At 35.4% G+C, this 72,089-nt stretch overlaps 2 protein-coding genes across 2 annotated transcripts; one reads left to right on the top strand and one right to left on the bottom strand.

Annotated features, from left to right (window-relative positions):
* The first annotated feature begins 20,277 nt into the window (after positions 1-20,277).
* Positions 20,278-23,276, top strand: LOC109792243 (deSI-like protein At4g17486). The gene is made up of 4 exons (XM_020351637.3): positions 20,278-20,598; positions 21,380-21,667; positions 22,395-22,475; positions 22,837-23,276. The coding sequence occupies exons 1-4, from the start codon at positions 20,439-20,441 to the stop codon at positions 23,013-23,015; spliced, it is 708 nt and encodes a 235-aa protein (XP_020207226.1). The 5' UTR covers positions 20,278-20,438; the 3' UTR covers positions 23,016-23,276.
* A 1,201-nt stretch (positions 23,277-24,477) lies between these two features.
* LOC109792242 (uncharacterized) lies at positions 24,478-40,096 on the bottom strand. Its single transcript, XM_020351636.3, has 10 exons — positions 39,945-40,096; positions 38,761-38,834; positions 38,425-38,539; positions 28,147-28,183; positions 27,920-27,989; positions 27,569-27,673; positions 26,482-26,632; positions 26,292-26,374; positions 24,985-25,078; positions 24,478-24,883 (listed from the first exon to the last, which is right to left on the bottom strand). Exons 2-10 carry the CDS (start codon positions 38,792-38,794, stop codon positions 24,796-24,798), a joined length of 777 nt encoding a protein of 258 aa, XP_020207225.1. The 5' UTR covers positions 38,795-38,834; positions 39,945-40,096; the 3' UTR covers positions 24,478-24,795.
* Between the last annotated feature and the right edge of the window lie 31,993 nt (positions 40,097-72,089).

Below are 72,089 nucleotides of genomic sequence, written 5' to 3'. Positions count from 1 at the left end.
TACTTATTTTACACTGAGGGCAGATAGTACGAAAAAGTAGATTCCCATTACTATCCTTTTTTGATGATGGGCTCATGACTAGGAGAGAGATTCGGATCTGATGTATCTGAGTCGGAACAACTGTCTATCATCAATTCAGCATAATAATCATCATCGTCTTTATCTCCTAGATCATTAGCTGTCTGAAAGTGTTCATCTGGCACGTAATATTCAATTCTGCTCATGAAAGCATTGATACCCTGACGACTTGATTGGCTAGGAATGAAACGACCGTGTGATGAACTGGCTTCTCCTTGGTTCTCTTGTTGGATTTTTGCTTCCTTGAGATGGTTGATCAATTGTGCCTTGTAACTTTGATCTGGGGGATATGTTTCAAAGGTTCCCCAAAAATAAGCTTCATTCTTTGACCATAGTTGTCCTGTAGGTTTCTGGAAATAAGGACGCCTGATGATAGCTATGGAGGTTAAAGACTCACATTGTTCTCTGGTTTTTCCCATTTGATGCTTTTGGAAATCGAGAACCTTTTTTAACTCACTTCTCCACCATGGGAGAGGTGAAAACCATTCTAATAAGGTCCAGAATAAAAATTCTGCTTTATCTGGATTTATCAGAATATTGTAAGCTGATTGTACCTTCAAAGCAATTGCAATTGGACTTTGGACAGTTTTGCACCATATAGCCCAAAGAGTTGGCTCACATAAATCCCAACCAATTTCACAGAATAATTCAAATATTTCGGGATGTTCTTCTGTAGGATCAAACATGGTTGGAGGGACTACTTTAAACCTTAGAGTCTCATGAAGATAATAAAAATAATGAGATCTGGCGAATTGAATAATCTCTTCAGGACTGTTAGGTTTAAAACCAGGAGGATATAGCTTTCTAGTTTTTGCTGTATCAGGTAGAGGTTTTGCCATGAAGATCAGTGGAAAGCTATAGGAGGATGAGATGATTAAGACTGGCTTTTATGGTCTTGAAAGAAAATCTGGAATGAGGTTATGTTTTCCTTTGATGTGTTTAACAATAAAATCATACCTGGAAAACCAATCCTTTAATCTTAAGATTTGAGGTTCTGGTGGTAACTTATTCTTGAAATCCAAGATTTTCGGAAATGAAGAATTATCCATCTGGACTTCAAAGTGATATCCTCGCAGATGGAAATCAAACTTCTTGATTCCATTCTTCACAGCCAGTGCCTCTTTATAGGTGGTGTGGTAATGTTTTTCTGCTTCTTTGAATTGTCCACTAGCATGCCCACAATAGAACCTCTTTCCGTCTATTTCTTCAATGAAGACAGCACCCCAGTAATGATCACTTGCATCTGTCTGGAGGATTCTTTTCCCTTCTCCTGGGATTTTTAATGCAGGAGGATTCTGTGCAATCTTCTTTATCTCTTGGACAGCCTTGGTTTGTTCTGGTCCCCATGGAAGGGGATTTTTCTTTAACAGTTTTGAGAGAGGGCTTGTGTATCTGGCAACTTTCGGAATGAAATCTCTGATGTAGTTTATAATTCCAAGGAATTGTTGAATTTGCTTAACAGATAGATTTTCTTCAGGGAAGTTGAGTAACTCTTCAGCAATATGAGGTTGAGGCTGATAACTTCCTTGAGAAAACTTCATTCCCAGGAAGTCAATTTCCTGTTGTGCTAACTGTATCTTCTTTTCTGAAAACATGATGCCATACAAGTTTGCTCTTTCCAGGAACTGGCTTAAGAGCCTTTTGTGACTTTCCATTGTCGCCACCGGCCCGAAACGGGCTTTCGGTATTCGCGATGGATGGTTGGACTCTTTTATTTATTTAAAAATATGGATTGCTAGAATGACTTATTCTCAAACTGAGACCTTGTCAAACGAGCAATTTTATTAAAAGGCTCACCAATCCATGTTAATCCTAAGCGGGACCCTCCATGGATTAGCGGTTTTCATAAAAAGGAAGGGTTCATGGAGTCGCCACCAATGTTTTACTCAAAACATTGGAAAAAGAAGTTTAAGGCAATCGATTCAAAAATCGACTTCGGCCATGACAACCAGAGTCGGGTAAGGGAGTCGGTTACGCGTGGGGAAGGTGTTAGCACCCCACAGCGCCCCTTTCGGGTTCCCTATGACAGATTATTTCTAAAAATAATAGTGCGAAATTACTAAATTACCCCTATTTATTCTAAACAATTATAACTTAACTATCTACATGATGACAGTTAAATATACACACAGAAAGCAGTAAAAGGAAGGTCTTAAGAAGAAACCTTTGAAGCGTGCTTTTATATTCGAGTAAAACTGGGAAGCTTTTTGGCGTTCCCTCGCTCTACAAGCCCGCTCGCTCCCTCCTAGAAAATTTTAACTATGGAAATCCGGAGGATTTCCCTTCGACTCAGTTCGAGACTCAAGCAAAAAGCTCAGAACTCGAGAACTTTGTCGGATCAACTCTCCGAGTGATTTCTAGGCAGAGCACTGCTCAAAAAAACCCAGAATACTCAAGAAGAGGGTTAAAACTCAGTGTAAAAGTGTCAAATGACGTCCAATTGACGTCATATTTATAGGGATGAGGCGCAGTACGGCCTCTGGGGGTCAATACGGCCCGTATTGAGTTTTTGAACTACAATACGGCCGTATTGAATTCAGTACGGCCGTATTGAAGTTCAAAAAACCTCAATACGGCCATATTGAGTTCAGTGCGGCCGTAGTGAACTTCAATCCGGCCGTATTGAGTTCAGTGCGGCCGTATTGTAGTTCAAAATGTTCAATACGGCCGTACTGAACTTTTGGGAGGCCGTATTGGGCTTCATTCCCTCCACTTCCTTATTTTGAGCTTATTACAAGACCTCTAGACCTACAGAGAATCCTCCTAGGGCCTTCCATGAGTCCTTCTGGCTGACTTTCCTTCAGTCCTCAAGAGTCTTCAAGCTTTATTTCCGACAAGGACAATTTTAGGGGTCTACATCCATATCTGTGGAGAATAAAAGAATATCATCTATGTAGATGATAGCATTGTCTAGGAGTGGCTCGAGTATCTTTGTTATTGCTTTCTGGAATAGAGATGGTGCTACCTTTAAGCCGAAAGGTAGAACAGTCCATTGATACTGTGCATTGGGTATGCAGAAAGCTGTCTTGTGCCTTTCACTGGGATCAACTCCTAACTGCCAGAATCCAGATTTGAGATCAAATTTAGAGAAGATTTTTTATTCTTTTAGCAAGATAGGTAGAGTGGATGTCTTGGGTAGTGGAAACTTGTCATCTTTCAAGAAATGGTTGAGAGGCTTGTAGTCAACGACTAATCTTTTCTTTCCTCTGAGTTTTTCTGATCTTTTTTCTACGTAGAAGGCTTGGCACGCCCAATTTGATGCCGTCTGTTCTATGAGACCTTGTCTGAGAAGTTCTTGACATTCTTGTTTGGCTAATTTAAGATCAGATGGGGACATGCCTGGATGAGAAGCTTTTGTGGGATTTACATCCTCATTCAGCTTGAATGGCAATTGTACAAAGAAATCAGGATTTTTCCAGAGTGGTTTTGGATGGGTGAAATCTTTATGATTATCTGAACATAAAGATTTCAGTTGTATCTTGATTTCTTCCAATTCTGGTGGGACTTCAGAAAGAGAATATAACTTACTGGTTGGCACGAAGGGCTTGAATTCTCCTTTGAATCTGAGTCCAGTTGGGTGGATGAGTAGTCTGTGTGCTTGGGTGAAAACATCCATCCCAATTAAGATATCTTTGTTAGGTAGTTTAGTTCCAACAACTTTGGATCAAATTATGCATTCTCTGAAAAGGCGGATGCCTACTGGTGCTCGCGAAATGACTTCTGATTTGAAGATCTTTCCGTCAGCTGCTATGAAGAAGGTATCTTCCTTTTTCCAGAAATGTCGTGGCAAGATTTTTGGGTTCATCATAGTCCTAGAGGCACCTGTATCAAGAAAGCCTATAGCCTTTATAGGTTTCTCATACTTGGATGGTAGGATTTCAATTTCCACATTAGGGTGTGGAGGAAGGACAGTTTTCATACTATCGCATTGATCAACAGCGAAGATTGGGACTGTATCTTCCTCTTGGCTAGAGTCATCTGCATCACTACTAGAGGAGTCTGAGAAAGAATCTAGTAGAGCAAATACAGTATCTTCATCTACAGAACTTTGTTCGGAGTAAAGGGATTCTACTTCATCCCTATCATTCAGCTGTAAGGATGTAATCATCTTTATGGCCTTTTGAGCTTTATTTGGACATGTCTTAGCAAAATGTCCTCTTTTGCCACAGATGTAACATCTTTGTCCTGGATTTTTCCCACGAATTTCTCTTTTCTTAAAAAACCTATAAGGTTTCTTATACTTCTTTTTCTTGAAATGAGATGGGAACTTCTTGCCTTTGAATTTTTTCTTTGGACAGTAGCATCGATCCTTATCTTTGCACTTGATTTCCAAGAAAGGTTTTCTGCAAGCTTTGGCATACTTTCCTTTATCTTTCAGCATATTGGAGAAGTATTCATGTTGTCGGCAAAGCTTGTCTATAGCCTCTTGGGTCATCTGATGGATTCTACCCATTGTCAGGCCTGTGAAATCTTTATTCATAGCAGCAGCCATTCTTGCAAGTTCTGGCTGGATCTCTGTGGGAAGTGAGCTTACATAGGTGCTTTTCAAGCTCGGATCATTCAGACCATTAAGAAGATAGAATCTTTTAAGCATCCTTAAATAATGCTTATCAAGATCCTTTAGTTTAAGTGAACAACACTTCATCTCAAAGAATTCTTGTCTGATTTTCCTGTCTGTGAGAGCTCCATCTCCTATAAATTCTTCGTGGAGTGCACCTAGGACAGCCGCCGCATTTCCCAGTTCATGAAATGTGTTTTGGCCGACTGGACCTAAATTAGCATACCATTCTTTTAGGATACTAGTCATCCTACATCCAAATTCTTTAATGAATTTGTAGGATTCAGTATCTCCTTTCATGAATCTAGTGTCTAGCCAGGCTCCAAATTCAATTAGCCGAGATCTCCATTGACTTGGGTCAACATCATCAAGAGTGAACCAAGGTCCCCTAGTTGGTTTAGTGGTCCTATTTCTAGGACTTTGTATTGGGCTCTCATCAGGTAATTCATAAATAGGATCTGGTCCGGTGGATACCATCAGAACAGAGAGATCTGCTAATTGTGCTTTTGAGGAAGCTGTAGTAATGGAATCTTCGTCAGATAAGTTTGTCAGAAGATCATCTTCTGATCCAGTATTTACAGAGGATTCTGGAGTCGCAAGTTGTTCATTTTCTTTAATCATCATCTGTGAGTAAGGGTCTTGTGAGTCTTGAAAGTAATGACCCTTTCCCGTATCATGCCTTTTGGGTGATGAAACTGGGGTAGAAGATTTGGAATCATCTTCTATTGATTTAGAGATTTTTTGTGAACTGGATTGTGACTTTCTCCATTGCCAATTTGCAGAGGCAGTAGGAATGTTGTAATGTGGTCTTTCAGGTTTAGACCATGAGACTGGTGATGTTTTGAACAGAGAATGAGACACAGGTGCAGGGGGGTGCAAAAATGCGTAAGGATCTGCAGCAACTGGCTGAGGCTGTAAAGCCTTTTTCTTTTGTTCTATTTGTTCTTCCAATTGGAAGAGTTGAGCTTTTAAACTCCTGATTTCTCGATCCTTCTCGTTTAGTGCTGCACCAAATGGAATATTCTTTATTTCATTCTCCAGTCTGGAAATGTCAGCAGTTAACTTTTGGTAGTATGACTTCATCTTGGAGGAGAGATAATCTAGCTTATCTTCTGATTTTTGCATACTACTCGACATTTTTGTAACCTTGTCATCAATCTTCTTTAGCAGGGAGTTCTGTGCTTGAGCATTTTCTGTTTGCCAATTAAGAACTTCTTCTGCCTGACTTAGCACCTTTGGCTTTCCGTCAGTACCAATCTTCGAAGGAATGATGGTAGGTTTGGTAGAATACCTCGTACTGGGATTTATTTTTCTTTCCAAAGGAGGAAATTCTACATCTTTGTTTGCTTCAGAAAACATGAAGCATGGTACTGGTTTAGGTGTAGGGGGAGAAAATCTTTTCACCTCATCTGAACATCTTGATGAGGTCATGCTGTAAGAAGACTTGCTCCGTTGGTTGGGTTGTCTGTTGAAGGAAGACTTGTTTTGTGAATCTGGCCTCCTGTTAGGTCGAGGTGGTGGTTTACAAGGCGTATTCCACTCCTCATCGTCACTGTAGTCACTGTCTGATTCACTACCTTCTTCTTCACTGGTGTCTCCTGAGTGCATCCAGCAATCGCACTCAGGATCGCACATTTCTGGGGCAACATCCCAGATGAAATGACCATTGATCCTGTCGGTATAGATCTCTCTCCCATCTGCATGTATTGCAAAGATAGGAATTCTTTTTTCTTTGACGAAAGGTTCTAACATCATTGTTTGAAAATTTGGACCTGAGGCTGTCTCCGGTTGTTGAAAGATTGTTCTGACCGTTCCGTCAACGGATCTTCTGAAAGTTGCTTGATCCGTTTGGATTGGTTTGCCATGATGCTTGTGGAGATTCTCATAATTTTTCACCCATTGTAATGGGATGAGCTCCTTCAGCTGTTCCCTGGAAATATTCCTGGGAACTTGGACGATCGATGGACTTTCTTCTGCCTGGTTTGCAAGAACAAACAAGGCACTATCATTACTGCTGGGTAAGGCCAAATTAACCGCATGGGTCTGTAGCCTATATATGATTTGGTAGTGGAGAGTAGCACAAACAGCATCAGTGGTCTAGGCAGCTCCGGTTATCTGGACTTGGACCTTTAGTCTCTCTGGTACAGTGGGGTCTCTTAAACTAACATTATAATTGGGAAACAATGTTAGGACGACACTTCCGGCGTGAAGTGTAGTCAAGACCGTACCAATCACAGCATTTTCATAGTGGAGATAGCTAGTATCTAACAGGGAGATCCTAGAGGAGACAGGAAGTCCTCGTCTTCCATGGAGTGTGAGCATCAACCTAATGGCCCCATAGTGAAGATGGGTGTATCCATCGGTTCTCCAGTGTCGGATGAGTTCCTTTGGGATTTCAATAATAACATACTGTTCTTCAGAAGTGGCCATCAAAGAACACTGTTCCATCTTGGAAGATTGAACATATTCTTTTTCATGTGGACGGGTGGTTCTGACCAACTGCCTGATGGATCTAAGAGTAAATCTTTGGCGTTTGAATATATTATATGGACTTAGAAGGGGGGCAGTGCTCTCAGAGATCTGAGCATCTTCAGGGACGTATGAAAATTCAACTAGGTTTTCAATCTTTGGTGCTAGGGTTCTAGAGACATGGTTCGGTAAAGATAAGGAGGTGTTTAGGAAGGCGGGTTGAGTGTCTAAAGTAGAAGTTTCCATGGTAGTAAAGTCTCTCTTCTACTCACTCTGTCCTCTAAAATAGTATTATGGCCTCAGTTTATGAGATTGTTAGGCTCTGATACCAATATGGCCGAGAGCCTTAGAGACCTATGATTAATTTGACAGAATACAAGAACGAGCTTACTCTTTCGGCATTCCTCGCCTACTCTTTTAAGCAATTGTCTTATATTAGCCAAATTAACCATAAATCCTAAGGATCGGAAGATACTGGATCTAAAGTTCATAGCGTTCTGTTGTACAAGATCCTCTTAAAGAGGCGATTACAGAGCATACTGGCTTAAACATATATCACTGAGAACATAATACTATAATAGGATCAAGAGTTTTCGAAAGAGAGAATAAGAGGTTTAGCAATGCATGTGAAATAAGCACACAAGAAATTTTATTGCAAACTCGACTTGATAACAAACTGAAAGAGAGCCTCCTTATATAGACTCGGAGGGAATCTCATGAGGCTTACAAACAACAAACATTTTACACATGGGCCAATCCTGATTGGCTCCCTAAAAGCTGAATATAATAAAGGACCCCCGTGGGGTGTGACTCACACAACTAGACAAACTATTATGACTCAGATGATAAGAACTAGTACAAACAAGGGACCTACATGGTCATAACTTATACAGGCTGTCATACTTATTTTACACTGAGGGCAGATAGTACGAAAAAGTAGATTCCCATTACTATCCTATTTTGATGATGGGCTCATGACTAGGAGAGAGATTCGGATCTGATGTATCTGAGTCGGAACAGCTGTCTATCATCAATTCAGCATAATAATCATCATCGTCTTTATCTCCTAGATCATTAGCTGTCTGAAAGTGTTCATTTGGCACGTAATATTCAATTCTGCTCATGAAAGCATTGATACCCTGACGACTTGATTGGCTAGGAATGAAACGACCGTGTGATGAACTGGCTTCTCCTTGGTTCTCTTGTTGGATTTTTGCTTCCTTGAGATGGTTGATCAATTGTGCCTTGTAACTTTGATCTGGGGGGATATGTTTCACAGGTTCCCCAAAAATAAGCTTCATTCTTTGACCATAGTTGTCCTGTAGGTTTCTGGAAATAAGGACGCCTGATGATAGCTATGGAGGTTAAAGACTCACATTGTTCTCTGGTTTTTCCCATTTGATGCTTTTGGAAATCGAGAACCTTTTTTAACTCACTTCTCCACCATGGGAGAGGTGAAAACCATTCTAATAAGGTCCAGAATAAAAATTCTGCTTTATCTGGATTTATCAGAATATTGTAAGCTGATTGTACCTTCAAAGCAATTGCAATTGGACTTTGGACAGTTTTGCACCATATAGCCCAAAGAGTTGGCTCACATAAATCCCAACCAATTTCACAGAATAATTCAAATATTCCGGGATGTTCTTCTGTAGGATCAAACATGGTTGGAGGGACTACTTTAAACCTTAGAGTCTCATGAAGATAATAAAAATAATGAGATCTGGCGAATTGAATAATCTCTTCAGGACTGTTAGGTTTAAAACCAGGAGGATATAGCTTTCTAGTTTTTGCTGTATCAGGTAGAGGTTTTGCCATGAAGATCAGTGGAAAGCTATAGGAGGATGAGATGATTAAGACTGGCTTTTGTGGTCTTGAAAGAAAATCTGGAATGAGGTTATGTTTTCCTTTGATGTGTTTAACAATAAAATCATACCTGGAAAACCAATCCTTTAATCTTAAGATTTGAGGTTCTGGTGGTAACTTATTCTTGAAATCCAAGATTTTCGGAAATGAAGAATTATCCATCTGGACTTCAAAGTGATATCCTCGCAGATGGAAATCAAACTTCTTGATTCCATTCTTCACAGCCAGTGCCTCTTTATAGGTGGTGTGGTAATGTTTTTCTGCTTCTTTGAATTGTCCACTAGCATGCCCACAATAGAACCTCTTTCCGTCTATTTCTTCAATGAAGACAGCACCCCAGTAATGATCACTTGCATCTGTCTGGAGGATTCTTTTCCCTTCTCCTGGGATTTTTAATGCAGGAGGATTCTGTGCAATCTTCTTTATCTCTTGGACAGCCTTGGTTTGTTCTGGTCCCCATGGAGGGGGATTTTTCTTTAACAGTTTTGAGAGAGGGCTTGTGTATCTGGCAACTTTCGGAATGAAATCTCTGATGTAGTTTATAATTCCAAGGAATTGTTGAATTTGCTTAACAGGTAGATTTTCTTCAGGGAAGTTGAGTAACTCTTCAGCAATATGAGGTTGAGGCTGATAACTTCCTTGAGAAAACTTCATTCCCAGGAAGTCAATTTCCTGTTGTGCTAACTGTATCTTCTTTTCTGAAAACATGATGCCATACAAGTTTGCTCTTTCCAGGAACTGGCTTAAGAGCCTTTTGTGACTTTCCATATCTGTGGAGAATAAAAGAATATCATCTATGTAGATGATAGCATTGTCTAGGAGTGGCTCGAGTATCTTTGTTATTGCTTTCTGGAATAGAGATGGTGCTACCTTTAAGCCGAAAGGTAGAACAGTCCATTGATACTGTGCATTGGGTATGCAGAAAGCTGTCTTGTGCCTTTCACTGGGATCAACTCCTAACTGCCAGAATCCAGATTTGAGATCAAATTTAGAGAAGATTTTTTATTCTTTTAGCAAGATAGGTAGAGTGGATGTCTTGGGTAGTGGAAACTTGTCATCTTTCAAGAAATGGTTGAGAGGCTTGTAGTCAACGACTAATCTTTTCTTTCCTCTGAGTTTTTCTGATCTTTTTTCTACGTAGAAGGCTTGGCACGCCCAATTTGATGCCGTCTGTTCTATGAGACCTTGTCTGAGAAGTTCTTGACATTCTTGTTTGGCTAATTTAAGATCAGATGGGGACATGCCTGGATGAGAAGCTTTTGTGGGATTTACATCCTCATTCAGCTTGAATGGCAATTGTACAAAGAAATCAGGATTTTTCCAGAGTGGTTTTGGATGGGTGAAATCTTTATGATTATCTGAACATAAAGATTTCAGTTGTATCTTGATTTCTTCCAATTCTGGTGGGACTTCAGAAAGAGAATATAACTTACTGGTTGGCACGAAGGGCTTGAATTCTCCTTTGAATCTGAGTCCAGTTGGGTGGATGAGTAGTCTGTGTGCTTGGGTGAAAACATCCATCCCAATTAAGATATCTTTGTTAGGTAGTTTAGTTCCAACAACTTTGGACCAAATTATGCATTCTCTGAAAAGGCGGATGCCTACTGGTGCTCGCGAAATGAATTCTGATTTGAAGATCTTTCCGTCAGCTGCTATGAAGAAGGTATCTTCCTTTTTCCAGAAATGTGGTGGCAAGATTTTTGGGTTCATCATAGTCCTAGAGGCACCTGTATCAAGAAAGCCTATAGCCTATATAGGTTTCTCATACTTGGATGGTAGGATTTCAATTTCCACATTAGGGTGTGGAGGAACGACAGTTTTCATACTATCGCATTGATCAACAGCGAAGATTGGGACTGTATCTTCCTCTTGGCTAGAGTCATCTGCATCACTACTAGAGGAGTCTGAGAAAGAATCTTGTAGAGCAAATACAGTATCTTCATCTGCAGAACTTTGTTCGGAGTAAAGGGATTCTACTTCATCCCTATCATTCAGCTGTAAGGATGTAATCATCTTTATGGCCTTTTGAGCTTTATTTGGACATGTCTTAGCAAAATGTCCTCTTTTGCCACAGATGTAACATCTTTGTCCTGGATTTTTCCCACGAATTTCTCTTTTCTTAAAAAACCTATAAGGTTTCTTATACTTCTTTTTCTTGAAATGAGATGGGAACTTCTTACCTTTGAATTTTTTCTTTGGACAGTAGCATCGATCCTTATCTTTGCACTTGATTTCCAAGAAAGGTTTTCTGCAAGCTTTGGCATACTTTCCTTTATCTTTCAGCATATTGGAGAAGTATTCATGTTGTCGGCAAAGCTTGTCTATAGCCTCTTGGGTCATCTGATGGATTCTACCCATTGTCAGGCCTGTGAAATCTTTATTCATAGCAGCAGCCATTCTTGCAAGTTCTGGCTGGATCTCTGTGGGAAGTGAGCTTACATAGGTGCTTTTCAAGCTCGGATCATTCAGACCATTAAGAAGATAGAATCTTTTAAGCATCCTTAAATAATGCTTATCAAGATCCTTTAGTTTAAGTGAACAACACTTCATCTCAAAGAATTCTTGTCTGATTTTCCTGTCTGTGAGAGCTCCATCTCCTATAAATTCTTCGTGGAGTGCACCTAGGACAGCCGCCGCATTTCCCAGTTCATGAAATGTGTTTTGGCCGACTGGACCTAAATTAGCATACCATTCTTTTAGGATACCAGTCATCCTACATCCAAATTCTTTAATGATTTTGTAGGATTCAGTATCTCCTTTCATGAATCTAGTGTCTAGCCAGGCTCCAAATTCAATTAGCCGAGATCTCCATTGACTTGGGTCAACATCATCAAGAGTGAACCAAGGTCCCCTAGTTGGTTTAGTGGTCCTATTTCTAGGACTTTGTATTGGGCTCTCATCAGGGGATTCATAAATAGGATCTGGTCCGGTGGATACCATCAGAACAGAGAGATCTGCTAATTGTGCTTTTGAGGAAGCTGTAGTAATGGAATCTTCGTCAGATAAGTTTGTGAGAAGATCATCTTCTGATCCAGTATTTACAGAGGATTCTGGAGTCGCAAGTTGTTCATTTTCTTTAATCATCATCTGTGAGTAAGGGTCTTGTGAGTCTTGAAAGTAATGACCCTTTCCTGTATCATGCCTTTTGGGTGATGAAACCGGGGTAGAAGATTTGGAATCATCTTCTATTGATTTAGAGATTTTTTGTGAACTGGATTGTGACTTTCTCCATTGCCAATTTGCAGAGGCAGTAGGAATGTTGTAATGTGGTCTTTCAGGTTTAGACCATGAGACTGGTGATGTTTTGAACAGAGAATGAGACACAGGTGTAGGGGGGTGCAAAAATGCGTAAGGATCTGCAGCAACTGGCTGAGGCTGTAAAGCCTTTTTCTTTTGTTCTATTTGTTCTTCCAATTAGAAGAGTTGAGCTTTTAAACTCCTGATTTCTCGATCCTTCTCGTTTAGTGCTGCACCAAATGGAATATTCTTTATTTCATTCTCCAGTCTGGAAATGTCAGCAGTTAACTTTTGGTAGTATGACTTCATCTTGGAGGAGAGATAATCTAGCTTATCTTCTGATTTTTGCATACTACTCGACATTTTTGTAACCTTGTCATCAATCTTCTTTAGCAGGGAGTTCTGTGCTTGAGCATTTTCTGTTTGCCAATTAAGAACTTCTTCTGCCTGACTTAGCACCTTTGGCTTTCCGTCAGTACCAATCTTCGAAGGAATGATGGTAGGTTTGGTAGAATACCTCGTACTGGGATTTATTTTTCTTTCCAAAGGAGGAAATTCTACATCTTTGTTTGCTTCAGAAAACATGAAGCATGGTACTGGTTTAGGTGTAGGGGGAGAAAATCTTTTCACCTCATCTGAACATCTTGATGAGGTCATGCTGTAAGAAGACTTGCTCCGTTGGTTGGGTTATCTGTTGAAGGAAGACTTGTTTTGTGAATCTGGCCTCCTGTTAGGTCGAGGTGGTGGTTTACAAGGCGTATTCCACTCCTCATCGTCACTGTAGTCACTGTCTGATTCACTACCTTCTTCTTCACTGGTGTCTCCTGAGTGCATCCAGCAATCGCACTCAGGATCGCACATTTCTGGGGCAACATCCCAGATGAAATGACCATTGATCCTGTCGGTATAGATCTCTCTCCCATCTGCATGTATTGCAAAGATAGGAATTCTTTTTTCTTTGACGAAAGGTTCTAACATCATTGTTTGAAAATTTGGACCTGAGGCTGTCTCCGGTTGTTGAAAGATTGTTCTGACCGTTCCGTCAACGGATCTTCTGAAAGTTGCTTGATCCGTTTGGATTGGTTTGCCATGATGCTTGTGGAGATTCTCATAATTTGTCACCCATTGTAATGGGATGAGCTCCTTCAGCTGTTCCCTGGAAATATTCCTGGGAACTTGGACGATCGATGGACTTTCTTCTGCCTGGTTTGCAAGAACAAACAAGGCACTATCATTACTGCTGGGTAAGGCCAAATTAACCGCATGGGTCTGTAGCCTATATATGATTTGGTAGTGGAGAGTAGCACAAACAACATCAGTGGTCTAGGCAGCTCCGGTTATCTGGACTTGGACCTTTAGTCTCTCTGGTACAGTGGGGTCTCTTAAACTAACATTATAATTGGGAAACAATGTTAGGACGGCACTTCCGGCGTGAAGTGTAGTCAAGACCGTACCAATCACAGCATTTTCATAGTGGAGATAGCTAGTATCTAACAGGGAGATCCTAGAGGAGACAGGAAGTCCTCGTCTTCCATGGAGTGTGAGCATCAACCTAATGGCCCCATAGTGAAGATGGGTGTATCCATCGGTTCTCCAGTGTCGGATGAGTTCCTTTGGGATTTCAATAATAACATACTGTTCTTCAGAAGTGGCCATCAAAGAACACTGTTCCATCTTGGAAGATTGAACATATTCTTTTTCATGTGGACGGGTGGTTCTGACCAACTGCCTGATGGATCTAAGAGTAAATCTTTGGCGTTTGAATATATTATATGGACTTAGAAGGGGGGCAGTGCTCTCAGAGATCTGAGCATCTTCAGGGACGTATGAAAATTCAACTAGGTTTTCAATCTTTGGTGCTAGGGTTCTAGAGACATGGTTCGGTAAAGATAAGGAGGTGTTTAGGAAGGCGGGTTGAGTGTCTGAAGTAGAAGTTTCCATGGTAGTAAAGTCTCTCTTCTACTCACTCTGTCCTCTAAAATAGTATTATGGCCTCAGTTTATGAGATTGTTAGGCTCTGATACCAATATGGTCGAGAGCCTTAGAGACCTATGATTAATTTGGCTAATATAAGACAATTGCTGAAAAGAGTAGGCGAGGAATGCCGAAAGAGTAAGCTCGTTCTTGTATTCTGTCAAATTAATCATAGGTCTCTAAGGCTCTCGGCCATTATTCGAGAACAAAAACAATACACGATAGGATTCACATTATTTTTTCTCTGTAGTGAATTGGATTGTGTGAATTGTATTGAGATTCATATGCAATACTAACTATCATGTTCTAGATACATTGGAAATTATTTAATTACTGGTAAGAAAAATTAATGGTCATTTATATGGCCAATGAAAGATAAAATAATGGACGCAAAAAGCTAATTTGGTGTAATAACCAATATTTTCAAAATTGGATCAATCATTGAACTAGTTTAAACATTAGTTCAAGGTTCAATGGTTTAATTATGGTTGAACTGTGATCAAATCGGTATTAATATAATAATAATAATAATTATTATTATTATTATTAATATAAAAAAAATATTAAATAAATATAATACCATTATTTTATAACACTAAAAATTAAAATAAAATTTTATTTATAATTTTTCAACATTTAATGTGATATAATATTTAAGTTCTAAATAAAATATAATATTTAAGTCTAAATTTTAATAAAATATAACAATATTCATTAATAATAATGACAAGTTTACATTTATAATAAAGGATATCAGATTAATATAATATAAATTATAAAAATAAAGATATTGAAAATTAAAATTAATATAAATGATTAAATTATTTTTATAAGACAAGTATTAAGAATAAGTTATTCAAATTTATAATTTTTTAATTTATTTTTATTAAGAATATTTCAACCTAAATTTTAAAAATAAAAAATTATTTTTTAATTAAACTAATTCGAATGATTTTTTTTTTGCCAATTTTAACCAACTTTTGACTAATTCATTGTCAAAATGTCTTGAAAACTAATCAAATCAATTGAGGTCTGATTTCCGATCAAAGTTTAATCGACCAGTTTGATTTGATTTTCAAAATTATGGTAATAACTTAAATTTTTACAAAATGATTACATATATGATATTTGTAACATTAATACGAGTTTTATAATATTTTCAAATATTATTTAAGTTATTTATTTTAAATTACTAATAAAATTGAATCTTTCAAAAATATTGAGAATTTTAGTTTGTAGAATTTTAATATTTTTAAAAAAATCGCAAAACAAGTCATCTTTAGTCATTTATTATTATTATTATTATTATTATTATTATTATTATTATTATTATTGTATAGATAATTTTACGTTATTATTGTATTTAAACTTTCTATTTTTTTATACCTTTTTTATAACATCACCTTATGACTAATTTAATAATTAACACTATTTAATTTATATATTAGTTATTAATTAATTTTTTTAATTAATTACCTATTTGTAATATAAAAAACTATTTTTTGTTTTAAATTTTTTAAACCATAATTTTTTTATGACTTTTATATCTTCATTCTAGAAAAAAAAAATAGCTTACATAGTATGTCTTGAACTTGTGAATTTTTCTTACGACTGTTTTATGGAAATTTTTTGTACTAAACTTTTTAATTTTCTTGGGATGAAAATCAACATTTTAGTGATGAAAGTTTGAGTATTTATAGAATGAAGGAATTAAAAGTGAGAGTTTTGAAAGTCAAAGAAAAATACAATAAACAAATATATATATATATATAGTGACGGATCCAGAAACTTTAGATAGTGGGGACAATATTTATTAATATATTTGTAGTATTAAAAATTATACATATAACTTTTAAAAGTATAAATATATATCATAATTATTTTTTACAAGTTTTTATATCTACGATTACAATTAAAGATAAAAATAAATTAGGTCATACTAGATTATATTATAATTTAATAAGTTTGAACATAAATTTTTAAAAAAATATATATCTTAAGTATGACTTATTTATCTGCCATAAATTTGATTAGAACTACAATCCTAAAAACCTAATTTCTAATAATTTAACAGTAATAAAAAAATATAAAAATAAATATGTTAAATTTTATAAAAATTAAGTTTAATTTATTTATGAATTATGATATAAACATGTTTTTAATATCTAATATGTATTTTTAGATGATAATTTATTTTAAAATATATTTTATAGTAAAAATTCTAAATACAACATAAATCTTTTGATCTTTCTTATTTTGATTTTTTTTAATCAACGTATATAATAAATAGAAAACATAAAAGGTAAACATATATGCTGCAAATTTTATTTTATCAAAAATTAATTTTTTTAACATATTATATTATATATATGAGTATTAAGATATATATATATATATAGTATAATTAAACTTTTTGTAAAAATTGATTCGTTATTAAAGAATATTCTTTATCATATAAGAGAATTAATTTCCTTCAAAAATTTGATAAATATCTAATAAATGAATATCTCCTCCAAATTTATATTTTATACATATGATAATTTAAATATATATGTTACTTTTATTAAAATATATTTTTTATTTTTTAAATATATTTTTTTTAAAATAAAGAAAATATGCATGTATCAAATGGAAGTGGGGGCAAGTACCCCTACTATGGACATCCTGGATCCGTCCCTATATATATATATATATATATCAATTTAATAGGACTAAAATTGAAAGACCGTTAACTACGTATTTCAATATCATAATTAAAAATAATGAACATTTAAATAATATTATGAAGTGTTTAAAATTATCCGTAAAAATATATTATTAAAATTATTATATTTACTTTATTTATATTTTTTTTTATTTTGGCCCCTCAAAATTTTTCTCAATCTCTGCCTCTAGACTTAAGTACATGGGAGTGATATTACAAATGTAGTTATACTACAAACAAAATTCTACATTAGTGGATCATGAGGATAAAGAAAAATTTATAAAATAAATATAATTTTATTGATATGAAACCTTTTAAAAAATAAACAAAAGCAAAATCTTAAGAATTTAGATACAAAATGAAGAATATCATACTATTATAAAAAGATATATGTGTGAATCTGAGTGTTGTTGCACTTAAGAATTTCTGCAAAAACTCTAATATTATGGATAAATATGTCCATGAAAGTGCATTCACGAGTGTCTTTCTTTTTAGTGCGTGGTTTCTCCAAGGTAGCAGGGTATCAAAACCTAATTCTGAGCTGAAAATGTTGCTAGTTTGGTCTCTTTCAACTCTATCCTAGGATTCTTTTATTCAGCTCCTTAAGTAGTCTCGAATTGCGTGAGGAATGAAATTCTTACCATAAGAGTCTCGTGTTTAACAAGCCTGTCGGATCTAAGATATAGAGTCTACCTCTCTTTAGGAAATCGTTGTAAAATTTCCACACTTAATTATGTGTATATAAGCTGGATTGAGATGGTTTATGTTTGGTCTATCTCTTGTCCAAAATTTTTGATAGATCGTTTTTTGTTTATGCATGTAAACCCAAATGAAATAAAACCCGATAATAATAATAATAATGAGTTGTACCAAAGCAATTAAGTCTAATTTATTTGACATTATAAAAAAAATGTAAATATGTTTAAAAATTACATGAATTAAAAATTATAATTTTTAATTTTAAGAATTAAAAATAAATTTATCTTAAATTTGAGAGATTAAAAATATATTAAAAAAAATATTGATCAGATTAATAAATTAAAGCATATATGAAATTAAAAGTGAAAAAATACTTTTATGCTACTTGTGTATAAAATATATTATTATTATAATTGTTATCATCATTGTTGTGATGTTTCAAGTTTTAGAGGATAAAAATAAAGAAAAAAGGTTGTAGAAACTAAAATTAAAACCCACATTTATAAAGATTAAAAATATATTTAAATTCAACATATTTTGTTAATATATTTGTAATTTAATGCGATAATGAGACTAAGAATCCAACTTTAACCACTAGATCATCCTCTTAGCAACAAATTAAGGATTCAATATGATGAGCAATGACGGATCCAAAAATTTAAAGAGTGGAGATAGTATTTATACATAAATTTGTGGTATTAAATGTGTAATTTTACATTTTTTTTGAAATATATATATATATATATATCAAATTGTTCTCTATTAGATTTCATATTTTAAAAACATTGAATGATTTTCTCATTTTCAACACTTTCAAAAATATCTTTCTATATCTCATATAAAAAATTTGAACTTTCTTCATTTTAAAAGTAGTATAATATGAATTTAGGTCAATCATCACTCCTTAATTCCTTTACCAACTTGACTTAACTATAGTTAGTACTCTCATTATCTCATAATAAATATGGTTTTAGGTTGTTTTACATAGGTTAGAAAAGGAAATTTTGTGATCAATCTTCTTTACTATAAACAATACAATACAATATTGATCACTTTCTAAAAAATATTATGAAGCGTATAAATAAAAAAATAATATTATATTAAAAAGTTAACATGACACTTATTTTAAGATTTATTTTTTCTTCAAACATGACTCTTATTACGAGATAGAGTATTATATATACTGTGAAGAAATACTTCAAAAACTTAATATATTAACTTTGACTTTTTAAACAAAATAAAAATATAGAAAAGAGTGGGAACACTTAGTTTTTAACATGGCAAGTATGAGTACATTATTATAAATTTATAATGGGCTTAAATATGTTTTTAATATATCAAATTTAAGGTAAATTTATTTTTAGTCCCTCAAATTGAAAATTGGTCTTTTTAATCTTGTAATTTCAAAAAATCTTGTTTCAATTTGTATACTCAAATTTTGTTAGAGAATTTATCAAATATTGCCGCCTAAAATCTATCTACTAGTGTCTTTATCAGTAAAAAGATCACATTAAACCTAGTTAAAATTACATTATTATCTCAATTTGTCACTTTTATATATATAATTGACTTGAGAGACTAAAACAAAATTTTTGAAATTTACAGAATGTAAAAACAACAATTTTAAAATTAAGAGAATAAAAATATATTTAAATCTTGATAATATATATATAGGAGGGTTCAAACGATACTGGTATAACTTTTACTAAGTATTACACTACTCAATAACTTTATATTAAATGTGAATTTTATAAATCTAACTGTTAAATTGAAAGTTCTTTATTCTTAGATCATATATACAAAATTTTATATTAGTTCAAGATGATTTGATACTTTATTCTTATAAAACAAAATTGACGTAATATATACATTTCAAAATATAATAAAATATGAATATTTTGATTACCTTCAAGTTGTTGTTCAATTTTAACAAAATTTGATATAAACATATAAAGTGATATAAAGTTATAATTCAATGGTTGGATTTACAAAATTCAAATTTAATATAAAGTTATTAAGCAGTGTAATATTTAGTAAAAGTTACATCAATGTTGTTTGAAGCCTCCTCTAATAATAATAATAATAATTAATATTAAATATGTGCGAGTAATTAACAATTAGAATCTTTGAACAATTTTGACTAGTTCTTTATAGGGTGTTAGATATTTGAAAAATAAATTTACAAAGATGTAGAAAAAAAATCTAAATAAAAAACATGAGAGAAGAGTGCGTTTTGGTCGCTCAAGGACAAAATATCAACAAAACGTGTTCATCAGAAAAAAGAAATGTATTGCATTTATTAATAATATAGGTTATTATAATTATAATTATAGATAATAAGCACGTGAATACAGTACTAATTATACTTTAAATTTTTAAAAATTTTAAAATATGTAACAAATATTTTTATATCTTAGTATTATATTAAGTTCAAATCTATTTAATGATTTAAAAATTTATTCAATGAATTTAAATCGAATAAACGGTCAATAAAAATGTTTTAATCACTATAATTAAATAAGATAATATATTTTCACAAAATAAAATCCGTAAAATTTTGACAGATAATATCAGGTGGCATCTACATAGGTGAAAACTGAAAGACAGATCATCCTGGCACAACAAACATTAACTTTGAATTTTGTAATTTAAAAATAACGAAGGAATTACAGAGCCAAATCCGGGTTTCTCGGATTTTGGTCTAAGATTGTGATGTGTTATTTCATTGGTGAGAATCTCATAACAAATAATTAATCAATCAATTTAATTAATCCCTAGTGTTTTGGGATTCACAAGGTTGTTTCCCCAGGAATTCATAGAGAGGAAGGCATATCCATCAATCTCTGTGAAAAAATGGGGATGAAGAGCAACTCCAATTCAACCTCAAAATCTGATAACAATGCCAATGACAACAAAAACACCACACGTGTGGTGTTAAATGTCTACGATCTCACCCCTCTCAACAATTACCTTTATTGGTTTGGATTTGGAATTTTTCACTCTGGCATTGAAGGTAATTTCTTTCCACTTTCCACCACCACCCTTTCTTATTCTTTTTCTCCATTCATCATTCCATAACGTTAATTGTTTCTCTTTTTCATTTGCCTCAATGATCTGAAAGGGGTGTTTTTTTTTTTTTTTTTTTTAATTTGTTGTTATATAAAATAAGATTACATATTCAGGAGAAGGGTTTTATGGTCTATATTCATCTTATTTGAGTCGTATGAAATTACTTATCGTGAAAGATACATGTGATTTGTACCCATACAAATTTTCTTTAGGAATAGAATAGCCTTATTGCATTTTGATCTTTTATGTAGAACCTGTGGTTGGTTGTGAGTGCAAATTTTCTCCATAGAGGGAAGGGAAAATATGAGAATGCATGTTAACATGTTTGATTTGTTATATATAAGTGATTGCTATTTTTTTTTTATAAAACTCCAAAAATGATTGTTTAGATTATGGGCAACTCAAAAATATTTGATCCTTCAAAATTAATAATTAAGAATTAATATCTATTTCTATTAAATTAGAATTGAGAAACCATGTTTAAATAGGAAAGGGAAATTCTTTAAAAATATAATGTTCAAACCATCTAGTGGGATTTAGAATTTGTTTTTATAGCATTCCATAGTTTTGTATCCTAGTTTGGAAAGACTGATTTTTTATTTTTATTTTGTCAAAATCATTCTGCAAATTTCATAACTGCAGAAAGGTTTTTCCAATTACTTATGTTGTACAATGTTTTATGTTGCTACATTTCTGTGTCTTGAAACTTGTCTCTCCTTGAATAGTACATGGAAAGGAGTATGGATTTGGTGCCCATGACTTCCCAGCAAGTGGAGTGTTTGAAGTGGAGCCAAGGAAGTGCCCTGGATTTGTATACAGATGTTCTGTTACTTTGGGAAAAATAAATATGAATCCTTCAGAGTTTCGGACCTTGATTGAGAACATGGCTAATGAGTATCATGGAGACACCTATCACCTTATATCTAAGAACTGCAATCATTTTACGGATGATATTTCGCATAGATTGAGTGGAAAACGGATCCCAGGTTGGGTGAATCGCCTTGCCAGGCTAGGTAAGACCATAAAAAGATTTTTTTTAATACATTTATTTTCTCCACCTTTATATACATGTCCTGTTTTGTTAAAAGGGATCTTATGATTTGGCATAAATGCCTAAGAAACAATTTATTGTAAATTTATCCTCTCTAATTTTCAAAATTAAGTAATGTTTGTATACTTACTAACATATTAAAAATGGTGTAAAAGGGTATCTTAAAAACTAGGTAAAAAAATGTTGATGAACATGTGATTGACACTCACTTGACTATTACTAAACATTTATAAAAAAAAATAATAAATAAAAACTTAGCTATTATTTAATCATGTTGACTACTACTAAAAAAAATTAAAATGTTGACATATATATTTTGTTTCTTTTTTATTTCAATTGCTAAAATATTTTTTAAATTTTTAATATTTTTATTTTCTTATGTGATCCTAACTCACTATCAAGTAATATCATTTACAAATATGTCAATATTTTCTTTTAAATTTTGAGTGACATGTTAATAGATGAACTAACATTACATAATTTTAAAAACCATGAAAATCAAATTTATAATAACAAATTTTGAGAGACTAAAAATACACATTCAACCAACTTTTGGAACTAAAAATGGATTTAAACCTGAGAAAATATTCTTGACCGAGTCGAATAGAAACGTGCGTAGCTCACTTTTCGGGAATATTGTTATAGAAACACAATGAGATCCTTAGTGCAGTTTTTTTGGGAAATTTTAGGTTCACTGTGCAGCTGTCTACTTCCTGAATGTGTTCAAGTAACTACCGTTAAACAGCTACCTGAATACCATGATTGTTCAGGTGCGTATATTTACTTTTTCCACCAAAATGTTTATCCCAATGCATGCTAGTTTTTTTTGTTTTTTTTTTATCACAATGGTCTGTTTACCTTATGCAAAAACATTTATAAGAAAAAAATATGAAAAAAAAATGAAATAATTTTTTTATTAATTAAAACTAACTTATTCATAAATTAAAAATAAGTTTTTATAGAAAGTAATAAGTGAAAACTTCTATAAACTAGTTTATGTATAAACTACTTTTAATTCATATGAAAATTTATTTCATATTTTCTTTCTTATAAATGTTTTCGGAGAAGTTTATGCAAATAAATTCTAAAACATGTAAACTTTGCACTGCTTATCATGGTTACTGTTTGCAGAAGATGAAATTACTGAGTCTCTTTCAACTGCCTCTCCTAGTGGATCAGCATCAGGACTAGATCATGATGAGCAAGAAAAACGCCTTCTGTCACCTATGGCTGGTAGAACAGATAACTTCTCTTTTGTTAAAGAGGCCCCAAAACATGAATGTGTTGGAGGGGAGAAAACACTTGGATAGTTCATCTATTTTGCAGGCTCCTTGATGCTCAAAATTTCTCATTTTTCAATGGCTTTCTGCATTCATTGGTTCATTTAGTGCCTTAAGGTTTGTGTCAGGTTCATCCTAGATATAAGTATCAATGGTTGTGTATGGGGGATTAGTTTTTCACGTGTCAGGGTTTTTATTTCTGGAGGGATTGTTGGGGCTCTTAACCATGTAAATTACTTCCACATTTGGAAACTTTTTTGAGTAATGAAAGATACTTTAAGAGTGTATAAACCTGATCTTTTGGGGGGATTCAAGCTAAAAGCCATTTGTGAAATTAAGTCAGGTAACTAATGGTGAATATGTGTTGTCCTTGTTGGAAGACTCCTCTCTTTAATCCCAAGTAGAACGGAGTTTGAAGTTAAAACTTTGGAAACATTACGCAAATTTCTACCATTAGATCACCATTAGTGAGCTTTACATTAAAAATAATATAAGAAATAATACTCAATCATGTAATTAATTAAACAAAATAATATAAATTGATGGATTAAATTTAAGAAACTCGTTAATTTTTTATTATGAAATATATCAAAGTCAACATCATCATATATTTTAAATATTTATAAAAAATAAAAATTAATCTGTTAAAAATTTCGATAAATAGTTAACATAAATTATAATCAATCAAGAATCAATTAATGAAAGATGTAAATTACAACCCTTTTGGAAGGACTGTTGCCCTGTTGGTGCTCTTAGCTATGCAAATTGCATCCATATCTGGAAACTTTTTGAGTAACGAATGATTCTCTAGTGTATAAACCCGTTTGTTTTCGGGGATTAAAGTAAAAAAGCAATTTGTGAAAGTCTGGTAACTAATGCCGAATCTAGCTCTCCTCTTGAAAAGTTTCTCTCATTAATCTCAATGAAAAATGCAATGGAATTTGGCAGTTGCTTGTAGAAGGCTGCCACGATTCATAATTCCATGAATGCATCTGATGCAATGGTATCTACTCCTGTTTTGTGTAGTAAAAAGAAAAAAATTGACCTCTACAAGCCTCAGAAAAAATAATACTTGTTTACATCATTGAAATTTGAAACACCATTAATTAACCATTGAGTGGCTGAGAACCAACTTTCAAAGTTAATGTACTTATATCTATATTATTCGTTGCTAGAAAATCTAGGAAAAAAATAATTTGATTACAATTTTCATATTTTCTGTGTGTGAAACTGTTTGATCAAAAACAAAACTAATTTTGAAAGTTTGTTGCATTGTAAAATCCAATACAAGAAATTAATTTTAAATTGGATTTTGTTCAAATTTATGCAAAATAAAACATGTATACAAAAAACATTGTTGGTCTGAGCCAAAAAAAGTTTCAATTTCTTTAACAGTCTTGAGTTGAATATTGTGAACGGCAAAGAAAAAACAAAATAGAACCTATTGACTCTTCATACTATAACACGTTAAAAAAAATGTGCACCCCTGATATAAGTAATCCCACTCAAAGGAAGATCAATGCCCCATGATATATAAATCATTTTCAAATAGCATTTTAGAATCCTCTTCAGCATAATATATTAGCAGCATTCCGTGACAATGCTATAAGAACCACCATGTTTTGTTTCAATAACAGTACCATGTCGTGAAGATGCCATCAGGCCTCCTAAGTGTTTAAAAATGGTTTGTTAATATATTATGCATATCATCAACATAAATAAATCTAAGCAAATCTGCAACAACTTAAAATTATGATGGACCAAAAAGGGAAAGAATTATTTTTCACATTTCTCTTCCTTTGCTTGCTAACTAAGCAGTATTTCCCTCAAGGCCCAATTTTGACGTTAGCCAAGCACAAACCTCATCCATCTCTTCCGGAACTGTGTAATGTCCAAGCCTGTTTATGAAAAGTCGAGACAAAATTGAAGTATAATAAGGGATAAGGAGGATTTTATATAAACTAGAACAAAATGTTTCACAGGGCTTTTCGTTTATTACCCATTATAGGATTTAAAAGTTACATCCTGAAATCCAGTTGAACTTAAGGACTTTGATGATTTCTCACCAAATTTATAAGGAACCACATCGTCACCTGAAAGAATATATGTGCAAATGTCACCAATAGTTCGAATGTTAACAAAAATGAGCTTGGAATCCAGCAATTGGGATATTATAAAAGGAAATTGTATGGATTATTTGAACTAAATATATGGAAAATTTTAGACAACCTAGATAAATGGTATTAAACATTAACCAATGGTAATTGTTAACGAATCATATAGTTTAAATAATAAGGAATGTCTGGCAGTATTTTGATGAAGTATGAGTTTAGAACATCAACGAAATAGCAAATTACCAACTTAGGTCGCCATGTATTTCTCAGCCCTTGAATGATTTATGTTAAAATAGAGTAGAAGTGCTTGATTAAAGTAATCTTCTTTTGTGTTTAGAAAAGTTTGTTATCAAAATAGTTTAGTCCAAAATGTGTTTCACGTAAAAATTAAGCAAAACCAAACAAGGGCCTACTGCCAACTTTGATAGAAGCCAAAGTCATATAGGTGAATGTCAGAACTTACATCAGTCTTTTCTCTATATGTGCTAATGCTATGTGTGTATCTTGGTCAGACACGGGAACACTTAAACTACAGGGTGGTTACTTTTCTTTGGAATAACCATTTTTACATTATTGAAAATCATTGACTGTGTTTCTTTAGTACATTTTTATGGGTTCAATGAAAAGGATTTCGTACAGTGTACATCCTTGCAGTCCTTACATGTGGGAGGTTGGAGGAATGCTAGTGTATTTTATGGTTACTTTTCTTTGGAATAACCATTTTTACATTATTGAAAATCATTGACTGTGTTTCTTTAGTACATTTTTATGGGTTCAATGAAAAGGATTTCGTACAGTGTACATCCTTGCAGTCCTTACATGTGGGAGGTTGGAGGAATGCTAGTGTATTTTATGATCTATATGAATTGAATATGCTAGTATATTTAAGTATGGTGCATCTTACTTTCTTTGCCCTCAAATTTAATACCTGAAAGTGCTGTTTTTACATATCCATGTCTTAGTTGCAACTGTGGCTTCAAGGGTCATACCTAGGATAGAATCTTTAGCTGGACTCCGCAGGCTCAATGCATTTTGGTTTTTTGCCCTGGTTTTTGGATTTTCTTGGCTTCATGATTTTTAATAGTTTCCATTATGGAGGATTTTTTATCGATCCTCTACTAATACTTTTAACACTTTTCATTCTACTGATTTCATTCTTAAAGAATAGCACATTTTAATTTCATAGATTTACCTTTTCCATGACACAGCAACACGGGAAAGGATTGAGCACGCCTTGCAGCTTCATCTACCCCTTGTAACCTGTTACTCAAGGTCCTAGACAAAGAACAAAAATAACAATTTCATCCTATAATATAAAACGCAAGGGGGGCAAAGGGTGAACCAAACTAACATGACGAGTTAAAATAGTCAGAAGGCCATACTTTGAGCATGGAAGCCAGCCACTTAAGCCAACAACTGCGCTTAGGTTGGCTGGATAAGGATTGCCATTCCCATATTTTCCAGCAGTAAAGCAGGACGCGGAGTACAGGGCAGTAGCTGCTCCCATGCTGAACCCTCCAACACCAAGCTTAACTGTCATACAAAATAACAGACTTGAAATTATTACAATACATATAGCTTTTCCTGCGGTTGACAAAAATAACTAGACAACCAAGAAAAATAAAAACAGTGATAGTTATGGTCCTATGGAGAATTAATTAAAAATTCACTTCCCTTTGACAGCATAAATGTTGTAAGGTTTTGAGAAATTCAACCATGTTAATATTGAATTCATTTACGTTTTATTCCTCTATATCCTTCCTCTACTAGAACAGTTAGGGAGCTAACTAACTCTAGGAACTTTTAACAGAGGCTGGCGAACTTGGCTCTGTGGGCCATTCTCATTTCTTCTAAATTATGTTCCTAATTGGGGAATGTGGCTAACAACCTGGTAGATCTCAAAATAAGTTATGTGGAAAATATTTGCATATTTTTTCCCAACACATTCAAAAACTGAATTTTACTTTGATGAGATTTCAAGGTCATCCAGCTTTAAAATATCAATGTAGATTCAGAAGTTTACACTTGGTACATTTTTTCAAAAGAACTCTTAGAAAGCTGGCAAAAAAAAAACAATTATTTCACTAAAATAAGCTAAGCCAAGCATGAATTTAATAATTATACTAAAGAAGCATGTAAGGTGCTCTTCCCCTTCTATTTACTATTATGTTCTTCTATTTCTTTATTCTATTCTATCATTTGATTGCAAGTTTATACATGATTGTTAGATTACTTGGATGAAACATAGACCATATGCCAGGATAATTTGCTCCCCAAGTAACTAAAAGACATGAATAAGAGAAAATTGTGCTAGAGTACAATTATTAACTTCTAATTTTTATGACATCCTAGCATAAAAATAAGCATTACGTCACAGAACATGGCATTGACAGAATAAATTTCTTATTTAAAAATTAAAGCAGCTAGAAGGAACATAAATTTGACAAAAACATTGCAAGAGAAACGTACTGTCTGCAGGCTCTGTAGACAACAAATTTGCAACATGTGCAGCTGAAGCATCCAAACCTTCTAGATCATCAGGAGCATCTTCTGAAATCTCTCCAACATCAAACCCTGTAAAAGTTGCAGTTACGAAATTCGTCAAGACCAATTTAAGTTTATTACTTCCTACAATATTTAAAACCCACAGCATTAGCTCTGTCTTTAAATGCATTTTTCTATACACCATGTGGCAACTTCTATGCAATGTGACTATTATGTAACTTCTATGCTGTAGCACATAAGCCAGTTTATAATGTGTTAACCATAATCATTAGATGTTGATGGCCCCAATAAGAGCCAAAAAACAATAAAACTTACAAGCAGTAGACGGAAAGCCACCAAATATAGATATTGGCTGAGTAGGAGCAGTTGGACATATCCATTTAATCTGCATCATACATTTTAACAATGAGCTTTTAAACTATACTATACAATGAGCTTTTAAACCTAAGCTTTTAATCTGCATCATACATATTCCTAGAATATAAAACTAAGCATAAGCCATATAAGTTCTCCTTTAATAATTCAAAGTTCTGTGTCCTTACATTTGGAAGAGGAAGGGTCTCTAAGAGCTGCGACCAACTGCATAATCAAAGCAGAAAATGAGGTTCTGTCATGAGATATAACCACATGATTAAAACCATGCTAAACATCAAGTTGACTCTAGTCGTTAATCCTGAAGTTTTCACTTCCTCAATACATGTCTTCTCTTAATACTGTTAGGAAAATGCTTCAAGACTGAAACCACATTCTGATTATGTTATTTTATTTGTTGTTGTGCTTTCCTAGTCTTACAGAGTCAGTTAAAATGTTTTAGAAGTTTTTTTATTATCTCTATTCTGTCCGTGGATTATTTCTAGGAACATATTGTTAGTGGGTAGTTATTGTTTAAGCTTTATAAATTGTAATCTTTCTAGTTTTAAGATTGTAAGCTCTATCTTTCTCATTGATTATAAATTTTTGCTCTCCGTTCACCAAACTCTTTTTCTATTCTCTTGAAAATTTATAACATCTAGTATCTAGAGCCCATTTCCTTACGGGACCTAGAATGGATTCTGAAACGAGCTTTTCTCAAGCAGCACTTCCAGTTTTTAATGGGGATAACTATGATCTTTGGGCTGTCAAAATGGAAACTTACCTAGAAGCGTTGGATCTTTGGGAAGTTGTAGAAGAAGATTATGAAATCCTTCCACTGTTGGACAATCCCATCATGGCCCAGATCAAGAATCACAAGGAAAGAAAAACCCAAAAAGAAAAGGCAAAATCATGCCTTTTTTGCTGGTGTCTCTACAACCATCTTCACTAGGATTATGACTCAAATCTGCAAAAGCAATTTGAGATTATTTAAGGGAGGAATATGCTGGGGACGAAAGAATTCGAAGCATGCATGTGTTTAACCTAATGAGAGAATTTGAGCTTCAAAGGATGAATGAATCTGACACAATCAAGGAATACTCCGACAAATTGTCGGGTATTGCCAACAAGATAAGGTTATTGGGCAATCAGAATTGTTGAAAAAATTCTAATAATGATGCCGGAGTGGTACGAAGCATCTATTGCTTCGTTGGAGAACACAAAGGATTTGTCTAAAATCACTTTTGCAGAGGTGATACATGCGTTCCAGGCCCAAGAGCAACGAAGATTGATGAGGGAAGATCATGTTATTGAAGGTTCCCTTCTAGCCAAGAGCCAACAAGCTAAAAACTACAAAAGGAATCATCCAGCCAGTAGTCAGAGTAATGCATATAATTACAACAAAGGAAAAGGTGAAAAGAAAAGTTACCCACCTTGCCAACATTGTGGCAAAATGGGTCACCCTCCATTCAGATGTTGGCGGAGACATGATGCTAAATGCATTAAATGCAATCAAATAGGTCATGAAGCAGTCATATGCAAGAGCAAAAATCAACAAGAGTAAGAAGCTAAGGTAGCTGATCACGAGGAGGAGGAGGATCAACTTTTTGTGGCCACATGTTTTACAAGCAGCGAAGACAATGAGAGTTGGCTAATTGACAGTTGTTGCACCAATCATATGACTAATGATAGGGAGCTTTTCAAAGAATTAAAGCCAACCAACATTACCAAAGTCAAAATAGGCAATGGTGATTACATATCAGTCAAAGGAAAAGGGAATGTTGCATAACAAGTTGCTCAAGTACTAAGTTTATTCCTGATGTCCTCTTTGTACTTGAAATTCAACAAAATTTGTTGTGTTGGCCAATTGATTGAAAGAGGTTTTAAAGTTACTTTTGAAGACAATTTTTGCCTGATTAGAGATGCAGCTAGTTAGGACATCTTTAAAATAAAAATGAAAGGGAAAAGCTTTGCTCTAAATCCATTGGAGGAAGAGCAAACTGCTTTTTTAATCAAGGAAAACATCACATAAGTTTGGCACAAAAGGCTCGAGCATTATCACCACCAAGGGTTGCTGCAAATGAAGTCCAAGAGAATGGCAACTGATTTTCCAGATCTTGATGATCACCTACCTACTTGTTTACTTGGAAAGAAAAAAAGAAAGCCATTTCCTAAGCCAGCAAAACGAGCCACTTGTAAGTTGCAAATAATCCACACAGATATATCTGGACCTCAAAGAACCCCTTCATTAGCAGGTAATCGATATTATGTTGCCTTTATTGATGATTTCACAAGAATGTGTTGGATTTTTTTCTTAAAATTCAAGTCAGAAGTGGCTGGAGCTTTCTGGAAGTTCAAAAAATTAATAGAAAATCAAAGTGGCAACCAAATTCAGATTCTAATATCTGATAATAGCAAGGAGCACACATCAGAAAACTTCAATCGATTTTTTGAGGAAGCTGGCATTGAGCATCAATTAACCACTCCCTATACTCAACAACAGAATGGGGTAAGTGAAAGGAGAAACAAATACATCTTAGAGATGACTAGATGCATGTTGCATGAGAAGAATCTACAAAATAAATTTTGGGTAGAAGTAGCACATACGGTCGTTTTCTTGCAAAATAGACTCCTCACAACAACAGTCAAGGATCAGACACCATATGAGGCTTGGCATGGTCATAAACCATCTCTAAATTTTCTCAAAATATTCGGATGTTTGTGTTTTACTCATGTTCCACAAAGCAAGTGTGACAAGCTTGACAAAAGAGCATCACCAGGCATTTTTATAGGTTATAGAACTATCAGCAAAGCCTATAAAATTTTTCAACCACAAATTGGAAGCATTGTTGTTAGCAAAGATGTTCACTTCATAGAAGATGAAGAATGGAAATGGGATGAGGCAAAGAAAAAGAATCAAAGTGTGGCAGATCTGCAATTTAAGTTTCCTGCTTTAAGAACTTTAGAAGAAAAGGATTCGCAGAATGAATTGGAAGACGATGCTCCAGCAAGAGGTACTAGATTACTCTCTCATATTTATGAGGTGCAACATTGCTGTTTGTGAACCTGCAGATTTTGGAACAGCAAAGAAAAATCAAAATTGGATGGTTGCCCTGAAGGAAGAATTGTCTATGATTGAGAAAAATAGAACATGGGAATTGGTTGATCGACCCCAGGATAGGAAGGTAATTTGGAGCCAAAATGCCAAATGGGTGTACAGAATGAAGCTAAATGCCGATGGTTCTATCAACAAATACAAGGCAAGACTTGTTGTGAAAGGCTATGCTCAAATCTTTGGCGTGAATTACTCAGACACCTTCGCACTAGTTGCCCATTTGGACACCATACGAATTTTGCTTGCTGTAGCTGCTCAAATGAATTGGAAAGTGTATCAACTTGATCTAAAATCATCATTTTTAAATGTTGTCTAGCATGAAAAAATTTACGTTGAACAACCTGATGGTTTTGTAAAGAATGAAGAAAAAGACAAGGTGTATCTTCTCAAGAAGGCTCTTTATGTGTTGAAACAAGCTCCATAAGCTTGGTACAGCAGGATAGATGACCATTTACTGACCATCAATTTTAAAAAAAAGCTTGTCTGAAGCCACTCTTTATGTTAAACAGCAGAGCAACGATGTTCTGATAGTTTCACTTTATGTTGACGATCTTTTGGTGACAGGAAATAATGCAGGAATGGTTGAAGAATTCAAACAAGAAATGAAAGTTTTTGAGATAACAGATCTTGGGTTAATGACCTTTTTTTTCTTGGAATGGAAATTAAACAAGCTGAGTATGAAGTCTTCATTTGCCAGAAGAAGTATGCCAAGGAGATTTTGAAGAAGTTTAAGTTTGAAGAATGCAAAGAAGCAAGCACTCCAATGAATCAAAAGGAGAAGTTGTGTAAGGAAGATGGAGCTGATAAAGTTGATGAGAGATACATCAGAAGTTTGATTGGTTGTTTGATGTATCTTACTGCAACACATCTTGATATTTTAAATGTTGTAAGCATTTTGTCCAGGTTTATGCATTGTGCAAGCGAATTACATCTTAGAGCTGCCAAGAGAATAATTCAATGTCAAAGGAATGAGTGATTTTGGTGTTAAGTTCTCATGGAGCAAAGAATTTAAGTTGACTGGTTTCTCTGACAGTGACTGGGATGGTTCCATTGATGATATGAGAAGTACTTCAAGCTACTGTTTTACTCTTGGATCTAGTGTTTTCTCATGGTGTTCGAAGAAGCAAGAAATCGTGGCTTAATCCACTGCTGAAGCAGAATTCATTGCGGCAACAGCTGCTGTCAGTCAAGCTTTATGGTTGAGGAAGATTGTACTGGATCTGAATCTGGAGTAGAAAGAAAGCACTAAGATATTTGTTGACGACCAAGCTACTGTTGCTATTTCCCATAATCCTATGTTTCATGGGAAAACTAAGCATTTCAACATCAAGTTGTTCTTCCTAAGAGAAGTGCAGCAAAGGAATGTGTGACTTTGATTTACTGCAAGTCTGAAAATCAGTTGGCGGATTTATTTACAAAGCCACTTTCGGTCAGTATGTTCGAGCTTTTAAGGAAAAAAAATTGGTGTTTGCAGCTCCTAAAGCAAGGAGGAGTGTTAGGAAAATGCTTCAGAACTGAAACCACATTCTGATTTTGTTATTTTATTTGTTGTTGCTTTCCTAGTCTTACGGAGTCAGTTAGAATGTTTTAGAAGTTTTTTTTATTATCTCTGTTCTGTTCATGGCTTATTTCTAGGACCATATTGTTATTGGGTAGTTATTGTTTAAGCTTTATAAATTGTAATCTTTCTGGTTTTAAGATTGTAAGCTCTATCTTTCTCATAGAATATAAGTTTTTGCTCTCCGTTCAGCAGCCTCTGTTTTTCTATTCTCTTGAAAATTTATAACAAATACCTTGTGTGATAGGGCCCAGAATTTAGAAAATGAGCAGGTGCTGAGTCAGCAGCAAGAACAGCCTTGGATATGGAGAGTGTATTCAAGGAGAAAGAAAAGTTGGGCTAGGGCTGAGTTAGTAAGAGGAGGTTAGTATAGGATACGGTAGCATTCTGTTAGTAACTTAGTATGCTATTAGGAGTAAGAGGGAATACGTGATTACATTACAGCGGGGAAAGGAGGAGAGTGAATAAGTAGGAAGCAAAAAAGCAAACTAAAATGATTATGTACAAAAAAAAATGTCATAAGGTCAATTTACCGAGATGCACTTAAATCATTCTTTGAAAATTTGGAGTATGTTTGATTTAGGAAATGTTTCTGTTTGTATTTTCTATTTCCACTGATAATTACAAAAAAAAAATGAAACCTTTTCACTTTGTTTCCTAATCATCATTTCCTGTATAAAAATTTAAAAATGAGAAATAAAATGAAAACAAAGTAACATTTTGTAAATGTTAGTTAACAGTAACACATAAAATAAAATAACAAAATACTCCCTTAAACCAAACAGACCCTTATATTTTATAACAGATTCAAAACGAATTTTGTTTTTTGAAAAGATGGAAATATTATAAAACTAATCAAAAGTAAGCCACTAGAATTCTCTTAATTAGGTAGCTTTAGATGGAAAATACGGCTCATGCATGTAGGATCAATCTCAATTTCATAGTTTGGAGTTTAGGTTGAACAACCATATATATTACAGATTCAATTGCTGTAGAAAAAGTACAATATACATAGTTGGATACCAAGAAACACTGTGCAATCACAGACTCACAGTCAACAAGTCTAACTACCTAAAGTGAACAAATTACTTGGATATCTAGTTATTGTCAAAGTCTCATGATCTATACTTTTTGGTGCTTTCACAGGAAAGTCTTTAGATAGAGATGATAGCCAATATTTGGAGAAGGATTAACATCCTCTGTATTCAAAAACCTTAATGGGTTGGAGAAATAGCTAAGGAGCTAGATACTATAGGATTTAAACTTCGGTACACAAAGATAAAAGAACTGGGTGTTATTGTGGACACAGGTTGGAAGGAGTTTGGTGAATGTTAAAAAGGATTGGAGTATATACAAACCTTGAATCCTTATTCAATCTTGTCTTGGATGTATTTATCAAGGACATACAAAAGATTATCCCTAAATGCATGTTTTTCATAGAAAATGTAATTTTGATTGAGGAACCTAATTGTGAAACATGAAAAACAATATGAATTCCAATTGTAGCAGGTAACTCTAACTGATAAGTTGTCTGTCCAATACGATCCAAAACCTTAAATGGGCCATTCGGTAACAGCTGTGTGTAAGGCTGCAACTTCAAGTAAACAAAATCACCAATAGAAAAGACTGTGTCACTGCGATGTTTGTTAGCTTGTTGGGTCATGCAATTCTGGGCACGCAACAAGTAAAAGTGCAAGGGTTTAATAGTGGCCCCTCTAGCCACTAAAGATCTGTCATTTGCGGAATTAGTGGTTTCCCCAGGCAAATAAAGGAGGTGTATAGGAGGAGCTTGGCCATAAACTACTTACGGGGTAGTTTGAATCGCAGTGTGAAAATTCGTATTGTACCACCATTCAACTAGAGAAAACCAATGAGACCAAGAGGATGGTTTCTCAGTACACATGCAACGAAGGTAAGTCTCGAGACATTTATTGACAACCTTAGTTTGACCATCAGATTGAGGATGGTAGTCTATAGACTTGTTCAATGCCACCCCCTTGGAGTTCAAAGAGATCACTCCAAACTTTACTAAGAAAAATGGGATCTCTATCACTTGCAATGGAAGTAGGCATTCCATGCAATTTAAAGATGTTATCTAGGAAAACCTGAGCAACCTCAAGTACTGTTTAAGGGTGTGACAGTGGTAAAAATGTGCAAACTTGCTCAATTGATCCACTACTACTAGGATAAATTGCTTTCCAGCAGAGGAAGGAAGGCCCTCAATAGAATCCATGCTAATAGCATCTCAAATCCTATTAGGGATTGGAAGAGGCTGTAATAGACCCGGAGAAGAAGCCAAGTCTGGTTTACATTTCTGACAAATATCACATTTTCTGACATATTGTTGAATGTACTTGAGCATGCCTTTCCAAAAGAATGATGATTTAACTCTTCCTGCTGTTACATCTCTTCCAAAACGGCCTCCTAACCAGGAGTCATGCAGCCACTTGAGAATGACATCTTTTAGTGCTAAGTCCACACCAATAACCAACTTACCTTTTCTTCTTAATTCCTCTCTAGGCCATGTGAATTTAGGATGAGAAGTGGTATTCTGAATTAAGTCAGAAATAAGTTGCTGCAACTTAGAGTCCGAAAGCCAAACAACTTTAGTTTGGTCTAATAATCCATGTTGAGCATTGTCTAACATCAACGATAATAGTTCGACTCCAATATGTCTTGAAAGAGAATCAACCACTATATTAGTCACTCGTTGTCTCCTTCTTTGATTGAATAACAAAATTGAAACCCATGAGTTGGGACATCCATACCTGCTGAAAGGGAGTGTTGAGCTTTTGTTCTAGAAAAAACTTAATGCTTGTTTGGTCAGTCTTTATCACAAAAGGACCATGTAACAAATAGGTTCCCATTTCTGGTGGCATACACAATAGCAAGAAGTTCCTTCTCATAAATAAACTCTTCTCAAAATCAATGGGTGACCAAACTGACTACCGAGCGATTTTTGCTCTTAGAGCAACTCTTCCTACAATCGTTGGGTGAAACATGATCCCAAGGTGATTTTGGCACAAAGTTCGTTACATTTTTGAATAATTTTGCACGCCAAATGCTCTTGGGGCCTCTTTAGAGTGCTTAATACTATGGTAGTCAAAATCGCAGTTTCACTTGTAAGATTGTACACGTTCACGATCTACTAAACCACTCCCAAGTTTGCTCCTACTCTAGATTGGGAATTTGTCGAACTGTAGCAGATCGACGTTGAAGATCACAAGTCATTGTGGAACGGCACTCTTTGTGAGCCTATTTCTAGGTTATTTCACAAGTCGGGTTTGCAACCCGATTTTGTAACTAGGAGTTTAAAACATTGCTCAACTCGAAAAAAAATCCTAAACTTAAGCCCACTCTTTTTTTCCTCCAAAACCCAAATACTCCCAATCCTCCTTTGGCTAAAAATTGTAACAACATCAGCCCCCCCCCCCCCCCTCTACGAAAAAAAAGAGACTACCGCTCTTCCTTTACGAATAAACAAAAAATTATCACTCCTAATTACATTTCTAAACCTATTTAATTACTTCCAATCACACTTGGATTACATTCCATCTTTCTCGTTCTCTGTTTGTGTTGGCTATGAAAAGCTCATTCCCGCATTCCTTGTTTGCTTCCAAATTGCTCAAAATACAATTTTGTTTGCTGCAATCTCTCTTCCCAAAAAGTTACAGCACTCTCCTTTCATCTTTGTGATTCTGTTGCTGCAAGCCTGCAGGTTTCTGCTGTAAGCCTACACCTTCACTTGTACGTTTCTCTTATTTATGCCATCCATCTCTTTTATTTTTTTTTAAAGAGTCTTCTATAAATTGTAACTCTTTTGCTTTATTTCTGCAATTCCACTTGCTCTGATTCTCATCTCAACTCTATCATATTGTTGTTCCACACACAATCATTAAAATGACTTCAAATCCAGTTCCAAACTCCTCTGTAGCAGTTGCTCCCAAAAATGCTCCTGGAAATAGGAATGATATAGCTTGGAAGCATTGTATTTTAGTCGGTGGGGATACTAGGAAACTTCAATGCAAATACTGTCAGAAGGTAATAACAGGGGGAGTTTACCGGTTGAAGCATCACTTGGCTGGCACTCACAAGGATGTTGGAGCCTGCAAGGTTGTTAGCGATGAAGTGAAGAAGGAAATGTGGGAAATTGTTGTTGGTTTGCAACAAACAAAATTTGATCAAAAAATTAAGCCTTAATAAAGAGGAGGAAAGTGCAGAAGCTAGTGATAAAAGAAGAGGGAATGAAGCAATTTTGAGTTTTGACACTGACAATCCTATAAATATTTTTAAGAAGAGAGTAATTAGCACACAAACCACCATCAATACCATGTTTAAGAAAGGTGTAAGAGATTTCCCTGGATGCATTTGTCGAAAACAATCGTAATTCTTCTTTCCATGGATAGGATTGTATCAATTTGGAAAGCCTCAAGTGACTCCTTAGACCAAGTAAATCCTTCCTTCTTAAGCATGTCAGTTAGAGGCTTGGCAATTTTGCCAAAATTAGAAACAAATCTTTGATAACAGCCAACTAACCCCAGAAAAGCTTTCAAGAGTTTAAGGTTTTGAGGTTGTGGCCAATCTACCACTACTGAAATCTTGGCAGGACCAGTAGAAACTCCATCCTTAGTGATAAAGTGGTCAAGGAATTCCACTCTTGCAGCAGCAAAATTGCACTTTTCCCTATTGACAAAGAGCTTATGGTCCCGATAGTTTTAAATACCAATTGTAGATGAGAAACATGATCCTTGACAGTGGGGCTGTAAATCAAAATGTCATCAAAGAAAATTGTGACAAGCCTTCACAAATAAGGATGAAAGATGTGGTTCATAAGAGCTTGAAAAGTGGCAGGTGCATTGGTGAGCCCAAATGACATCACAAGGTACTCAAAATGGCCTGCATGAGTTTTAAAAGTAGTTTTGTATACTTCTCTTGCTTTCATTTGAACTTGATGATACCCAGACTTCAAGTAAAGCTTAGAAAAGATACCCAAAAGTTGAAGATGTCATCACACATGTTTCGAAGTTGAAGTATTTAGGATCAATATTACAAAATGATTGTGAAATTAATGAAGATGTCACACACACCATACAAACTGAGTGATTTACAATGAAAAAAAAAAGGCATCAAGGTTATTTCTGAGTGCAAAGTACCTATCAAACTGAAGGAAGTTTTATCATACTACTATATGACTAACTATACTATATGATAGCGAATGATAAGTTTTAAAAGGGTAACAAGAGAGTATTAAGATGCATGGGTAGCCACATGAAAAAGGACAGAATATGAAATGATTGTATCTATGAGGATAAAGATGACAAAATATTAAAAATCAGTTATGGTGGTTAGGATATGTACAAAGGTCACTAGAAGCATCAGTGACAAGAGTACATCTCATGATTTGGTTTTACACTGACCAATGGCAGCGTATGATTCATGTAGGATATGTACAAAGGACATTGGAAAACATTATAAAAGGAATCTCTTTGTGAATAATATCCCTGAAATTTGGTTTTAAACTTAGACATACAACAGTTCTCAATGAAAGACAATTAGAATTGAATGAAAGGGTTTAAAAATTGAAAAAGCAACTGAACCAGTAAAAGCAGTTAAAAAGTAAAAAAGACAAAATTATGACATTGCTCCTTCAATTCATAGCTATCTTAGGCAACAATTCACAAGAGTAATTATAAATAATACCTGGAAAATAAAAGAGCATTGAAACATGTCTCCAAACCACAAATGAATTTTCAGTTATATAAATTTGGGAAAGAGTAATAGGAAATTTCATGTCACCTGGAGCCATTATCCCCGAGGCCATGCAACCAGACTATTGTTGCTTGGTGTTTACCTTTAGGCCTGACAACATACGTTCTTCCAAACTCAAATGCTCTTCTAGCAGATCTACCACCTAAAATGAAGCCATAATAAAGTAAATGGAGAATGATCACAAAAAGAACGAATTGAGACATCGATTTTCCTTCATAATATCCAATGGTAGTTAACATCAATCATCCATCCCAAAAAAAGCCTAGATACTTCCTCCCAGACCACCACATGGGATAAACTACACCCTGAAGTATAGTAGGCACAATCCAGAAAGAGGTGCTGACTGAAGAGGAAAAAACTTACCAGCAGAACCAAGTGATGGCGCAGCAAAGCTCATTTTAACCTCTAAAAATACCACCTATTGAATAGTTCTATAGCTGCAATAAGCAAACATAGAAAATTGGAAATCAATACCTAAAAATTCAGTTAAGTGGACCAGACCTGTAATGATAACATGTCCAGAGTAAATGAAGATCTGACATCTAATCATGAAAACAAATAGAAACTCCATTCTTAAGTATTTTAATTCACAGCAGAAGCTGTGAACTCAAGAAATAAAGGTAAACAAATTAAAAATATAAAAATATAAAAAAATATATTATAAAATAAAAAATATTAAAAATAAAAAAAAAAGCATATGACAACCAAACATGTGGAACCAAATAAAAAACTGATTGCATTATCCAGCTTTCTATAACATTAAAATTACAACAATGATGAATATCAACTTTAAAAAACCATAATACGTTTGAAAAATATGGGAGCTTATAGGAGTTCTGTTCCATTTAAAATAATTGAAAAGGAAGGAAGGAGACAGGAACCCATTTCCAAAACCAGCAAAATGAAACTCAAGCAACAAAAGAAATACAGGTGTCACCATGATTGGGAAAACGGAAGAGGAGGGTACCTGAACTATTGGGTAGGTTGACTTTCTTAGTTAACTGAGACATTAAGCCAAAAAAAAAAAAAAAGTATTGGAGAACATTTGTTCAAAAAATAAACCAACATGAGATAAATTTGTTGCTTAAAATTTGTTAAAAGAAGACAGCCCCAAGTGTTCTAGGGATTTTAACATAAATCCCTCTTATTAGACAAAAACAAACCACATTAATGTAAGTATATGCATATTTATTCAATGACCTCAATGTCAGAACTAGGTCAATTTTGTTTACACAGCCCAACAAACACCCCCAAAGAAAAGCCAGAAATCCCCAAAAGAAATGGAGATAAAATAAAATTTGACAGTAAATCTCAATAAAGATTATATAAATGAGAATCATAAATAAAAATGAAATCCATATATCCACATTCCACTATATGCAACTCACCAGCCACAACTCATAAGCAGAACACAGAAAAACTCAAAGCCATAAATTAATTCTTTTAAAAAATAAATAATAATAATAATAATAATACAGAAAGGACCATCAGATTGGACCCCCAAAACAAATTGAAAGGACGAGGATTCAAGTTTTACAGACACAAACCTCTTTGGTTGTGTTGTAACTCCAGAGAGCAAAAAAAAAGTCCGAAGCTATGTTGTGTTCTTCGTCTCGTCCTTGTTTTTAATCTTTTTTCCCCTTATTCCGTATGAATAATAAATTATTATATTAAAAAAAATTAAAACACACACCACTTGAATTTTTCTTCTTATTATTTTTTTTATTTTATTGAAGGTATTGTGGGCTAAATTAAATGTTGTCATGTCAATGTAAGTCTATTCGAGGGTGAGCAAGAACCGTTAGATGTAAAAGAGTGTTGGATATGTGATCGGCCACGTGTCGTTGACGAGGATCTGCGACAACAGTAGCGGCGTGTGTCAGAGGACGATGCACGATTCCATTGGTGGAAGATCCCATATCCTAAGGTGGTCCAGATCTCCGACTTTATGTTTTTTTCTTTTTAAACCATATTACAAAAATTTTAAACATTTAACTGTACCTTTCTGATCTACCAAGTGATGTATGGTGTGTAACACTATAGTTTTAATGTTTGATTTTATTTAATTTATAATTACTATGTTCTCAATTTCATTAAAGTATTTGATTTATTTGATAGGTGAATTTGATTGTTATGTTTATATGTATGATTTAAACTAATTTACATATAAGTATATTATTTTATTATTGAGAATTATTTTTTTTAGTATGAGATTTAAATATTTTTATGAGAAATATTAATTATGATTTGAAAGAATATACTTTCAATTAGAATTAAAATTTAGGGGGGTGTATTGGATTAGGATTTTAAAGGACTTTTTTAGTTAAAAAAAATCCTAAGGATTTTAAAAGATTTTGCAGGATTTTCATGACTTTTAAGATTTTGCAGGATTCTACAAGACTTAAAATCAGGATTTTAATGGATTCTGCAAGACTTTTAAATCAGGATTTTAATGGATTCTGTGGGATTTTGTAGAATTTTCATGGATTTTTTACATTTGATAAGATTTCAAAAAAAAATTCATACATTCAAATTTAAAGAGTCAAAGACAAAAATAATAAAAAAAATAATGTCTAGAGAATTAATAATAATAATAATAATAATAATTCTCCATAATATCTTGTCCTCTTAAATAGCATTCACTCACATATCCATATCTATACTAATCCTCCAAGCATTAGCGTATTTTCGCTCTTGTTCCTGGATTTGAATAATAGGTTCAAAAGTATGATCTTCATTAATTGGTAACGTTGAAGATGAAGGTTCATCCACCGCTTCAATTGGAAATTCATCAGAACGACATTCTTTACGTAGAAAATTATGTAGTGTTACACATAATAACACAAGTTCTACTCGTGTCTTAAATAAAAATGGAGATGCTGACTTAAAAATTGTGAACCTTGATTTAAAAATACCAAATATTTTCTCGATCACATTCCTTAAAGACGCATGACAAAGATTGAACAATTCTTTCTCATTTTCAGGGTGATTACCCTGACCTGCAAAATCTTGTAGATGATACCTTACACCTCGAAATGGAGCTAAAAATTGGCGTCGATTAGGAAATCCACAATCCACCAAAAAAATAGTTACCTAATTACATATGCAATATATATAATATTAGTATAATAATAATAATTATTATTATTATTATTATTATTATTTAAAGAATAAGCATTTAGATATAAGGAATATATATATATATATATATATATATATATATATATATATTATTTTAGTTATATATTATATGATAATTTTTAACGATATTTATAAATATAAATTATTCTAACAAATATTTTAATAATATTTCCTCTTTTAAAAAATAAGCTAATGAAGACATAAATTCTAAACCCTAAAAAATTAGATACTGCAACGTTTTATGTTAATTTTCTCTTTTAAAATATAAAAAAGTCCTAATTTCACAATATAAAAAGAAAAAGAAAAATTCATAGTAAAAAAAATAAAATAATTGTTGAGTCATAAAAGGAGGAGAATAAGAGTAACAAACTTAAGGGAAGAAGATAAATCGCAATTTTTATGCTAAGAGGGTTCTTCCCCCAATTAAGATCAATTTTCATCTCATTTTACTCACAGAAACCCTAACAAATTCATCTTTATATATATATATATATATATATATATATATATATATATATATTGTAGAGATTATAATATCAATTTCATCTTTCACTTTTTTCTTTTCTTGATGTGTGTTATAAAAAAAATTACCACTTAAAAGTTAAAATTTTAAGCATTTTTTTGTGTTATATAAAGGAACAAATTCAACTACATAGAATAAAATAAAGCAAGTCAATTAAAGAGAACGAACAGAAAAATAGAACAAATCAATGACACTATCATTTATATATCAGAGTTTCACAAAATAGGAGAATGAGATGAGAACAATATTACAATATTATATATGAGCAATGAACAATAGTGCAGTATTATTAGCAAAGAAAAAATGGAGAAGACAGGAGCATAGAAAAAAAAGATAAAAAACTCACTTGAAAAGTCACTTCAAACAATCCTTCGAAATCCGATGGGTTTGGATGGGATTGTTTTATGAATTTGGTATTTATAGATAACACTAGAAAGTCCTTCAAAATCCCTCTCACACAACAATCCTTTAAAATCCTTATATTTTTGAATACCAATAGATTGTTTTTAAGTTGTAAAAAATCTCAAATGAATACCAATGGATTTTAATGGACTCTTTAAAAAATCTTGAAAATCCTGATTGAATACCACTGGATTATTTTTAAGTGACATAAAATCCTGATTGAATACCAATGGATTTTTTTACTCAAAAAAGTCTTTTAAAATCCTACGAAATCCTAAACCAATACACCCCCCTTAGTTTTCAACAAAATTTTCTTATAACTATTAATTTAAAGTAAGTGTTTTATATTTATTCTTTATTTTTTATTTTTTCTTTTTATTTTTTCTTTTTCTTAATTATTTTATAGTTTTGTGGATTTAAAATAGAAGAGAGAGAATTTAAAATTTACATAGAAAAGAAAGAGAAATTATTACTATTCATAATTTGACTTAACCTCATCCAAATCTTATTTTATTCCTTTAAACTTAAGTCGAATCCTCTCACTTCTCTATTCTCATTCTTTCGCCCAACTACAAGGGGAGGGAGAAAAATTTTTTATCTTCATCTTATTCATTGTTCCTTCTTCTCTAGAGTTATTCTTCTTGTTCTAGCCAAACTCAAGGTAAATCACTTAGTTTGAGCTTCCTACTTCATCTTTCTTGATTTTCTTCTTCTATTTCTCTTTTGACTTACCTAAAGCTTGTTCTCCTTAGGGAAAATTGTCTAAAGCTTGTTTTCTTCATTCCATCTTGAGAAAAGCTTCCTTGAGGTAAAGGGAGTTGATCTCAACCGTTGAATTCTTGCTTGTTATAATTTCTTTTAATCTTAAAAAAAATGTTGTTTTAGTCTGCATCGATATATTGGTTATTTTAATTTTTTATATCAAAAATGGATTTATTGGGTATGAATACTTAGGTTTAGTTCAAAGATCATTCAAAAAAGAGTTTTTTAGCAAAAGAAATAAGTGAAACAAATTTTGATCACTTTTGTGAGACCATTTGTTTGGAGCATGAAAATGTTAATATTTTTGGGAATTAATATTTTATTTTAAATTTGTTTTTGGAGCTTAAAATAGTTTTAATAAGTGAAAATGTGTGTCCACACTTTTATTTTATGAAAAATTGATTTATGAGAAATTTAGCGCTTATGATCAAGCGTTGGATGTTTGACGCTCCAACTATCTTGTTTTTAGAAAATGACTTCTAAGATGAATTTATTTTTCTATTCTCACCTAAAAAATAAATTTAGAATATGGAAAAACCTTAGGATATTTAACAAAATGATAAGACTAGGAAAGTGTAAGTTCTGACAATTTAACTGTGGTGTGGGAATTTATTTCTTATGTTGTGATTATTCATGTTGTATGTTCTTATATTCCTGTAAAAATATTAATAGGAATATAAAAGGATTGTTTGTTTGTATGACCTACTTAGTATTTTGAGTACGGATTTGTGTGACTTGATCTTTTTATGAAATGTATGTTTGGTTGTTATTAGTAGGAATAGTTATGCCCTTAAGTTGTACTTCATTACGAGACTAATGTAATACTTTTAGGAATCATGGTCGAAGGACCAGGAAATACAACCGTTGAACTATTAGTTCGGATGACTCACGTGCTCGAGAGTTTAGTCCAAGATCGAGATGTTGAATCTGTAGAGTACAAAAGATTGTCTGCTTTTAGAAGGCATAACCCACCAAGGTTCAAGGGCAATTTTGACCCTGAAGGAGCACAAATATAGATTTCAGAGATAAAGAAAATTTTTAATGCTATGGGATGTCATGAAGAACATAAAGTCTTGTACGTCTCTTACATGTTGAGTGGGGAGGTTGAAGATTGGTGGAAGTTTGTAAGCTAAACTTTGTGATCGAAGCCGTATCCGGTCAAATAAAATAATTAAATACAATACTAGGAAGTTGTCCTAGGTTGTCTCTCAAGGACCATCTTTTTCTATCAAAGGCTTAAACACACAAAGTGGGGGGAGGGGGTTTGGTTCATATTTTTTTAGTTTATAACAAAATAAAATGAAATAAAACGCAGGTAGCACAACAAATGAAAAATGGATTGGCTCCTTGTTCAGATTGCAACTCTTTTATCCCTGGTTCTCAAAAGATTTCTCTGTTCATAACTTAATCCTTGTTCTATCCGAGTTAACCAACTAAGCGAAGATTAACTCAAGATTTCCCTACACGAATTAAGCAAACGTATACAACATTAAACCCCCCCACAAGATTAAGCAACTTGTGAGCAACCTGATTCATTAAGCATGAGCAGGTGTCAAAAACGTTTCAATGTAGAGGTTCAATGAAGAAGAAGAAAGAATAACACAGATACATATACGAATAAAACCTCAAATAGAGATTATAATCTTCTCAAGGAGCAAACCCCAAGGGTTTTAGCTTTCCATTCAACAGAAATGAAAACGAAAATGCAAGGAAGAAGGAGAAGAAAATGAAACTAACAATTTGTATTCTTTCAACAAAAATGCAGTCTCAAAATACAACCAGCAAAAATCAAACGTGACTGGGAGCAAAAAAGTGAAGAATAGAGAGCAGAAAAACAGAGAGGAAGCAAAAACAAAAAACAACAAAAGGAAGGAAGCTCTCCAAAACGTGGTCAAATCAGAATGTTCATGTTAGTGGCTGCCAAGTCAGCCCTAACCTAGACTCCTATGACCTAAAACGAAATTAAGGCCCCATCTGGATGTGTCTGGCCCGAAAATGAATAATACAAGATTAACAAAAATGTAAGTATGTTGTTGATGTGGCGCTGACATGGCAGATGACGTGGCAGCTCCTCTTGAAGTCCAAAAATTAATTCCAAGCCCAGATAATTATTAAACTGCCCTGAAAATAAAAATTAGAATAATTAAATTCAGAAAATTTAAATTAGTTAAAATATGAATTACCAGTCCAATTAAAGCCCAAATAGAAAATAGTGCAGAATATAAATAATTAAGCATAAATCAGAAATTGAAATAAGTACAGAAAGGTAAGAAAATAAGGGAAAATAATGACTCATCACTTTGTTGCGTAAGGAAGATGTGATTGCATGGGAGGTATTCAAGGAGAGTTTCTTGGGAAACTATTTCTCAAGAGACTTGAGGAAGCGGAAGGTAAGGGGTTTCTTATATCTCAATAAAAGGAACATGGATGTTGGGGAGTACACCTCCAAATTCCATAAGATGATGAATTACTAGCATTATTATCATAATGTTGATAATGGATAGGTCTAGTCTAGTGTCGATTGCACTATACCATATGTCATCGATGGAATTAGCTAAAGTGAATACACAAGTAGAAGAATTATTGCTAAAACATATCATGAGATCTAGTGTGCCACCATGGGGAGTATCTGTGCTTCTAGTAAAGAATAAAGACGATGGCATAAGGATTTGCATAGATTACCGACAACTTAATAAAATAACCATGAAAAACAAGTACTCGTTGCCAAGAATTGATGATCTCTTAGACCAACTGAAGGGGGCATTAGTTTTCTTGAAGATTGATTTGCAATATGGATATCATCAAATCTATCTAAAGAAGGAAGATATTTTGAAGACTTCTTTTAAGATGTGTTATGGCCACTATGAGTATTTAGCTATGTCTTTTGGTGTGACTAATGCTCTAGCAATATTCATGAATTACATAAATAGGATTTTTCATCAATACTGGGATAAATTTTTTGTGGTGTTTATCAATGATATTCTCATTTATTCTAAGAGTCTGAAAGAGCATGCAAAGAATTTGAAGATTGTATGGATGTAAATATTATAGTTGTATGTATGAGGATATGACTTGTCGGTGGTCCTTGTACATCAAGTTGCTTATCTTTTAAATTATCATTCTTATTTAATTATGCCTATTTTATCAATACAGGTTACATTTATTGTTATAATTTTGAAAGGCATAATTGAAATAATTCTTTTTTAATTACATGTTTAAATTGGAATGATTTAAATAAGAAAATCTCCTTAAGCATATACATGTATTATAAAGAATATTTTTCTGATTTGTTTCTTTTTTGTCAATGATTTTTTTTTAAAAAAAAAAATATTTTAGTAACATATTTTTGGTGTCACTTGGTGGACCATAATTATAAACCAATAGATTCATTCCATGGGCATAATCTTATCATTCATATATCCTTCTTACATTATTTTTTCTCTTTTTTTCCCTTATTTTCTCTCTCCTCCATCCTCATTTTTCAAGATTTTTTCACCTTTGCCCATATAACAATTGGTGTAGGAGCAAGAGGATGCGTGGCTATCATGAAATGCATATGCATTGGAGAATCCTAAATATCTAAGTACAAAATACAAAGTAATGATTTCATTGATTTGAAAACTCAAAAAGGAGACGTTTTAATAAAGTTGAACAACTATTGTTCCAACCATTTGAAACACTTACACCTCACATTTGGAATTGTTGCTTATGAAAGGGTCAGAACATGGTGTTGTAGATTATATCCATCACATGAACTCACCTTTGATTCCCTCATCGACAACCTCATCACGAGATTGTTGCCTATGTTGAGGCATTGTCGTTAAAGGGAGGATTGACACTAGACAATAATGGGATTCTAGCACTGTGGACCTAAGGTTGATTATCAAGCTTGACTTGAAAATGGAGGAAAGAGAAAATGATAAAAATAGTAAAAATCATGTGAAGAGGGATGAATTATAGGGTGGACTATTCTTTCAAATAGTTCATGGTGCACCCCAAATAATGACCTTTAGATTAATTTAGTTTCCACCTAATTCAATGTACCCTCCAAAAAATAACATTGACCACACCATCGGCCTCTCCCTCCTCTTTGATTTGTTTTCTCCCTTACCCTCCTCTCTACGGTTCCACTGTGATAACTCCTTCGACACCATTATCTAGCCACTACCCTTCATGTTGCACCCTTTGCCTCTCCATGCATGACTTTCCTCCTCACGCTACACAATTAGACTGACTTCCAATTCCATTCCACATCTTAGTGCCTAGGGTCCCATAATCTCTTAATGTCATCCACACCAAGCTGACCTTCGACAACCATTGCAAGGCCTTGACCATTAGTTTGAGGGATTGCAACCATTTGTGTTTTTGGGACTCATCAATGAGGGACGAACTCCATGTTGCAAATATTTTGATGTATAAGACATCTCACCTCCGACTATCAATTTGAGATTCAAACTTTTGTGCATTTGTTGAGTTGCCAAAAATTGTCTTGAGGCGGATCTAAATTCATATGTCTCCATAGTATCATGGCAGATCTACATTGTGTAAATCTACACTCATGGAAGAAGAAGAGGTTGATAGTGTTCCATGGTGATATATTGGTGGTGGATGGCTGGGAAGAAGAAAGAATGGATAGGGTGTGGAAGGTGCATCATAAAAGTATGAATAATAGATTAATCTATGAAACAACAATTTTAGTGTATGGTTTACCATCTATTGTAACACTTTACTAACTATTTACTTATTTATTGTTATAAACATGAGGGTAAATTGTTTGCATTCATTCAAATATAGTATTACTAGGGCTATGACTAAGAGGATGCATGAAGAATGGGCCAGTGCTCAGGAGAAGCCCATAGTACTTTTTAGTTAGGCTTTAACTCAAGCCCATGTAGATTAGGTTTGGGTCCAATGGGCTTGTATTTTGTTTTGGGCCTTGTATTTTGGGCCAAGTAGTCTAGGCATGATTTAGGTTAAAAGGAGTTTCATGTGCATCTCAATTTACATGTAATTAGCATTACATTTAGAGAGCATTTCGGCCATGTGCACTCATGCACATGGGGTGACCGAAATTCACTCTCAAATGCATGCTAAATCACATGCAAATGGAGTAGCACATGGGGTGACCGGCCTTGGCACCAAAATTTGAATTTAAACATTCAAATTTGGCGCCTAAGGTAAGTTAAACCATACCATGGTTTAACTTAACCTTAGGTTAAGCCAAGCTTGTCACACACACTTCTTTAGTCTATAAATGCCTCCTAGGTCCGTATAATTGAACACTTTGGCATATATGAGAAATTGATCATTTGAATCAATTCTCTTCACCGAAGTCACCTAGGAGAAAACTCTTCTCCAATTCACCTTGAGCCTTTCTCTTTGTAGATTTAGGAATTCCTATTTCTAACCGAGACTCTTGGCTCATCTTTGGCTACATTTGCTTCTCCGGATTTGTTCCTCATCCTTGCATCAATCTCAAGGATCCGCGGAGAAGGCTTGAACAAGTTCCATGGAGTTTTTTTTCTCATGAAGGCTCCATCAATAACATATAAAGGACCATGATCTTTTTAAATATAAATATGAATTTGTATTGCCTAGCTCGACCAAAATATGTCTCCAAGATATCATACAACATCTCTAAACCTAAAGATCAACTACCTATATATGGGGCACCAAGTATCATTCTACCCTTATCTCATTCTTAACCTAAATTGTCCTCTAACTTGAGCATCAATGCGTCTTTGCAGGTGCTTACTGCTACAAATACTAGAGCAATAAGAATGTCATCCAATTGTTGAAGCACTTGTAGATTTTGGTAAGAACATTTGGCGCCCAACATGGGGCCAAAGTTAAACTATCCATCAACCACACATGGTTTCCACTCGAAACAAGACATGAACAACAACATAGCAGAAATTTCCACAACAACCGATAACCCTAACTCAATCCCAGGGCAATAAGCTATAGTTTATGTCATCGCAACTTCATTCGTGGAACTCGTGGTAACTATTGCCACCATGAGCCCACTTAATACACCATACAATGTTGAATTATTACATTGCATGAAAGCCATGCCAAGATGTAATGAATAAGTCTTAACAGTCATCCGTCAACAACATAAGATCAATTGAGCATGTTACGAACCTGATCACATACATTACAAAGTCAATCATGTACGTTACAAACAAAATCTCTAGGCTCTACGCTAGGAGAACAACAACATTCGCTCAAGAACCAATGCCCCAACAAAAGAGGAGTACACGACCCCTAGATTGGCCCAACACACCTACGTGCATAAAACTTCCAACTTGATAAGGAGAGTCACTCCCCTGCTCGAGTTCCCCTAGGGTAACTCATCGAGAAATGTTGCGATCATTAATTCGTCGAAGATATCACCATGTTAAGCTCAACATACAATGCCTACAAAATAAGCATCATAAGGCAACTTGAAATGAACATACCATTAATAAACATCAAAATAGGTGTGGAGAAAAAGAGATAGTAGAAAAGGGTTGAATGGTGTTAATAAAAAACTCAAATAGCTTTGAAACAACAAAGTAGTAGTAAGACTTTAAGAGTGCAAACGAAGAGTAAGTAAGAAGAACACAAAATGTTTTCATACTAGTTCGTCTCAACCATTGAGACTACTTCCATTTCTTGATCAACTCGATCAAGTTCCACTAATTTTCACAAAGATACAAGTATTTCATAAGCTACTTTTAACTCAACCTAAGTGTTCTTTGACTTGCTTCTTCAAGCAACTACCCAAGTATTTTTTCAATACAAAGCCTCTCTTGACTTTAACAACCAAGTATTATTTTACAGATAACCCTCTCCAAGCTCTAACAACCAAGTATTCTTTTACAAATAAGCCTCTTTAAGTTCAAAACAATAACACAAAGTTAAAGCTAGGTAAAATGACAATGTTGTTTCATCTTACTATCAAGACATGATGCAAACAATTAAGTACAAGGCTTTTTACAAAAAGAATGAATATATTTTTATAATGAATGTATCTTTTTCTTTTCTTTTCATGTTTCTTTTTCATACTCTTTTGAATCTTCAAGCTTCATTATATAAGTGCTTCATGAAGATGATCATTGCAAATCTTTGAGCATTTCTCACAAGCTTAATTCATTAGTCTTCATTTTTTTTTATATAGAGAGAAATATCTATTGATGCATTAAATGCATACAATAAATGTATTTCACTAAATTGTCACTTCTTATCTGATCGATGAAGCTACTTATAACCATTTAGGTACCAAAAGAAAAGAATCATGCATGTGTCAGCCCAAAGCAACTTCTTTTGAAGTTTTTCATGCTTCAAGGGATATTCTAGTCATTTTCTAACATAAAGCATTATTTAGTTCCTTTAACAAATTGTGAGTACCAAAGAATCTTTTTCTATCCAATTTATTAAGGAGTCATGCAAGCAAAGATGAGTCTATTATCAAACATTGTAAATGATATAAATACAAAGCATTTGTCTTACTAATCAAGTGCTTCGTCTATGAGACTTAATGTTAAGATAACCAATCATCTTATATCTATTTTTCTTAATGCTTGATCTGAAAAACTTTTCTCTTAGAAAAATGTTTATGTTTGTTGTCATTAAAAATTAAAGCTTGAGACATATGAGATTGTCTTTTCACCTAACAGCATGTTCAATCTATACTTTTACAGTGGGAAGCTAAATTGAGGAAGTTATTATGTTTCATTACATAATAAGTATTATTATATTACTCCATGATATGACATTAATATCATTACTAGCTACATACATGCATGAAGTACATGAATCATAAATGAGGTTTTTTCTTTTCCTTTCCTCAAAGTTACAACAACTATCATATAATTCCCCCCATGTCACTCATAAGCACAATCACAAGCTTTCAAGTTCATGTCGCAACCCAAAAATTTTTGATCTTGCGACTTATAGTTTAGACATCCTTTTGAAAATCTCATCAATTAAAGAATGCCCGGACACCAGACTAATCCTTAATTAATGGTTTTAAAAATAGGTTCATGGAGTCGTCATCAATGTTTTACTCAAAACATTGGAAAAAGAAAAGGTTTTTAAAAAAATCCAATAATGGCCTTGATAACCAGAATTGTGTTCGGGGGTCGGTTACGTGTAGGGAAGGTATTAAGCACCCCTACAGTGCCCTCAATCAGTACTCTATGATGAAGTTAACGCGATAAGAAATAATAAATTAAATATTAGATCCCCTTTATTGGTAAATTATTTACATACTTGAAATTTAAATAATACAGTTAACCCTAAAATGTCTACATGATTATTTTTATTATAACGATAATTATTATAGATAAGAAATAAAAAAGAGAGAAAAATTAACTGAAATACCTTTTGAATGGGCTCTATTGGATCTTCAAAAATAGGGAGATTTTAGGTGCTCTGTGGCAACCTTTCGCACTACAATTGCCTCACAATACTCAAGAAATACAATAAGAGAGAGAGAGAAAAAGAGAGAAATTTCGAGCTCTAAGGAGTGTTGGATAAAATTTTTGGGGTCCTCAGAACTGTGGCCGAGATTTCTATTTATAGGCACCAGATGTGGGCTGGAACGGCCCGTTCTGAATTCGGAACGGTCCGTTCCGAATCCGAACATTATGTATTATTTTGTACCCTAGAACGGCCCGTTCTGAGGAACCAGAACGACCCGTTCTGATTTCAGAACGTCCCGTTCCGGGGTACAAATTTTAGGCCATTTGATTGGTTTGGAACGACCCGTTCTGGTCTAGAACGGCCCGTTCCAACCTACAATTTTTAGGCCCTTTTAGAAGCTTCGGAACGGCCTGTTCCAATTCAAGAATGGCCTGTTCCAGACTTGGGAACGGCCCGTTCCGGGCCACTAAAAATAGTTGATTTGGGTTTTTGGGCACTCTGATGTCCTATCTTGTTGTTTGTATGCCCTAGACGAAATTGGGTGTCTATAGCTGCCCCTCTTTACTTGTCCTTTGGAATAGCTATGTTGCTTTTCCAAAGGCAAGTAAAGACGTAGACATTTCGTCCGGGTCTTCTTCTCATCTTTGTGTTGATGCTTCTACGTTGCTTCCCTTGGATTGGTGTATTTGCTCGTATCCTCACCCTTTAGAGCAGTTGAACATTGATTGCGTACTCTATTGTGTAACAAGGTTGACAAACTATACACCTGATCTTCAGTCTTCGAGTAGAAGCTCCATTATTTCTCTTGTGATAATGTGTCCCTTTATTTGTAGCTTGTTTAAGAGGGAGTATTATTATGGCTGGCCTCTCCAGGCTGCCTGCTGATATTGTGAGTATTGTTGTGCCAGCCTCCCCAGGCCGCCTGCTGATGTTGTGAGTATTGTTGTGCCGGCCTCTCCAGGTCGCCTGCTGATGATGTGAGTATTATTGTGTCGGCCTCTCCGGGCCGCCTGCTGATATTGTGAGTATTGTTATGCCGGCCTCTCCAAGCCGCCTGTTGATATTATGAGTATTGTTATGCCGGCCTCTCCAAGTCGCCTACTGATGTTGTGAGTATTATTGTGCCAGCCTCTTCAGGCCGCCAGCTGATATTGTGAGTATTGTTATGCCGGCCTCTCCAGGTCGCCTGCTGATGTTGTGAGTATTATTGTGCCAGCCTCTCGAGGCCGCCAGCTGATATTGTGAGTATTGTTATGTTGGCTTCTCCAAGCTGCCTGCTGATGTTGAGTATTATTATGTCTGGCCTCTCTAGGCTGCCTGCTGAATGCTGAGTATTATTATGTCTGGCCTCTCCAGGCCTCCTGCTTATGATGATGATATGATTGCCCCTTTTCTTTGGGAGGATGTTTGATGAAGACGATGATTGCTAGTAGGTGGTGCCCTTGTGATGGTGGGCAAAGGAGTAAATGCTGAGTATTATTATGCCTAGCCTCTCTAGGCTGCATGCTTATGATGATGATATGATTGCCCCTTTTCTTTGGGAGGACGTCTGATGAAGACGAGGATTGCTGGTAGGTGGTGCCCTTGTGATGGTGGGCAAAGGAGTTGATGGGCGATAGGGATTCTAGTGTTGCCCCTGCCATGTGAGTATTGTGATGCCTCTCCAGGCGCAATGTTGAGTCATTTCGATGATTGATTATTTGATTGTTGATGGATGGTTGTGGAATGAAAGACTGCCCCTAGGTGGATGGGCAGGAGATGTTCGTTGTGCCCCTGTGTTGGTGGGTAGAGAAGTGGATGACTGGCAGGGATTCCAGTGTTGTCCCTGTCACGTGAGTATTGTGATGCCTCTCCAGGCGTCTGCTTGTAATAGGTTTTTTTTCTTCTGAATTTTATATTTTTTTAGCTTCGACTTTTTCATGTTTGAAGCTTGCCTTTTTCTGCTATTTTTCTAAATGCTTCGACTTTTTCAACATGTATGAAGCTTGTCTTTTTTTGTTTGATCTTTTGTTGTCATCATTGGTGGAAGGATCCCATCCCATGATGATGTTATTTGCTCAATCTTCATTGATGGGTATTATTTTGGAAGCCACTCCTGGCTTTGGTAGGAAAACATTTCTGGTCTTGGCATTTTCATGGATCATCCTTCATTTGGTTGAGAAGCGAAGCGCGGTGGCCTCTTTCTACTTGTGGGTTTGCTTATTTGGTCGATTCCATTCTATTCCACTGTTGATTTGTCTTTACTTAGTGGGCACATAGAATCATTTAGGGTTGCCATTGGACACCATTCGGCCCATGCTTGGCTATTTAGCTTTTACGAGTGCTTTGTCCTGATGACTCCTTCTGACCCACAACAAGTAGAATGCATGGATGCAATGAAAATACAAGACAGGAATGATTCTTTTATTTATTCCATTTTTTGGTAACGCCTTTCCATATGCCCCTAACTCATATGCATGCGATGCAGTTTATGCTCATGTGTTTGTTCCTAAACATGCAATTCAATTTTTTTTTCAGGAAATTAACCTGTACGCCTTAAGGTTAATGTTTACGATTCCTTTCTGTCTGTGCTATTTTGATTATTATCGGGATATGTTCCTTTGAACTCAAGGTTTAAGTGGCTCCTTAATTGTCTAGTCGAACGTCTCCAGACTATTTTCAGGGACATCTCTGTCTTCCCTCTGTGAGTATTCACTGTGCATTTTCCGTGTATCTTTTTGGTACCATTCTAATGCCATAATGGGTCAAGAGAAAAGAAGGAAGGGATGTTGTTATTAATTTTTTTTTCAAAAGGGTTGTTAGAAGGGATTTTTTCAAAAGAGATTTTTATAAGAATGGCTAGCCAAGGTAGGCTTTGGTGTTTAGGGTTATCAAACAAAACGTATTTGCTACAAGGAAGTTATCATTGTGTTTTAGCCTTTTTAGAAAGTGGAGTGATGACTTGGGGTTGTGCTTGGTTTAGATGATCCGCTGAGCCGCCTTTCGATTTTCAACTCAGGTTGCTGCTTTGACGTCCTGACTTTTGCCTAGGTTACTTGAGATGTGTTCCCTAGCGGACATTTTCTTTTGATCCTTACTTTTGCCTAGGTTACCCTTTTTGATTGTGGGTTGCCTAGCAGATCTTGCCCCAACTTTTGCGCAGCCCCCTCAGTGGGTTTCCTGCTGGGCTTTCATTTTTGCATCGTTTGTGTGGGACGCTCTATTTTTATTAAACCCTAGTCATGTTTGAATTCCTGATTGTTCTATTATTATCCTTTCCATGCTATTATTGAGTAACATCTTTGTCGCAAATACATTTTGTTTGTTAAGGGTTGATGGATGGGGCCTAGAGTGAATATTTAAAGGGAGAAGAGAAATGAAAGAATGTTATGGCATTTTAAAATAGTACTTTCAATTTACACGTGCCCCTTTAACAAAGCTCGAAGGCCCGGGCATGCCCCGAGTTGTGATTCATACACAGAGAGATAGACGGAGGTTGCCCCCTAGAGAGTCATGAATGATTTGATAATTTCAATAGAAAACATTTCCACTTGCTTGAACGTCGATGTCTTCATTTGGAGTGAAACCTTTGTGAATTCTTACTTTCGAAGGGAATACTCGAGCCACCTTCCGATTCCAACTCAGATAGACATTTTTTATTTTTATATATCCCTACTTTTGCATAGGACGTATCCTATCAGGATTTTGATTCTTTTTTTTTTTACCCTAATTTTTGCCTAGGATGCCCTTTACGAGTTTTCATCCTAGCGGGTTTTTGTATGCAATGCCTTTATTCTTCAATTGAGTTTTTTCTTGTAATTCCCTAAAAAGCAAGGATTCGTCCATTCTTGATCATTTCTCTTATCCAGGCAATTGTCGTTTTCGCATGGAAAAGTCTCGGTGTTTGAATCGTCGATTTGGGCATGTGATGCCCCAATTACTGATAAGTTTTCCCCGATTTGACGTGTCAGGTTCGTATTTGATTACAGTAATTTCCATTATCCAGCTAACACGCACAAATTAGATTTTCCTTTTTATTCTTATTTATTATTTACAAGGAAGGCGTGTTATCTATATGAAACGTAAAATAGGATGCAAAGACATATGAGAAATTCAACGGATATCATTCGTATTGATTTTTTTTAGAGAACATTCTTTGCATACTATTATATGTGCCTTCCATTTCTAATGAATGTATGCTAATGTACTATCCTAGGAAATGCATGATATTTATTTTCTGCCTAAATTTTATCATGTTTTTGGCTAAAGGTTATGATGCATGATTTTTTGCTATATTTTTATTTGTTTTTGTTGTTTTTTTTTAAATAAACTATCTTATATGTTGCTTTGAGGTTTAGGTATATAGAAGGGAGTTAAATTTTTATCATATTTTTTATTAATATCTATTCGTTTGTAATTCTTATCCATTTAAAATAAATAAACACAAACAAATGCAACACACATATGCTCAAACAAATGTACACCCGCGAACAATCACGTTTAAATCCTTGGTCTGTGGTCCCTGCAAGAAAAGTGCGTTGTATAGGACATTTCTAATCTCACTAATCTTAAGGCCCCCAAGGTGCCCCCATTATAGGGACCCAGTATCTCTGTCGCCGTTACCTGGCAAACTCTAAGGTCTGTCGCAGTATTTCGGGCTAGAGTAACCGGTTATCACCTTGAGTGTGATTTCCGACAAGGCTCGCAGGCTCCAAGGCCAAACTTGGGCCGGTCGTACGTCAACTACTCCCTATGTTTATTACCCTCATGCCCCCAGGTGTAGGGGGAACTGTTGTGTGCAAAGGATTGTGTACAGTTTTATTCAAACAGGTGCAAAATTTAAATAAACAAACAAACATATATTAAAGCCAAATAAATAAAATAAATAAAGTAAGGGAAAAAATATTTAAATTATTATTTTTATTTTATTAACTTCATCAATTAAATGGGTCTGACCCTCTTTAAACGTCCCCAGTGGAGTCGTCATCTGTCTCAACCCAAAAATTTTCGATCTTGCGACTTATGGTTTAGACATCCTTTTGAAAATCTCATCAATTAAAAAATGTCCGGACACCAGACTAATCCTTAATTAATGGTTTTAAAAATAGGTTCATGGAGTCGCCACCAATGTTTTACTCAAAACATTGGAAAAATAAAAGGTTTTTAAAAAGATCCAATAATGGCCTTGATAACCAGAATTGGGTTCGGGGGTCGGTTACGTGTAGGGAAGGTATTAAGCACCCCTACAACGCCCTCAATCAGTACCTTATGATGAAGTTAACGTGATAAGAAATAATAAATTAAATATTAGATCCCCTTTACTGGTAAATTATTTACATACTTGAAATTTAAATAATACAGTTAACCCCAAAATGTCTACATGATTATTTTTATTATAACGATAATTATTATAGATAAGAAATAAAAAAAAAGAGAAAGAAATTAACTGAAATACCTTTTGAATGAGCTCTATTGGATCTTCAAAAATAGGGAGATTTTAGGTGCTTTGTGGCAACCTTTCGCACTACAATTTCCTCACAATACTCAAGAAATACAATAGGAGAGAGAGAGAAAAAGAGAGAAATTTCGAGCTCTAAGGAGTGCTGGATGAAATTTTTAGGGTCCTCAGAACTGTGGCCGAGATTTCTATTTATAGGCATCAGATGTGGGCTGGAACGGCCTGTTCTGAATTCGGAACGGCCCGTTCTGAGTTCAGAACGGCCCGTTCCGAATCTGAATGTTATGTATTATTTTGTACCCTAGAACGGCTCGTTCTAAAATCAGAACGGCCTGTTTCGAGGAACCAGAACAGCCCGTTCTGATTTCAGAACGTCCCGTTCTGGGGTACAAATTTTAGGCCATTTGATTGGTTTGGAACGACCCGTTCTGGTCTAGAATGGCCCGTTCTAACCTACAATTTTTAGGCCCTTTTAGAAGTCTTGGAACGGCCCATTCCAATTCAAGAATGGCCCGTTCTGGACTTGGGAACGACCCGTTCCGATTTTGGAACGGCCCGTTTCGGGCCACTAAAAATAGTTGATTTGTGCTTTTGGGCCCTCTGATGTCCTATCTTGTTGTTTGTATGCCCCCCGGACGAAATTGGGTGTCTACAGTTCATACTTGATTTTGAGCTTTCAAGCTCTCGCACCTTCATGATCTCAAACTTCTGAGCTATTACAAAAAATCACAACTATGAGCGTTTAAATAACACTAATCATTTCAGAATTGATAATCTCCTAACTCGATATCGAAACAACCAAGACATCATTTATTGGAACTCCATCAACAAAAGAGACTTTAACCACAATCTACTTTGCAGCAGGCTAGATAGCTCCACCCTCAACAACAACAAGCCTTAGTAGTTTTCCCCATTATAGCAACTTGGACACTCACCTAAAACAGAGAAGTTTCTTTATTCATGTCAAAAACCTTCTTAGCCACCTCAACGTCGACCACTACAATTGGACCCTTAGGAGTGGTCTTTTTCTCCTCACCCTTATCCTCTCCATTAAGGAAAATTTGGCACAAAGAATGCCACATGCTGAATAACTTACTAAAAACCTTTTAGGTGCTCCTTACAAACAACCTCATTTGTTGCCAAAAGCTTCTCATCAGGATCCTTTTTCTCACCTAAAAGGTATCCCATTTCAAAGGTGAGAGCTCCTACCTTATTAGCAAGTTTACCATAGTTCTCAAGCACACCATCCCACTTGAAAACAAGCTTAGCTACTTTAGCAAAATAAACTTCTTCTCCAATACCATTTTCTTTTCACCCTTAAGGTGAGAACACATCACCGCTGACATGGAAAGCCTCCAACTCGTCTTTCAACAACTTGATCTCATCATCTTTGATAGCGGGGATAGATTACCCACCCCATTAACAAACTTGACATGCTTTTGCAACAATGCATCCTTATCAATTGTGGGCTACATATATAACTCCTTTCAGGTATGCCACACTTGTGCGATCTACTATTGCAAGAAAAACATCCAGTTATACAAGCCAACACTTTCCCTAAACACATAAGTCTTGCTTGAACATTTGTTAAGCTAATTACTTGAAAAATTATCATTGATACTTGAAAAGACATAGTCACGAACAACATCAGACAACTCACAAATTCTAAATTTGAAAACTTTCTCAAGCTGAAACAACTAGCAAACTTATTCTAAATAAACTAAGGAAATGCCTCAAACCCTCCAAAGGGGTGTGGCCATATTAACTTTCCAGCATTCTTTGGGCCTATCATTGCAACCTTAATCAATCACCAAGGAAACCTGATGGAAACTTGTTTGGACCTAGTTAAAGGCCCAATGGTCTTCAAGTGTGAGCCTCCTTAGATCAACCTTCACCCTTCTTGGTCTTACCTCTTCCAAAGGGATCCTTGGGGATTAGATTTCCATCAAAACCCCTTTCTGCTTAACATTTGGCGTAGATGCCATGATACTAGACGAACTTGACGAACCCTTTTATAAGAGATCTCATTTCCTACCCATAACAAAAGCTAAAAATATGAGACTCAAACTCGACCTTATCGATGAAGCAAGAGAAAAAGCAAGGATCAATGAAGCAACTTGTAAGCATAGAGTAGCCCGTCACTACAACTCCACATTAAAGCCTCGATCCTTCCAATTGGGCGACCTTGTTTGGCGAGCCACCGTCGAATCACAACAAGATAAACAAACAATTAAACTCACCCTACCTAGGAAGGCCCCCATTCTGTGCCATTGAAAACCTAAACAATGGAGCATTCTAACTTGAAGAATTGGGAGGAAAACCCATCCCAAGAATGTGGAACACCACCCACCCAAAACACTACTTTAGCTAAGGCTTGCACAACTGGGTTGTGTACTCTTTGTCGTACCTTATCCTTTTTTCCCATAAAAAGGGTTTTTAACTAAGAAAGTTTTAATGAGGTGCCCCAAACCATGTAAAAGATCCAAATAACTCATCAATAAAATCCCAAAATTATGTTTTCAACAATGTTATATGGTCACCTTCACCACACATAACCTAATGCATCTCTACAAGTTTTAACAGGATGTTTGAGCAAACGAGCTCTCACATCTTTACAAGTTCTCAGCCAATTTTTGAGCAAATGAGCTCTCGTATCTTTATGAGTTCTTACACGATTTCCGAGCAAATGATATCTTATATCTTTACAAGTTCACACACAATTCCTGATAGAAAGAACTTTCACATCTCTACAAGTTCATAGACAATTTTAGAGCGAACGAGCTCCCATGTCTTTAAAAATGTTAATCGATTTTCGAGTGAATGACCTCTCGTGTCTTTACAAGTTTGCATGTGGTTCTTGAGTGAATGAAATTTCGTGTCTCTACAAGTTCATACATGATTTCAAAGTGAACAAGTTCTCACATCTTTACAAGTTCAAACATGATTTCCAAATGAACGAGCTCTCACATCTCTACAAGTTCATACACAATTTTAGAACGAAGAAGATTTCATGTCTTTACAAATTCTTACATGATTTTTGAGAGACCGAGCTCTCATGTCTTTACAAGTTCACACATGGTTCTTAAGCAAATGAGCTTTCATGTCTCTACAAATTCATGTGATTTTAAAGTGAACAAGCTCTTGCATCTTTATTAGTTCTTACACCATTTTTGAGCGAATGGGCTCTCACAATCTCAAAAAGTTTATATGCAATGTTAAAGTGAACATTTAATTATGTCTTTACAAGTTCTTACGTGATTTCCAAGCAAACAAGCTATTGCGTCTTTACAAGTTTAAACACGATTTTTGATCGAATGAGCTCTTGCGTCTCTACAAGTTTGTACGCGATTTTAGAGTAAACAATTCTCGTGCCTTTATGAGTTTTTACACAATTTTTGAATAAATGAACTCTCATGTCTTTACAAGTTCTCAAACAATTTTTGAGCGAAAGAACTCTTGTGTCTTTACAAGTTCATATGCGATTTGAAAGCGAATGAGCTCTCGCATCTTTATGAGTTCTTACATGATTTCCAAGCAATGAACTTATGGAGAAAAGAGATACACTAGAAGGAGGGTTGAATAGTATAAATAAAAAAACTCACACTTTTTCGAGTAATGAAGTAGTAATGTCAATAGTAAAGAGTGTAGGGGAAGAGACAAACGAAACACACAATAATTTTTATATTGCTTCATCTCAATCACTGAGACTATATCCAGTTCTTAATTTAACTAGATTAAGTTTCACAATCTTAAACAAGACACAAGTATTCTTTTAGCAAGTCACTTCTACCTCAAACCTAAATGTTCGTTGAAATGCCTCTTCAAGCAATCTACCCAAATATTTTTTTTCTCACACAAAGCCTCTCCAAGCTTAAACAAGTATTCTTTTACAAACAAGCCTCTCCAGACTCAAACAAGTATTCTTTTACAAATGTTATTTCATCTTATAGATATGACGTGATACAACCAATTAAGAGCAAAAATTTTTATAGAAAGAATGAATAAATGATCATTTTTGTATGAAAATTCTTCTTTTTTGTAATCTTGATGTTTCTTACATAGTAGCCCCGATGAAAATGACTACTGCAAAATCTTGAGGATTCCTCACAAGCTTGTTTCATCTGTCTTCATTATTAGTTCCTTGTGGTGAGAAATGTCCATTAATGCATTAAACACTCATATTAATTGTATTTCACCAAATTGTCACTTTGTAGCTAATCAAGGAGGCTACTTATCAACTTTAAGACACCAAACAAACTATCATGGTGTGTGTTAGTGAATAGCAAATTTTGGATTGACTTTTGCTGACTTTCTCCATGATTTCAAGGATTTGTTTTTCCTTGTTTCTTGTGTAAAGCATGACTTCATTCACTTTAACAAATTTGTGAGTTCCAATGAGATTTCTTAGTTCAATTTGTTAAGGAATTAGTTAGTCATGCAACAAGTAGTAATTACTCATTATAAATGATACACATTTAAAACTTTATGAAGTAAGACTATATGCTTCATTTGATGACACATCGTTTGTCTAAAGGTTTGTGTTTTATGATTTGTTTGATTTGTATTTTTTTAAAATATTTTCTCTTTAAATAAATGTTCTGTTTGTTATCAAGAAAACTTGAAAACTTGAGAGATCCAAAATTGTCTTTTGACTTAACAATCTTCCCCTTTTGTATGTTGATAAACACGTTTTTGAAACTAAGGTTTTTCTTGACTTAAAAAATATTTTTTGTTGATTAAGACGAAGTGGTTTTTGCAAAGATAACTTAATTTGATAAAATTGTTTAATGCAATTTTTTAAGACATGGAAGCATCATAAAATTATCAAAGTAGTACAAGAACACATTTATCAGACGTTGTGTATTAGATCATACGAGAAATTTAATTTTACCCATACATTCATTTAATAAATGTATATGGGCATATTTTTTTTTATTCGACACTTCTGAGCATTATTGATGACTGAACAAATACGTATGTTGGCATTCTTATTTATTTTAGAACCTATCAAAGTGAACATATTGACTAATTTGCATATCACAGCATACGTTGCACATCAAAGCCTTAGATGCCTATTAGAGCATATGCTATCTATCATGTATATTAGAGCCTATGTTGCATATCAGAGCCTAATATGTTTATCAAATCATATGTTTAGAGTATATAATGTATTTTTCGTAGTAGAGCCTATTTTTCAAAGCATTATGAATTCATGACATTCATACCAGAGCATACATAAGTATGATGGGTATGAGAAAATTTGGCACAATATTTTTTGCTACTATGGCTTCGGAAAATGGTTGGAAACCAAGTGAAGGGCCCAGGAAGATTTCCTCTTTTGTTCTTGCAAATCTGTGAGATGAGCTTTTAATGTCTCCTGATCTGCCTTCGTCTTTGTAGTCCTTCATCTACTTCTCGTTGTAACTAGGCCTAGGTTTCTCTAGCAAATCTCTTTGCTTCCTCTACTTTTCTTATGGCTTGGTCATTTTCTTGTCGCATGTGTAGACCCCTAAAATTGTCCGGGTCGGAAATAAAGCTTGAAGACTCTCGAAGACTGAAGGATAATCAGCCAGAAGGACTCCTCGAAGGCCCTAGGAGGGTTCTCTGCAGGTCCAGAGGTCTTAGAATAGCTCAAAATAAAGAAGTAGAGGGAAAAAGCCCAATACGGCCGTACTGAACTCAATACGGCCGTATTGAAGCTTCAATACGGCCATACTGAAGTCAGTACGACCGTATTGACACTTCAATACGACCGCGGCGAACTCAATACGGGCGTATTGAAATTTCTGAACTTCAATACGACCGTATTGAACTTCAATACGACCGTATTGAAGTTCAAAAATTTCAATACGGCCGTATTGCCCCTGTAGGCCGTATTGCGCCTATTCCCTATAAATATGACGTCAATTGGACGTCATTCCACACTTTTCAACATAGTTTGAACCCTCTCCTTGAGTATTCTGGGGTTTTTGAGCAGTGTTCTGCCCTAGAAATCACTCGGAGAGTTGATCCGACGAAGTTCTTGAGCCCCGAGCCATTTTGCTTGAGGATCGAACCTAGTCGAGGGGAAATCTTTTTGATTCCCTTAGTTAAAATTTTGTTCTAGGAGAGCGAGGAGCGGGCTTGTAGAGCGTGGGAACGCCAAAACGCTTCCCAGTTCATTTTTTATAAAAAAGCACGCTTCAAGAGGTTTCCCTTCAATCCTTCCTTTTACTGCTTTCTGTGTGCATATTTAAACTGTCATCATGTAGATAGTCAATTTATAATTGTTTAGAATAAATAGGGGTAATTTAGTAATTTTATACTGTTCTTTTAAAAATAATCTGTCATAGGGAACCCGAAAGGGGCGCCGTGGGGTGCTAACACCTTCCCCACGCGTAACCGACTCCCTTACCCAACTCTGGTTGTAGTGGCCAAAGTTGATTTTTAAATCAATTGCCTTATCCCTTTTTCCAATGTTTTGAGTAAAACATTGGTGGCGACTCCACGAACCCTCCTTTTATGAAAACCACTAATCCATGGAGGGTCCCGCTTGGGATTAATATGGATTAGTGAGCCTTTTAATAAAATTGCTCGTTTGACGAGGTCTCAGTTTGAGAATAAGTCATTCTAGCAATCCACATTTTTCAAACAAATAAACGAGTCCAACCATCCTTCGCGAATGCCGAAAGCCCGTTTCGGGCCGGTGGCGACAGATGGCGACTCCACTGGGGAAGCCTCGAGAGTCAGTCCCATTTAGTGACAGATTATTTTTAACAAATAATAGTTAAAATTACTTCATTACCCCTTGCTTGTATTATAATATGTTTTATTATATGGCTTTAAATAACTGTTGTATGTTTAAATTCCGCAATTGTTTGAAATAAAAACTGCACACAAACCTTTGCACACAACAGTTCCCTCTATACCCGGGGGCATGAGTGATTAACCATAGGGAGTGGATGTTAGTACGGCCGGTTGTCGAATGGGTCTATAGGTGCCCGTAGACCGTTGTCGGAAAACATCACTCAAGGTGATAACCATGAACTTGAGTCCGACGGTGCGTTGGAACTTTCCATCGACCTACGACGAGAGGAATTGGGTCCCTATAATGGGGGCACCTTGGGGGCCTTTGACCAAGTGAGAACAGTTAGATCCTCCTTGAATATGCACTTTTCTGCAGGAGACCCCTACCTCGTGATTCGCTCGTGACTGTTCGTGGATGAGTGAATTGTCTGTGCATTGACTATGTGACATTGTATGAGCATACGTTTGCATTCTTTAAACATACAACATCCTTAGTAAAATAAAAATAAATAGGAATAAGAATCTTCCATTGCATGGTGTTAACATCTACCTTCATCACATTCATATAGGTAAGTTTCCCTTTTCACCCAAAAAATACAAAAAATATATAAAATAAAAAATACCCAAAAAAGAAAAAAAGGGTTATTTATCCAAACCAAGCAATATCATGCATCATCTTAGGGACATCCTAAAAACATGATAATGCTTAGTTGAATAAACACAATGCATGCATATTCAACGTCATCATCTCATATCATGCATTCTTATCAAAGATCATGGAGGGATCTAGGTTTGCATTTCATACATCCCTCCCAATAAATCATTAATAAACATTAATAAAAAGAAGGATTAAATCGATGCGTATGTTCAAGATGGATCGCACGCCATTTGTTATTAAGTGTAAGCCAACAACCGCGCCAAGCGAGCGCACATCAACTCCGTTGTTGGTAATCAAGATAAATAAAGGGGAAGGTCCAACACCATTAAGGATCACTGCTCCAAGACCTTTCCCCTACGAATCAAATAAGGCTGTGCCGTGGATATACGACATCCACTCTTCTGCCGACAGCGATATCTCCAACATCGCTGGACTTGGGGGCATGACTAGGAGTGGCAGGATCTACACTCCCGAAGATCTTCATGACAAAGCTCCCAAGAATAAAGGGAAAGAAAAAGAAGAAAAAACCGAGGAAAATAAGGAATCCGAGGAGGAGACAGACAAACTGTTAAAATATATCCGACAGAGCGAGTACTCCATCATGGATCAACTTCATAAGACGCCAGCAAAGATTACTCTGTTGTCGTTGATCCTATGCTCCGAACCGCATCGGCAAGCTCTGTTGAAAGTCTTGAACGAGGCATACGTGTCGCACACTATCTCCCAAGACAAGTTTGAGGGGATTGTTAGTCATATCACGGCTAATGATCACCTCACCTTCATCGATGAAGAAATCCCCACCGAGGGATCAAACCACAACAAGCCCTTGCACATCTCTATAAAGTGCAAGGAGTATCACATCGCTAAAAGTCTTGGTAGATAATGGATCTTCCTTGAAAGTGATGCCAAAAAGAACGCTCAAGCAATTGGCAATCAAGGGAGTCCAAACGCGCCCGAGCAACATGATCGTTCGAGCTTTCGACGGTTCTAAAAGAGAAGTAGTGGGAGAAATCAATCTTCCAATCCAAATTGGACCCACTATCTTCAACGTCGAATTTCAAGTGATGGATATCACTCCCGCATACAGCTGTCTCCTCGGCCGACCTTGGATTCATGATGCGAAAGCTATTCCTTCTACGCTCCACCAGAAAGTCAAGTTCATAGTGGATGACAAACTGGTGACCGAACAAGCTAAAGATGACATACTCATCAGCAAGCCATCCAACATACTTTATGTGGATGCAGCAGAGGAAGCTTTAGAAACCGCCTTCCAAGCATTGGAAATCGCCAATGTTGAAACGTTTCCCCGAGAAATGAAAAAGGTAGCTCATACGCTCACAAAGAACGGATACTTGCCAAGACAAGAATTAGGCAAGGACTCCCAAGTAATCCCGGAGCTACCCATTATCAAAGACAATCCGGGGAAACAAGGGTTAAGATACAACCCTAACAAAGATCAAAGGACGAAGAGGAACCAAGATCCTTCTCGACGTTCTTTAAGCCAGATCTTTAGGAAGGCTGGTTCACAAACGTCAAGGCCAGCTGTTGTCATCAAGTGTCCTTCTCCTTCCGATAGGGATGTATAGACTCAGTGACTATTAGAGATCACTCCTCGGGGACAGCCCGACCCCCGAGCCTCGATAGGGCACATGTTTCCATTATGATTATAATAAAATCATTCTTCATTAATTCTTTATTGCTTCTTTTCTCGCTTGCAATAAAATTCTAGACCACATTATTTTAACCCTGTTTGAATAAACATGAATGAGGTTAAAATCATCTTGATAACAATAAACCCGCATCATTTTTATGTGGAAATGTGCATGACAGCTTGGAGCACCTTTTCTTGGCATCAATAAGAGCCATCATGGATAAAAGAAATCCTAAAGATAATAAGCTCAGCAGGAAACCCAAAAAGGGGGCTGCACAAAAATAAGAGCAAAAGACCCGCTAGGAAACCCACAAAAGGGTGACCTAGGCAAAAATTAGGGTTACAAAATGATGAACAAAAACAAAAGCCCGCTAAGACATCACAAATGGGTGTTTTAGGCAAAAGTAAGGGCCATCAAAAAGAAAAAGAATAATAATAAATCCATGATGGTACCATCAATTGAATTCAACAAGGGGCTCAAGAAAAGCTATCCAAGTTGTCAAAAGCACAATCATTAATAACAAAGATGTGCTTAACCTCATAAGTGTTTAATCGAACAAGCCTAAACACATAAGCCTACCATGGCCAGCCATTCTTACAAAAACCATTTTTCAAAAATAAAATAATCCCCTCTAAAACACAAACTTTTGAAAAATACCCTTTCCTTCTTTTCTCTCTTGTCCCAACGATTTTTGAATAATCTAGTGGAAACATAGAGATATAGTGGTCAATAGGAGGGTTGACACATCTTCTAAAGAAAGGGAAGGATCATTTGGTTGATGACACCAAATCTCAAATATAATACGCATCATTCCTCGGTAACAGAAATCGGCAGAGCACAGTCCGTCTGGAGGAATGGCAAAATCCAAACACAAAAACGCATCGGTTAATTCTTTTGAAAAAAGAATCAAATAGAATTAGGTGCATCATACTGCATACATGCATACAGATGATAGGTGTACTGGAAGATCACTTATTCTCTGTTTATTGAAAAAACAAAAAATATATAAACTTCAGAAAAAACAATACGCCTGTATCATGTTCAGTACGCCCGTACCAAAATTAGGGTTATGAACAAATTTTCAATTCAATACGGGCGTACTGAAATGAATAACGGTCGTATTGGCAATAACAGAAATCCTCCCTCACATCAATGATAAAATTCCTCCAAAAAGAAGAGGATAGGGGGAGCCATTCATTTTTTCCAAAAATAAAATAATTAAACTTGCATTTTGTGCATCGTGCACATTAATAGCACATTCAAAGACCTCATCATGAGGCAATTGCATAAAATAGAAAAATAGAAAAATTGCTTGTGTATGACAGCAGCAAACAAAATGCAAAGATTCAGAAAATCAACAGCGTCATACAAAATAACTGAGCCTGGAGAGGCTTGCCGAAAAAATACTCTCAAAATAACTGAGCCTGGAGAGGCTTGCCGAAATAATACTCTCTCAAAATAACTGAGCCTGGAGAGGCTCGCCGAAATAATACTCTCTCAAAATAACTGAGCCTGGAGAGGCTCGCCGAAATAATACTCTCTCAGAATAACTGAGACATTTCTATACAGAAAAAGCCAAAACCAACAAAAAAGGCAAAAATACAGAAATCAACAAAAATACAGAAAAAGCCGAACTCAACAAAAAAGGCAAAAACACAGAAAAAGCCAAAATCAACAAAAAAGGCAAAAACACAGAAAAGGCCAAAATCGAAAAAAGGGCAAAATACAGAAAATCCAACAAATCATACAGAATGATTGAGCCTGGAGAGGCTCGCCGAAATAATACTCTCTCAGAATAACTGAGCCTGGAGAGGCTTGCCTAAATAATACTCCCGCAGAATAATTGAGCCTGGAGAGGCTTGCCGAAATAATACTCCTTCAGAATAATTGAGCCTGGAGAGGCTCGCCGAAATAATACTCTTTCATCATAACTAAAGCCTGGAGAGGCTTGCAGAAATAATACTCTCAGAATATTTGAGCCTGGAGAGGCTTGCTGAAATAATACTCTTTCAGAATAATTGAGCCTGGAGAGGCTTGCAGAAATAATACTTCCTCAGAATAACTAAAGCCTGGAGAGGCTTGCAGAAATAATACTCCCCCAACTGTATAGAATAAATGAGCCTGGAGAGGCTCGCAGAAATAATACTCCCCAGAGAAACCTCAACTCAAGCTCACGGAACGAATCCCCAACGAGAGCTATCAAAGCAAAATCGACGCAATCCCCAATGGAAGTACGATCACCCAAGCAGAATATCCAAGTCAAAGGACTTAAACTTCCTCAGTGAAGATAGCTCTCCAACTCAAGTGTCGAGTGAAGCTAAGCCTGTAGAGGCTTCCTAAATAATACTCTGGGATACATAAGATCCCCAAATCCCCAGTCGCCTACTCAAGAGGCATCCCTGCAGAAGGAGAAGAAAATAAAAATCAATAATCATTCCCCAAGTGGAATCTGGCTCTCAGCCAATCATTGAACGTCAAGCTGATATGCCTAACAGAAGAGGCTAATCAAAATCAACGACAATATCCCCCAGTGGATAACAGCCTACACAGAGGCAGCAAAATCAGAAAACCAAAAGAGACACCCGAACAAGGATAACCGGGATACTCCACCAACGTCGAAAGGACGTCAGCCAATCATAAGGCACCGCTCACATCAGAAAGAGCATCTTTGTGTCTACACCCCAAAGGAATCAGAAATTCCCCAGTGGGCACCAACTACGCAATGGAAAGTTGGGACACAAAAAAACCTACGAGTAACTGCACATCCCCTAGACGGATCCCTGCGTTATCCAGCCCTCAGTGGCACAAAAATCGAAAAACAACCGTCAAAACAGCATCGTGGACTGTGGAGACAAAATCATCACAAATCCCTGGAAAGGAGATATTCACGCTACCCCCGTCGTCGCAAACACGGAGGTATGCAGCTTCCGGCTCGGACAATGAGCGAAGCTATCTCTGGAAAAAGGGTACTCACCGCTTACCGTTGTCATAAAGGTACTTAGCTTCCGGCTCGAACAAAGAGTGAAGCTAAGCCTGGAGAGACGGTACTTACAGCTTCCAGCTTGGGCAACAAGCAAAGCAAGGCCTGGAGAGGCAAAACTCACACTGCTCACTGTCGTCCCAAAGGTGCTTGGTTTCCGGCTCGAACAAAGAGCGAGACTAGGCCTGGAGAGGCAAAACTCACACTGCTCACTGTCGTCCCAAAGGTGCTTGGTTTCCGGCTCGAACAAAGAGCGAGACTAGGCCTGGAGAGGCAAAACTCACACTGCTCACCGTCGTCCCAAAGGTGCTTGGTTTCCGGCTCGAACAAAGAGCGAGACTAAGCCTGGAGAGGCGAAATTCACACCGCTCACCATCGTCACAAAGGTACTTAGCTTCCGGCTCGAACAAAGAGTGAAGCTAAGCCTGGAGAGGCGGTACTCAACCATCAGCGTCATCAGAGGCGCGTTGATGTCCAACTTCCGGCTCGGGCGTCGAGTGAAGTTGGCCTTGGAGAAGGTAAACTCAGCTACCGAGGATGTCAGAAGCGCCGAAGTATGCACCCACCTGGAGAGGCTACTCAACATTTTCCCACCGGAAGACGCTACAAGTCAGAAGGTCGGCACAATACCCGGACAATTGGGTCAACTCCTTTACTTGTCAGCCGGTATACCAAAAGGCCGTCCGACTAAGTAAAGGGGGGGCAGCTGTAGACCCCTAAAATTGTCCGGGTCGGAAATAAAGCTTGAAGACTCTCGAAGACTGAAGGATAATCAGCCAGAAGGACTCCTCGAAGGCCCTAGGAGGGTTCTCTGCAGGTCCAGAGGTCTTAGAATAGCTCAAAATAAAGAAGTAGAGGGAAAAAGCCCAATACGGCCGTACTGAACTCAATACGGCCGTATTGAAGCTTCAATACGGCCATACTGAAGTCAGTACGACCGTATTGACACTTCAATACGACCGCGGCGAACTCAATACGGGCGTATTGAAATTTCTGAACTTCAATACGACCGTATTGAACTTCAATACGACCGTATTGAAGTTCAAAAATTTCAATACGGCCGTATTGCCCCTGTAGGCCGTATTGCGCCTATTCCCTATAAATATGACGTCAATTGGACGTCATTCCACACTTTTCAACATAGTTTGAACCCTCTCCTTGAGTATTCTGGGGTTTTTGAGCAGTGTTCTGCCCTAGAAATCACTCGGAGAGTTGATCCGACGAAGTTCTTGAGCCCCGAGCCATTTTGCTTGAGGATCGAACCTAGTCGAGGGGAAATCTTTTTGATTCCCTTAGTTAAAATTTTGTTCTAGGAGAGCGAGGAGCGGGCTTGTAGAGCGTGGGAACGCCAAAACGCTTCCCAGTTCATTTTTTATAAAAAAGCACGCTTCAAGAGGTTTCCCTTCAATCCTTCCTTTTACTGCTTTCTGTGTGCATATTTAAACTGTCATCATGTAGATAGTCAATTTATAATTGTTTAGAATAAATAGGGGTAATTTAGTAATTTTATACTGTTCTTTTAAAAATAATCTGTCATAGGGAACCCGAAAGGGGCGCCGTGGGGTGCTAACACCTTCCCCACGCGTAACCGACTCCCTTACCCAACTCTGGTTGTAGTGGCCAAAGTTGATTTTTAAATCAATTGCCTTATCCCTTTTTCCAATGTTTTGAGTAAAACATTGGTGGCGACTCCACGAACCCTCCTTTTATGAAAACCACTAATCCATGGAGGGTCCCGCTTGGGATTAATATGGATTAGTGAGCCTTTTAATAAAATTGCTCGTTTGACGAGGTCTCAGTTTGAGAATAAGTCATTCTAGCAATCCACATTTTTCAAACAAATAAACGAGTCCAACCATCCTTCGCGAATGCCGAAAGCCCGTTTCGGGCCGGTGGCGACAGCATGTCCTCTATTGTGCCCATCAGCTGCTATATCGTCGAGTCACGTGAGGTAGACTTGCCTTCTGGCACATACCTTTTATCCACCATCATGGCATAACAATCTGTTTTACTAAGTCCCATGGTGGGTGCCAAAATATTTTGGTAATTGACTATGGTGCCTATCACCGAAGCATTCACACTACAAGGAAAATGATAAATTGCGACGGACAAATTGCGACGGTTATCTAGAAACCGTCGTCGCTTTGATATTGCGACCCTTCATACGATAATTTTTCAAAACCGTCGCAAAATTGCAACATTGCGACGGTTTATCGTAAACCGTCGTAAAATTTGTAGAACATTGCGACGGTTTATGATAAACCGTCGCAAAATTTTTTAACATTGCGACGGTTTATCAAAAACCGTCGCAAAATTTGTTGAACATTGCGACGACAATTTTTTTTATTAAAATTAATTTTTTTAAGTATTATGTATATTATCTTAATAAACTTATATTTTATTAACAATTTTATATATACTTCCTTTAACATGAGGTACACGATTTTTTTTTCTTTATATAATTTTAAAATCGTGACTAGAATATAAATTTATCTTTCAACAAACTTATGAATTTATCTTGTATGTAAGATGTGTTAGAGTATATAAATAAATAAAATTATCATTTTATAACTTAATTTTTGAGTTATCGGATCACATATTATTGAATAATTCACAATGTTAAATTTTATAAATTTTATTTTAAATTCCATCTTTATAACACTATTAAAATATAAAAATAAATATGTTAAATTTTATAAAAATCCAGTTTAATTTATTTATGATATAAATATGTTTTTAATATCTAATATACATTTTTAGATGATAATTTATTTTAAAATATATCTTATAATAACAATTCTAAATAGAACATAAATCTTCAGACTTTTCTTATTTTGATTTTTTTAATTAATATATACAATTTTACTATTTTGATTTGTTCAATCAACGTATACAATAAATAAAAAACACAAAAGATAAACATGCATGGACAAATTTTATTT

Source organism: Cajanus cajan, chromosome 6, assembly GCF_000230855.2.
Source record: "Cajanus cajan strain Asha chromosome 6, NIPB_CcT2T_4, whole genome shotgun sequence".
Classification (NCBI taxonomy): Eukaryota; Viridiplantae; Streptophyta; class Magnoliopsida; order Fabales; family Fabaceae; genus Cajanus; species Cajanus cajan.
Note: the sequence above shows the minus strand (reverse complement) of the source record. Positions and strands in the feature narration are given on the sequence as shown.

Coding starts and splice junctions, on each gene's coding strand:
- LOC109792243 (XM_020351637.3), top strand. CDS start 20,439: ATGGGGATGAAGAGCAACTCCAATTCAACCTCAAAATCTGATAACAAT. Junction 20,599..21,379: donor TTTTCACTCTGGCATTGAAG/GTAATTTCTTTC, acceptor CTCCTTGAATAG/TACATGGAAAGGAGTATGGA. Junction 21,668..22,394: donor GAATCGCCTTGCCAGGCTAG/GTAAGACCATAA, acceptor GGGAAATTTTAG/GTTCACTGTGCAGCTGTCTA.
- LOC109792242 (XM_020351636.3), bottom strand. CDS start 38,794: ATGAGCTTTGCTGCGCCATCACTTGGTTCTGCTG. Junction 28,184..38,424: donor CTCGGGGATAATGGCTCCAG/GTGACATGAAAT, acceptor TTGATTATGCAG/TTGGTCGCAGCTCTTAGAGA. Junction 25,079..26,291: donor GTTGCTGTGTCATGGAAAAG/GTAAATCTATGA, acceptor ATATTCTTTCAG/GTGACGATGTGGTTCCTTAT.